Below are 72,089 nucleotides of genomic sequence, written 5' to 3' on the forward strand. Positions count from 1 at the left end.
TAGTGTCTCCACATCTTCAATGCAAACACGACTGCTCCTAATTCTAGATCATGCGTCGTATAATTTCGCTCGTGAATCTTCAATTGTCGGGATGCGAATGCAATAACTTTCTTCCGTTGCATAAGAACACAACCAAAACCTTGTCGCGAAGCGTCACAATATATTTCGAAATCATCGTTCCCTTCTGGTAACGATAATATAGGTGCCGTAGTTAACTTCTTCTTCAGTATTTGAAATGCGTTCTCCTGCTCCGAGGTCCATTCGTATTTCTTCCCTTTTTGCGTTAATGCTGTCAACGGCTTAGCTATTCGAGAAAAATCTTGAATAAACCTTCTATAATAACCGGCTAAACCCAAAAATTGGCGTATCTGCATTGGTGTCTTAGGAGTCTCCCATTTTTCAATGGCTTCAATTTTTGCTGGATCAACCTGAATTCCTTTGCTACTAACAACGTGGCCAAGAAATTGTACTTCTTTCAACCAGAAAGCACACTTAGAAAATTTAGCATATAGCTGTTCTTTTCTCAACAACTCTAATATCAACCTTAAATGCTGCTCATGCTCTTGCTCACTCTTGGAATAGATAAGAATATCATCAATGAAAACGATAACAAACTTATCTAAATACGGACTACAAACTCGATTCATGAGGTCCATGAATACAGCTGGCGCATTTGTCAACCCAAACGGCATAACCAAAAATTCGTAATGACCATAACGTGTCCGAAAAGCAGTTTTCGGAATATCCTCTTCTTTGACGCGTAGTTGATGATAGCCCGATCTTAAGTCGATTTTTGAATAAATACATGATCCTTGCAATTGATCAAATAAGTCATCAATTCTCGGTAGTGGATACCGATTCTTGATAGTTAACTTATTTAATTCACGATAGTCTATACACATCCTAAAAGATCCATCTTTCTTCTTAACAAACAAAATTGGAGCTCCCCACGGTGAAGTACTCGGTCGTATGAATCCACGGTCCAGTAATTCTTTTAACTGACTTTGAAGTTCTTTTAACTCGGACGGTGCAAGTCTATATGGAGCACGAGCCACTGGTGCAGCTCCTGGTACTAAATCTATTTGAAATTCTACCGATCTAAATGGAGGTAATCCCGGCAATTCTTCCGGAAAAACTTCAGGAAAATCTCTTGCCACAGGCACGTCGTTGATGCACTTTTCTTTCTTTTCGACTTTATTAACATGTGCTAAAATAGCGTAACATCCCTTTTCTAAACACTTCTTGGCTTTCAAACAGCTAATGAGTTTTAGCTTTGAATCACCCTTCTCTCCGTAAATCATCACCGGCATTTTATCCTTACCAGGAATACGAATTGCCTTCTTGGCACAAACAACTTCCGCTCCTATTTTGGACATCCAGTCCATGCCAACTATTACATCAAAACCTCCTAATTCTACGGGTATTAAGTCGATTTTAAACGTTTCTCCGGCTAGATTTATTTCACAATCACGACAAATTTTATCGGCTTTAATTAGCTTACCATTAGCTAACTCAATCAAGTACTTAGCATCTAGAGGTAATGATGAACAATTCAATTTAGTGTAAAAATTTCTACACACATAACTTCTATCGGCGCCAGTATCAAATAAAATAGATGCTGATAAGTTATTAATGGTAAACATACCCGTAACAAGCTCCGGGTCTTCTCGTGCCTCTCTAGCATTAATAACAAACGCTCTTCCACGTGCAGGTCCGCCATTCTGATTCGGGCACTGGCTCTTATAATGACCTTGTTTTCCACACCCAAAACAAGTAATGTTAGCCAAAGCAGTTCTATTTGCGTTGGTGGCAGGAGTCTTGTTACCATTTGCATTTGTAACGAGAGCCTTACAATCTTCAGCAAGATGTCCCTGTCTATTGCATTTAGTGCACAACACACTACAGTAACCAAAATGATGTTTGTGACAACGGTTGCATAAAGGACTTTGTCCTTTGTAACCAAAGCCTGAACCGCTACCCGCACCTTTCGTGGTTTCTTGTTTCTTATAAGGTTGTTGTTGGTTACCTTGATCATAACCTCCATTCCACTTTTTCTTGTTCCCCAATACCTTCACCTCAGTATTGAATGCTTTCTTGTCCAAAATGACCTGATCCATTAGCTCGTTTGCCATGGTTATAGCTTCATGAATTGTCTTAGGTTTCGATGCTGTAACGTTTGCCTTGACCTTTTTGGGCAAACCACCTTTGTACATTTCAATCTTCCGTGCTTCGGTTGGAACCAATTCAGGACATAGCAAAACTAATTCCATGAATCGCTGGTTGTAGTTGGTGATTTCAGTACCAACCACCTTCAAACTTCGTAACTCATCTTCTAACTTAATAACCTCATTCCTTGGACAATACTCGGTGATTATCATTGCTTTGAATTCTTCCCATGGAGTATCATAAGCTACATCTCCTCCTACCGCCTTCACATAATTCTTCCACCATGTGAGTGCACTATCTTGTAAAGTGCACGATGCAAACTTGGTCATGTCTTTTTCATCACAACCGCTGATTTTGAACACCGTCTCCATCTTTTCTATCCATCGGGTTAAACCGATAGGTCCTTCCGTTCCACTGAATGATGATGGCTTGCAAGCTTGAAACGTCTTGTAGGAGCATCCTACACGAGGATTTGGATTAACTGCAGCAGCTCTTGCAGCCTCAACCCATAACATTCTGTCGTTCACTCGCTGGTTGATGAGTTCCTCGAGTTCTTGTTCCGTCATTCGATTCAATCGCGCCATTTCCTAATGAAAGAAAATAATTATTCACATGGAATATTATAGATGTAGTGTGTATTTATAGTACATTTATAGCTTGTTAATAATATGAACCAGGTATTATTATAAAAGCCTTTTCTTCTTATTAGCGTTTTATAATTATATCTTGGGTAGTACCTACCCGTTAATGTTCATACTTAATAGCTTAGTACAGAATCAATTACTACAATCTAAATAATACTTAACCATGGAAAATTATTGCATTTCATACTTCAATATTTTACATATGCTTATCTTACATCGAACATTAAGCAAACCACACTATTAATATTATACAAAACATTATTCGGTTCCATGGTTTGACACAGCAGCGCATCGTTTGATCTATTTTCTAGGACGTTTAGACACAAAGATTTGCTTAACGCTTATCCTAACTGTCTGCCTATATTTTGGCTGTGGGACTGAAGAACTGGATGCCGGGACAGAACGAATAGGAATAGCGGGGATAGGGGTGGTAGTGTTGAGTGGAATTGGTGCCACATCATTCTCATTAAACTCGGGATTTGGATTTTCTAATTCATTAGCCTTTCGTTTCTTTCCTAGTTCGAACTCGTCTTTTGTAATTTCCTGTATTTCTTCCTCGGGTTCACTTTCCTCCTCGGGTTCACTTTCCTCCTCGGGTTCACTTTCCTCCTCGGGTTCACTTTCCTCCTCGGGTTCACTTTCCGATATTTCTATAGTTGGTTCATCCGGAAATTGTGAGTCTTCCCCAAGGATATCATTTTCGTCATCGGACAGGTTAATGACTGGAACGCCATCTGAAGATTCTGATTCGGAGTCGTTGATTGTGATAACAATTTTTGAGCTCGACATCTATCACACAACAACTAACCCATTAGTACTTATATAATATTTACATATAAATTTTAACCAACAGTGATAAGCAATGGTTTTTTTTTAAATCAGACCCGGTCAAAGTCCAGACTTACTAATGTATCCTAACGGCTTCTCGGTTAGACACACTAATGCAGACCTGGTTCGCTAAGACCAACGCTCTGATACCACATGTCATAACCCGTCCTTAACCATAAGAACGTGTTAGATAACGTATGATTTCATTGCGAGGTATTGACCTCTATATGCGACATTTTTAAAAAAAAACTGCATATATTATACATTACAAACCAAACCATTATTTTTGTTACAAGCTTTAGACAATAAAAAGATGATTATCGTTTAACGATAATCTTCGACTTACAAACTTTACAAATGATAATAACAACACGATTTCTAGCATATTTTACAACACACGTCCTCGGATATGCAGTTTTATTTTTGACACAAATATGAGTACGCATGATCCTGCTTAGATTCAACATAATGCAGCGGAAGCTTTAATTATCACCTGAGAATAAACATGTTTAAAAACGTCAACATAAAGTTGGTGAGATATAGGTTTAGTGCGCAGCAATATATATATATAGACCACAAGATTTCGTATATAAACATTTCAATAAAAATATTCTAAGTGGTTGAGCACTTGGTAACCATACTTAACATTTTCACGTCGCATATTCCCTTTAATATGAAATCTTACTACACCGTACCAAGTGTAGTCACAAAACGAAGTACTGTGCAACCGTTGAATACTGGTCGTCCAGTCCGGTTGGGGTTGTCAGGCCCGATAGATCTATCAACAGGATTCGCGTTTACAATACCGCTGTAAATATTAGTTACCAAGCTACAGGGAAGTATGCCAGTGGTACAACTCAACGTAGAACATATTTTTCAGTTACTTGTGTCCATATCGTAAAACATAAAATACATGTATTCTCATCCCGAAATATTTAGAGTTTAAAAGTGGGACTATATACTCACTCTTGTCTTGATGATATAAATAATTTGACTCGGTCTTCCGGTTGATATCACGAACCTATCCATATATAATATATCAATATGTTTTCATTTTTAAACAAACGTTATAAATATATACTTGTTATACTTTTAATACTTTGAATAATTCCTTAGTCTGTAGTTAGCAGTCCGATGTTAGTAATTCAATTTTAATGGTTCATTTTTAGATGTTTAATATACCCGCAATGAAATAAATAAAACCCCCAACGAAATCAATAAAACCCCATCGTATATGTGTTGGTCGAGATTAATCTTGACCCATGGTACCGGTGTTGTCAAATGACGTGTTGCGTACATAAAGTACCGGTGTTGTCAAATGACGTGTTGCGTACAAACATGGGATCTTATGATTAATCTTCTCGTATTGTTTACGGGTGATCCTGAACCATATAAAATTGAATTATAAGTACATATATATAAAATATCATGTTATCTTAGAAATATGTGATTTATATCATTTTTTTCCAATTGATCCCGTAGTTGAAATGATCTAGGATAACCAATTTTGTTTCGGTCATAGTTTCTTCGTTACAAATCCGTTTTCGTTGATTCAAATTGCCATCTTCTTGGATCGAGTTCTTCTTTAAGACTATGAACTGTAAATACCTTGGTTTGTATTCAAAATCATACGGCATAAGTGAAACATTAGTGAAACATATGAAGTTAAACATTTTTGTTACAACAAAATCATTTAATGACCATTTTTCTAAAAATACTTATACTTTGAAAAACCAAGTTTTACCTTGTTAAATTAGTATATACATAAGTTATATTACAGGTCTTGAAGTATTTTAAAAGTTAAGTTAGAAGGATCTATTTAGTTTGCAAACAAGTTTGAAAACATTCAAACTATGTTCTTGTTGTTAAACTTTTGTACCACAAAATAAGATAGCTATATATATATGAATTGAATAAGGTTATGAACATAGATTCTACCTCAAGTTCCTTGGATAAGATTGCTGTAAAAGAGGAGTAAGAAGCTAGAATCAAAAGGGTGATAGAAGTGGATGAAAGATTGGAAGTAAGTTGGTGTTCTTGGAAGGTTTTCTTGAAGTGTTTTTGTATGGTTTTCTTATGGTGTTTTAGTATGGTTTTTGAAGCTAGATCTTCTTGGAAACTTTGCTGAATTGATTAAGGGTTTTAAGGCTTCAAAGTATGTGTGTGTTTTGCTAGAGAATTTAAGGTAAAATGAATCAAAAATGCTCATGTATATAAGCTACAAAAAACGTGTTTCATGGGGTATCCATGACAAGATTTCAAGTTGTTCTTTTGTGTAATTAGTCAATAAGCTTCCAAAATCAATTACCTAGCCCTCATGGCATGAATAATGGCTGGTTAGGTAGTGATTTTGATGTGTATTTACTATTAGTAAATACGTATAGAAGCTTGGTATGATACGAGTACAAATACTCTAGGTATACGTATAGAAATTTTGTGAAAAATGGAATGAGGATTCAAATATAGCTATCTTTTGTGAATACACTTATATGGTTTTATGTATTTAAGTCTTTAAAAGTGATTAAATACATTACTTATACAATATATGTATAAACATTATATGTCTTAAGTATTTATGTCAAATAACGTTACGTATAGTTATCGTTTTGAAAACTTAAGTTAGTAGTTTCAAAATACACATATAACTTGTTGTTATTAATACAAAATGAGATATTAAAACATTTATTAATCATGTTAAATATGTATATATACATTTATATACACAAACGTATAATTATCATATATTGTATAGTTCGTGATATCATCGGTCAAACTAGACGGTCAAACGTTGTGTAAAACTCTTTTCGGAAATATAAGTCTCGACAATTTGGATTGCTTATCATGTTGGCAAGGTTTAATTTATGTGAATATTAATCTTATAAGTATAGAATGATCGAAAAAGTGCGGGTCGTTACAGCCCGTAATCATATCATAATGTATCTGATAATTCAATCATTTGATATTATCTCTTAATTCTGTTGATAAATATATCGAAACAAATACGTTCATGTAAAGTATCATATATATCAAATACTTTGTTAATATTTTCAGTTATTATATATTATATATACATATCTATATACACATAATTGTTCGTGAATCATCGAACACGTTCAAAGGGTAATTGATTACATGAATGTAGTTCCAAATTTTTTTAGATTCAACATTACAAATTCTGCTTATCGTGTCAGAAACATATAAAAGTTAGGTTTAAATTTGGTCGAAAATTTCCGGGTCGTCACAGTACCTACCCGTTAAAGAAATTTCGTCCCGAAATTTGATCGAGGTCATCATGGCTAACTTTAAAAATGTTTTCATGACGAATATGAGTTTATAAATAGAGTTTTATCATCATTGAGTAATATAGATAAAACGATTTGATTACGCGAAGAGTATAAGTGAAGCTATCGCAAGAGAGTGAAATGAGTAAACGTATATTCGTTTTAACCGATGACGTAGTTATGATTGATTTCTGGAATTCATGGAATTTAAAGAAAATCTTTGCAATAAGATTTGGTTCTTCGGCGATTAAGGAAATCAGGATCTTCTTTGATTAAATGCGATAATCTGTCTCGATTTCTCTGTCTGATATTTTACTATAATTCCACCCATTCGTTTCTTTATTTCCACAGCTCACACCTTCTAGTCTTTCTCCCCAATTCGTACTTTAAAGCAGTCGTTAATATGCTTCATCCAGTATTGATTCTTGATATACTTTTAACTTTCACATCTGTCATTCTTCTTTTTCATCTACCACCGGAGGAAGTTATTTTCTTCTACCATTACCTTAGGGTTATTGTGTTTTTCATTCTCCCGTGTCTTTATATTGCTATACGCATTTATATACACGGTTTGTAATTTCGGGGTTGTTATCGGGCTTTATATTCTCCATTATATTTCGGAGCTTCATGCTTTCATTTTCTCTTCCCGATCTTAAGTCAAGCGGATAATAGTCCAGAATTCGTAGATATGAATTTTTGGATGAACATAGTTAATGTTCCAAGAAGAAAATCGTAATGGCACGATCTTGATTTGGCAAATTACCAGAATATCCGAAAATATAGAGCTATCAAGATGATATGTTCTTAATATGTTTGAAAATTGGGTAGAATGTAAGAGTCGTGTAAACAGTACATGATGACGGTATGTTCTGTGAATCATCACGTTCCATTAGAAACTCAGCATGACTTACTGTAATATAATCACGTTGATCAAGTGTCATTATATTATACTAACTCATGCTTCAGTTCCCAACACTACTTCAAAAACATTCCTATTTTAAATTCAAATTTTTTTTTTAAATTTAGAAACTAACACAGTTTCTTTTTATGTTGTAACGCAGATATTGCGAAGAGATAAAAGATATCGGATAAGAATAGTTGTGAAAATATCTTCAGGAATATCGAAGATATTATAATAAAAGATACGATAATATGGATGATGAAGAAGATTTGTCTGTGAAGGTTTAGAATAAGAAGTAAGGTGTTTGCTAACGATTTCAGTAGACACTGAATCATTTGGATCCTTTGAAAGCAGGTTTAGTCTTTGTGATTTGTCTACAGCCTCCTTCATGGTCTGCTCAATCCGTTTTCCAGTTTCAAACCTTCTCTTTTTCTCAGCTTTACCACCATACTATTCTTTATCATCAAACTTTTGACTGTTAAAGTCATTTACAGTTTTTGCTGCTTCATCAGCATTTTTCCAATTTCGGAGAACTAGTTCATAGTTTGGGATGTTTTTCAGAAAATTCACATTCGAAGTATGTAAGTCTAGGAGATAGACGTTATATGTATAACTTTTGACGTAAAATTGTCGCGAAATTCAAAGTACTGATTGCTAATTCCCAGTAGTTGGTGTGACAATTATTGTTACAGGATGTAGGTGAGTACATGATGGGGTTTTAATGAATAAGTATAGTGGCTTTTCGGAGAGGCTTAAGTCGAAGGTTAATGAAGTTGTTGATAAGTTTACTGCTAATGTGGCGAGATATGAAAGGTTCCCGGTAACAATGATGAAGGGGTAATTGTTATAATAAGGTTTATTCGTATAAACAAATGAAGGTGATTTGTTGAAGCTATGACAAAACTGTCTATTTTGGAAAGAGATTGAAACATTATATTTGGTAATAAATATCAAAGGATCTGACACGGATACGTGTTAAACTATAACTTTTGTTTCGAGAGCTTTTCAGGTGCATGACAGTGGGTAATGTGTGGTTGGATCATCATCTCGTATGTCTTTAAGAATTTCGAAGTGTTTGAACACATATTGTAATTGTTAATATACATATGATGTTCTAAGATTTTGAATGATACAAATATTTTTGTGAGTTCCATGAATAGAAATGAGGTTCTAGGACAGTTTTGAAGTCAAAGTATAGTTTTGAAAGATGTAGAAATCTAAGAGTGATGATTTCAGTTATATCTTGAATCGAATTCTGAGATTTCAAAATCAGGATATGTAATTAGATTTTGAATGAGTATGGTTGTTTTGATTTCTATAAAAGAATGTATATTGTTGTGAAAGTAGGGAGTATAATGGATGATTTACTGAATCAGATTCGAAGAATGTAACATATTAATTGTGAATTTATATATCTCTTGGGTATTACCTACCCGTTAAAAAAAAATTCACAATTAATATTTTATACAAAAGAATTTTATTACAGTCTTTATGGAAATATATATGTGTATATTTCTTCAGATGTAATATAGATTTAATGAGTTAATATTAAATTAAACTCATTTGATTTATCGTTAAGGCTAGGATAGATAATTTCTAAACTTTAGAAATTACATAATCGTCGTAGAATGTTTCTCTAATGAAGTTATGAATCAATACTTCATCGTTGTGGTATTCCTTGGTATCTACATGGCGTATGACGTCGATGCTCGTGGGACAGATTGTGAAGTTGAGGTTTACGATGCGGTTGTTGTTGGTGGTGGTAATGGTACTGTTGATGTTGTTGATGGTGGTACTGGTTATGCTGCTGGTGCTGCTGCTGGTGTTTGTAACCTTTGCACCATATTCTCCAAAGCCACTACCCGAGCGCGAAGCTCGTTGACTTCTTCTATTACACCGGGGTGATTGTCGGTTCGGACGAGTGGATAGATAAGATCTAGAATTTGGTGTAGTATATAATCATGACGAGATACTCTGGAAATGAGAGAGAAAATGGTGTTTCGGACAGGTTCACCGGTAAGTGCTTCAGGTTCATTGCCAAGAGGGTAATGTGGTGGATGAAAGGGATCACCTTCTTCTTGTCTCAATGGTTAAGTAGATTACGAACCCATCCCCAATTCATCCAAAATAGATGATGGCTAATTGGTTGATCCATTCCGGTCACGCTGCTTTCGGAGCTCATGTGAAAATCCATATCGGCATAGCTATCGGAATCCGAGGAACTCGAACTGGTTGAGGGATCCATCTTGTATGATCAGGGAAAGAATTTTTGGTATGAAATAGATTGTAGAATTTAGATTTGGTATTCTTCAATACATAATTTACATATGTATATATAATACCAAAATCCCATAAATTACGGAGGAATCTTTGAAAGATGTCAATCAAAGTTCACAGTAACAGATATGCTAAGATAAGAATTCGTTTATACATTATTATGCAATAAATGTAGGAAAATGCGTCTAGACTTAAGAATGATAAGCAGGTAATTTCCTAAGGATGGTAAGTAGATGATTTCCGACTAAAAATGATAAGCAAAACTTTTGACATGCAGACACGGTCGAAGTCCAGACTCACTAATGCATCTTAACAACTATCAGTTAGACACACTAATGCAAGACCTGGTTCGCTAAGACCACCGCTCTGATACCAACTGAAAGGACCCGTTCATATACATTATAAACGATTCACAATAGTTGATTACATCGCGAAGTATTTGACCTCTATATGATACGTTTTACAAACATTGCATTCGTTTTTAAAAGACATACTATCTTTACATCAAAAATTGACGGCATGCATACCATTTCATATTACATCCAACTATAATTGACTTAATATTTGTCATAACCCGTCCTTAACCATAAGAACGTGTTAGATAACGTATGATTTCATTGCGAGGTATTGACCTCTATATGCGACATTTTTAAAAGAACAACTGCATTTATTTTACATTACAAACCATAACTCTTATGATAATACAAGCTTTAGACAATATAAAGATGATTATCGTTTAGCGATAATCTTAGACTTACAAACTTTACATGTGATGATAACAATACGATTTCTAGCATATTTTACATTACAAATCCTCCGATATGCAGTTTTATTTTTGACACAAATATGCATACTCAAGATCTTGTTTAAATTCAACATGTTGCAGCGGAAGCTTCTAATTATCACCTGAGAATGAACATGCTTAAAACGTCAACATAAAGTTGGTGAGATATAGGTTTAATGCCGGCAGCAATATATATATAGACCACAAGATTTCATATATAAACATTTTAATAAAAATATTCTAAGTGGTTGAGCACTTGGTAACCATACTTAACAATTAATCACGTCGCATATTCCCTTTAATATGAAATCTTACTACACTGTACCAAGTGTAGTCACGAAACGAAGTACTGTGCAACCGTTGAATACTGGTCGTCCAGTCCGGTTGGGGTTGTCAAGCCCGATAGATCTATCAACAGGATTCGCGTTTACAATACCGCTGTAAATATTAGTTACCAAGCTACAGGGAAGTATGCCAGTGGTACAACTCAACGTAGAATATATTTTTCAGTTACTTGTGTCCATAACGTAAAACATAAAATACATGTATTCTCATCCCGAAATATTTAGAGTTTAAAAGTGGGACTATATACTCACTTTCGTCTTGAAGATATATATATTTTGACTTGGTCTCCCGGTTGATATCACGAACCTATCCATATATAATATATCAATACCTTTTCTTTTTAAACAACGTCACATATATATTCTTGTTATACTTTTAATACTTTTTATAATTCCTTAGTCCGTAGTTAGCAGTTCGTTGTTAGTAATTCAATTTTAATGGTTCATATTTAGATGTTTAATAAACCCCCAACGAAATAAATAAAACCCCCAACGTATATGTATTGGTCGAGATTAATCTTGACCCACGGTACCGGTGTTGTCAAATGACGTGTTGCGTACATAAAGTACCGGTGTTGTCAAATGACGTGTTGCGTACAAACATGGGATCTTATGATTAATCTTCTCGTGTTGTTTACGGGTGATCCTGAACCATATAAAATTGAATTATGAGTACATATATATAAAATATCATGTTATCTTAAAAAGATGTGATTTATTTTAATTTTCTCCAATTAATCCCGAAGTTAAACTAGTCTTGGATAGCCAATTTTGTTTCGGTCATAGTTTCTTCGTTACAACTCCGTTTTCGTTGATTCAACTTGCCATCTCCTTGGATCGAGTTCCTCTTTAAGACTATGAACTGTAAATATCTTAGTTTGTATTCAAAATCACACGACATAGGTGAAACTTTAGTGAAACTTATGAAGTTAAACCTTTTCCTTTATGTAGGCAACCTTAAATGATTATTTTTCTAAAAATACTTATACTTTGAATTAAATCATGAAATTTTTATGTGTTACCATATTCATAGTAAAAATCATTTTTTCCAGAACATAAACCTTCAATTCAAAGTTTAAGATGGTTTTTAATTATCCAACCCAAAACAGCCCCCGGTTACACTCCGACGTCGTAAAAACAGTTTTTAAGGTGTTCTTTGAAAAACCAAGTTATACCTTGTTAAATTAGCATATATTTAAGTTATATTACAGGTCTTGAAGTATTTTAAAAGTTAAGTTAGAAGGATCTATTTAGTTTGCAAACAAGTTTGAAAACATTCAATCTATGTTCTTGTTGTTAAAATTGTATACCACAAAATATGATAGCTATATATATATGAATCGAATAAGGTTATGAACATAGATACTACCTCAAGTTCCTTGGACAAGGTTTCTGTAAAAGAGGAGTAAGAACCTAGAACCAAAAGGGTGATGGAATTGGATGAAAGATTGGAAGTAAGTTTGTGTTCTTGGAAGGATTTCTTGAAGTGTTTTTGTATGGTTTTCTTATGGTGTTTAAGTAAGGTTTTTGAAGCTAATTCATGGGGAAAATGCTTGGAGATGATCAAGTATGATGTTAAGAGTATTTTAAGAGAGAAATGGAAGTGTAAGTATGAGAAAATGGGGTGAAGAAATGGTGTGCATGCATAAAAACGTTTTTAGGTTATAAAGGAAAAAAAAATACCTAACTTTGTTTTCTTGCTAAATAATTCATGCTACTTGACAAATAGTTGGTTCCACATGTTTCTTAATCATTTAAGGCTGCTAAGGAGCAGATTTTTATTGGTATATACCAATAGTAAATACATCTAGAAGCTGCGTATGATACGGGTACATATACCCTAGGTATACGTATAGAAATCTTTGAGAAAACGGAACGAGGATTCAAATATAGCTATCTCTTGTAAATAGACTTATATTGTTTTATGTATTTAAGTTATTAAAAGTGATTAAATACATTACTTATACGATATATGTATAAACATTATAAGTCATAAGTATTAATGTCAAATAACGTTACGTATGGTTATCGTTTTGAAAACTTAAGTTAGTAGTTTCAAAATATACTTATAACTTATTGTTATTAATACAAAATGAGATATTAAAACATTCTTAGATCATGTTAAATATGAATATATACATATATATACACAAACGTATAATTATCATATATTGTATAGTTCGTGATATCATCGATCAAACTAGACGGTCAAACGTTGTGTAAATCTCTTTTCGAAAACATAAGTCTCAACAATTTGGATTGCTTATCATGTTGGTAAGGTTTAATTTATGTAAATATTAATCTTATAAGTATAGAACGATCGAAAAAGTGCGGGTCATTACAGTACCTACCCGTTAAATAAATTTCGTCCCGAAATTTTAAAATTGTACCTATTTTGCGTCATCGGGAAACAAGTGTGGATACTTTTGTTTCATTTGATCCTCTCGTTCCCAAGTAAACTCGGGACCCCTTCGAGCATTCCAACGAACCTTAACAATCGGTATGTTGCTCTGCTTGAGCCGTTTAACTTCACGATCCATGATTTCGATTGGTTCTTCGATGAATTGTAGTTTCTCGTCGACATGGATTTCTTCAAGAGGAATGGTGAGGTCTTCCTTTGTAAGACACTTCTTAAGGTTTGAGACGTGAAAGGTATTATGTACTCCGGCTAGTTGTTGCGGTAACTCGAGTCGATAAGCTACCGGTCCAATGCGTTCGATGATCTTGAACGGGCCTACATACCTTGGGTTTAGTTTACCCCTTTTTCCAAAACGTATTACACCTTTCCAAGGTGACACCTTTAACATAACCATGTCACCGATCTGAAACTCTAATGGTTTCCTTCGAACATCAGCGTAGCTCTTTTGGCGACTACGGGCTGTTTTCAATCTCTCCTTAATTTGTACTATCTTTTCAGTAGTTTCATGTATGATCTCGGGACCAGTTAATTGTCGATCTCCTACTTCATTCCAACAGATAGGAGATCTACACTTCCTCCCATACAGTGCTTCAAATGGCGCAGCTTTAATGCTCGCATGATAACTATTATTATACGAGAATTCTGCTAACGGTAAATACTTATCCCATCCGTTTCCAAAATCGATCACACATGCCCTGAGCATGTCTTCAAGAGTCTGAATTGTTCTTTCACTCTGCCCGTCAGTTTGCGGATGATATGCGGTGCTCATATCCAAACGAGTTCCTAGGGCCTCCTGTAGTGATTGCCAGAACTTTGAGGTAAATCTACTATCACGATCAGATATAATGGAAATAGGTATTCCATGCCTTGAAACAATTTCCTTTATATACAATCGTAATAGTTTCTCCATTCTATCCGTTTCCTTTATAGGCAAGAAATGTGCAGACTTGGTGAGACGATCAACAATCACCCAAATGGTGTCGTATCCCCAGGCAGTCTTTGGTAACTTCGTGATGAAATCCATGGTAATACCATCCCATTTCCATTCTGGGATTTCTGGTTGTTGAAGTAACCCTGACGGCTTTTGGTGTTCAGCTTTGACTTTGGAACAAGTTAAACATTCCCCAACATATGTTGCAACGTCTGTCTTTAAATTAGGCCACCAATAATGTGTCTTAAGATCTTGATACATCTTTCCGACTCCGGGATGTATCGAGTATCTTGTCTTATGTGCCTCGTTCAATATCAACTTCCTTAATCCACCCAACTTTGGTACCCAAATACGATTTGCAAAATATCGAATTCCATCTTCCCGCATAACGAGTTGCTTCTCATACTTCTTCATTATTTCATTTCCTATATTTTCTTTAGTAAGTGCTTCTCGTTGAACTTCTTTGATTTGTGAGTTGAGATTCATGCGAATTTTTATGTTCATCGCTCGTACTCGAATTGGTTCTCGTTCCTTTCTGCTTAAAGCATCGGCCACCACGTTCGCCTTCCCGGGATGATAACGAATTTCACAATCATAGTCGTTTATTAACTCGACCCACCTACGTTGTCTCATGTTCAGCTGTTTCTGATCAAAAATATGTTGAAGGCTTTTATGATCAGTAAACACAGTGCATTTAACCCCATACAAGTAGTGTCTCCATATCTTCAATGCAAACACAACTGCTCCCAATTCTAGATCATGCGTCGTATAATTCCGCTCGTGAATCTTTAATTTTCGGGATGCGTATGCAATAACTTTCTTCCGTTGCATAAGAACGCAACCAAAACCTTGTCGCGAAGCGTCACAATATATTTCGAAATCATCGTTCCCCTCTGGTAACGATAAAATAGGCGCCGTAGTCAACTTCTTTTTCAGTAATTGAAATGCACTCTCCTGCTCAGAAGTCCATTCATATTTCTTCCCTTTTTGCGTTAACGCTGTTAACGGCTTAGCTATTCGGGAAAAATCTTGAATAAACCTTCTATAATAACCGGCTAAACCCAAAAATTGGCGTATCTGCATTGGTGTCTTAGGAGTCTCCCATTTTTCAATGGCTTCAATTTTTGCTGGATCAACCTGAATTCCTTTGCTACTAACAACGTGGCCAAGAAATTGCACTTCTTTCAACCAGAAAGCACATTTAGAAAATATAGCATATAGCTGTTCTTTTCTCAACAACTCTAATATCAACCTTAAATGCTGCTCATGCTCTTGCTCACTCTTGGAATAGATAAGAATATCATCAATGAAAACGATAACAAACTTATCTAAATATGGACTACAAACTCGATTCATGAGGTCCATGAATACAGCTGGCGCATTTGTCAACCCAAACGGCATGACCAAAAATTCGTAATGACCATAACGTGTCCGAAAAGCAGTTTTCGGAATGTCCTCTTCTTTGACACATAATTGATGATAGCCCGACCTTAAGTCAATTTTTGAGTATACACATGATCCTTGGAGTTGATCAAATAAGTCGTCAATTCTCGGTAGTGGATACCGATTCTTGATAGTTAACTTATTTAATTCACGATAATCTATACACATCCTAAAAGATCCATCTTTCTTTTTAACAAATAGAATCGGAGCTCCCCACGGTGAAGTACTTGGTCGTATGAATCCATGATCCAGTAATTCTTTTAACTGACTCTGAAGTTCTTTTAACTCGGACGGTGCAAGTCTATATGGAGCACGAGCCACTGGTGCAGCTCCTGGTACTAAATCTATTTGAAATTCTACAGATCTAAATGGAGGTAATCCCGGCAACTTTTCCGGAAAGACTTCAGGAAAATCTCTTGCCACAGGCACGTCATTGATGCTCTTCACTTTTTCCTTTGTTTCGACTTTATTAACATGTGCTAAGATAGCATAGAACCCTTTCTTCAAGCACTTTTGAGCTTTCAAATAACTAATGAGTTTTAGCTTTGAGTTACCCTTCTCTCCATAAATCATTACTGGCGTTTTATCCTTACGAGGAATGCGAATTGCCTTCTTGGCGCACACAACTTCAGCTCCTATTTTGGACATCCAGTCCATGCCGACTATTACATCAAAACTTCCTAATTCTACGGGTATCAAGTCAATTTTAAACGTTTCTCCGGCTAAATTTATTTTACAATCACGGCAAATTTTATCGGCTTTAATTAGTTTACCATTAGCTAACTCAATCATGTACTTAGCATCGAGAGGTAATGATGAACAATTCAATTTAGCGTGAAAGTCTCTACACACGTAACTTCTATCAGCACCAGTATCAAATATAATAGATGCGGATAAGTTATTAATGGTAAACGTACCCGTAACAAGCTCCGGGTCTTCACATGCCTCTTTAGCATTAATAACAAATGCTCTTCCACGTGCAGATCCGATATTCTTCTCTGGATTCGGGCACTGGCTCTTATAGTGACCTTGTTTTCCACACCCAAAACAAGTAATGGTAGCCAAAGCAGTTCTATTTGCATTGGTGGCAGGAGTCTTGGTACCATTTGTATTTGTAACGAGAGCCCTACAATCTTCAGCAAGATGACCCTTTCGATTACATTTGTTGCATACCACATTACAGTAACCAGAGTGATGTTTGTGGCATCGGTTGCATAAAGGATTTTGTCCTTTATAACCAAAGCTTAAACCACTACCCGTACCTTGCGTGTTTTCTTGTTTCTTAAAAGATTGTTGTTGGTTACCTCGATCATAATTTCCATTCCACTTTCTTTTGTTACCTGATACCTTCACATCAGTATTGGATACTTTCTTATCCATGATGACCTGATCCATTAGCTCGTTTGCCATGGTTATAGCTTCATGAATTGTCTTAGGTTTCGATGCTGTAACACTTGCCTTGACCTTTTTGGGCAAACCATCTTTGTACATTTCAATCTTCCGTTCTTCGGTTGGAACCAATTCAGGACATAGCAAAACTAATTCCATGAATCGCTGATTGTAGTTGGTGATTTCAGTACCAATAACCTTCAGACTTCGTAACTCATCTTCCAACTTCCTAACCTCGTTCCTTGGACAATATTCATTGATTAACATTGTTTTGAATTCTTCCCACGGAGTATCATAAGCTACATCTCCTCCTACAGCCTTCACATAATTTTTCCACCACGTGAGTGCACTATCTTGTAAAGTGCACGATGCGTATTTGGTCATGTCCTTTTCAACACAACCACTGATTTTGAACACAGTTTCCATCTTTTCTATCCACCGGGTTAAACCGATCGGTCCTTCTGTTCCACTGAATGATGAGGGCTTGCAAGCTTGAAAAGTTTTGTAAGTGCACCCCACACGAGGATTTGGGTTAACTGCAGCACCTCTTGCAGCCTCGACCCATAACATTCTGTCGTTCACTCGCTGATTGATGAGTTCCTGGATTTCTTGTTCCGTCATTCGGTTCAATCGCGCCATATTCTTCTATAAGAATGAAAAGAAAATAATTATTCACATGGAATATTATAGATGTAGTGTATATTTACAGTACATTATAGCTTATTAATAATATGAACCAGGTATTATTATAAAAGCCTTTTCTTCTTATTAGCGTTTTATAATTATATCTAGGGTAGTACTTACCCGTTAATGTCCATACTTAATAGCTTAGTACAGAATCAATTACTACCATCTAAATAATACTTAACCATGGAAAATTATTGCATTTCACACTTCACTATTTTACATATGCTTATCTTACATCGAACATTAAGCAAACCATACTAATAATATTATACAAAACATTATATGATCCCATGGTTTAATACGGCAGCGCATCGTTTGGTCTATTTTCTAGGACGTTTAGGTACAAAGAATCGCTTAACGCTTATCCTGGCTGTCTGCCTATATTTTGGCTGTGGGACTGAAGAACTGGATGCCGGGATAGAACGAATAGGAATAGCGGGAATAGGGGTGGTAGTGTCTAGTGGAGTTGGTGCCACATCATCCTTATTAAACTCAGGATTTGAATTTTCTAATTCATTAGCCTTTCGTTTCTTTCCTAGTTCGAACTCGTCTTTTGTAATTTCCTGTATTTCTTCCTCGGGTTCACTTTCCTCCTCGGGTTCACTTTCCTCCTCGGGTTCACTTTCCTCCTCGGGTTCACTTTCCGGGTTCTCTATAGTTGGTTCATCCGGAATTTGTGAGTCTTCCCCAAAGATATCATTTTCGTCATCGGATAGGTTAATGACTGGAACACCATCTGAAGATTCTGGTTCGGAGTCGCTGAATGTGATAACAAGTTTTGAGCCCGACATCTATCATACAACAACTAACCCATTAGTACTACATAATATTTACATATAAATTTTAACCAACAATGATAAGCAATGGTTTTTAAATCAGACCCGGTCAAAGTCCAGACTTACTAATGTATCCTAACGACTTATCGGTTAGACACACTAATGTAAACCTGGTTCGCTAAGACCACCGCTATGATACCACATGTCATAACCCGTCCTTAACCATAAGAACGTGTTAGATAACGTATGATTTCATTGCGAGGTATTGACCTCTATATGCGACATTTTTAAAAGAATAACTGCATTTATTTTACATTACAAACCATAACTCTTATGATAATACAAGCTTTAGACAATATAAAGATGATTATCGTTTAGCGATAATCTTAGACTTACAAACTTTACATGTGATGATAACAATACGATTTCTAGCATATTTTACATTACAAATCCTCCGATATGCAGTTTTATTTTTGACACAAATATGCATACTCAAGATCTTGTTTAAATTCAACATGTTGCAGCGGAAGCTTCTAATTATCACCTGAGAATGAACATGCTTAAAACGTCAACATAAAGTTGGTGAGATATAGGTTTAATGCCGGCAGCAATATATATATAGACCACAAGATTTCATATATAAACATTTTAATAAAAATATTCTAAGTGGTTGAGCACTTGGTAACCATACTTAACAATTAATCACGTCGCATATTCCCTTTAATATGAAATCTTACTACACTGTACCAAGTGTAGTCACGAAACGAAGTACTGTGCAACCGTTGAATACTGGTCGTCCAGTCCGGTTGGGGTTGTCAAGCCCGATAGATCTATCAACAGGATTCGCGTTTACAATACCGCTGTAAATATTAGTTACCAAGCTACAGGGAAGTATGCCAGTGGTACAACTCAACGTAGAATATATTTTTCAGTTACTTGTGTCCATAACGTAAAACATAAAATACATGTATTCTCATCCCGAAATATTTAGAGTTTAAAAGTGGGACTATATACTCACTTTCGTCTTGAAGATATATATATTTTGACTTGGTCTCCCGGTTGATATCACGAACCTATCCATATATAATATATCAATACCTTTTCTTTTTAAACAACGTCACATATATATTCTTGTTATACTTTTAATACTTTTTATAATTCCTTAGTCCGTAGTTAGCAGTTCGTTGTTAGTAATTCAATTTTAATGGTTCATATTTAGATGTTTAATAAACCCCCAACGAAATAAATAAAACCCCCAACGTATATGTATTGGTCGAGATTAATCTTGACCCACGGTACCGGTGTTGTCAAATGACGTGTTGCGTACATAAAGTACCGGTGTTGTTAAATGACGTGTTGCGTACAAACATGGGATCTTATGATTAATCTTCTCGTGTTGTTTACGGGTGATCCTGAACCATATAAAATTGAATTATGAGTACATATATATAAAATATCATGTTATCTTAAAAAGATGTGATTTATTTTAATTTTCTCCAATTAATCCCGAAGTTAAACTAGTCTTGGATAGCCAATTTTGTTTCGGTCATAGTTTCTTCGTTACAACTCCGTTTTCGTTGATTCAACTTGCCATCTCCTTGGATCGAGTTCCTCTTTAAGACTATGAACTGTAAATATCTTAGTTTGTATTCAAAATCACACGACATAGGTGAAACTTTAGTGAAACTTATGAAGTTAAACCTTTTCCTTTATGTAGGCAACCTTAAATGATTATTTTTCTAAAAATACTTATACTTTGAATTAAATCATGAAATTTTTATGTGTTACCATATTCATAGTAAAAATCATTTTTTCTAGAACATAAACCTTCAATTCAAAGTTTAAGATGGTTTTTAATTATCCAACCCAAAACAGCCCCCGGTTACACTCCGACGTCGTAAAAACAGTTTTTAAGGTGTTCTTTGAAAAACCAAGTTATACCTTGTTAAATTAGCATATATTTAAGTTATATTACAGGTCTTGAAGTATTTTAAAAGTTAAGTTAGAAGGATCTATTTAGTTTGCAAACAAGTTTGAAAACATTCAATCTATGTTCTTGTTGTTAAAATTGTATACCACAAAATATGATAGCTATATATATATGAATCGAATAAGGTTATGAACATAGATACTACCTCAAGTTCCTTGGACAAGGTTTCTGTAAAAGAGGAGTAAGAACCTAGAACCAAAAGGGTGATGGAATTGGATGAAAGATTGGAAGTAAGTTTGTGTTCTTGGACGGATTTCTTGAAGTGTTTTTGTATGGTTTTCTTATGGTGTTTAAGTAAGGTTTTTGAAGCTAATTCATGGGGAAAATGCTTGGAGATGATCAAGTATGATGTTAAGAGTATTTTAAGAGAGAAATGGAAGTGTAAGTATGAGAAAATGGGGTGAAGAAATGGTGTGCATGCATAAAAACGTTTTTAGGTTATAAAGGAAAAAAAAATACCTAACTTTGTTTTCTTGCTAAATAATTCATGCTACTTGACAAATGGTTGGTTCCACATGTTTCTTAATCATTTAAGGCTGCTAAGGAGCAGATTTTTATTGGTATATACCAATAGTAAATACATCTAGAAGCTGCGTATGATACGGGTACATATACCCTAGGTATACGTATAGAAATCTTTGAGAAAACGGAACGAGGATTCAAATATAGCTATCTCTTGTAAATACACTTATATTGTTTTATGTATTTAAGTTATTAAAAGTGATTAAATACATTACTTATACGATATATGTATAAACATTATAAGTCATAAGTATTAATGTCAAATAACGTTACGTATGGTTATCGTTTTGAAAACTTAAGTTAGTAGTTTCAAAATATACTTATAACTTATTGTTATTAATACAAAATGAGATATTAAAACATTCTTAGATCATGTTAAATATGTATATATACATATATACACAAACGTATAATTATCATATATTGTATAGTTCGTGATATCATCGATCAAACTAGACGGTCAAACGTTGTGTAAATCTCTTTTCGAAAACATAAGTCTCAACAATTTGGATTGCTTATCATGTTGGTAAGGTTTAATTTATGTAAATATTAATCTTATAAGTATAGAACGATCGAAAAAGTGCGGGTCATTACAATATTAATCTTGATGAACTCAACGACTCGAATGCAACGTCTTTCAAAGTATGTCTTGAATGACTCCAAGTAATATCCTTAAAATGAGCTAATGCACAGCGGAAGAATTCTTTAATACCTGAGAATAAACATGCTTTAAAGTGTCAACCAAAAGGTTGGTGAGTTCATTAGTTTATCATAATCCATCATTTCTGTAATAGTAATAGACCACAAGATTTCAGTTTCTATAAATATCCGTACACTCGCAAGTGTATAAAAGTATTCTATAAGTTGTAGGCACCCGGTAACAAGCTTTAACGTTCATGTTTTACCCTATGAAGTACACCAGATCAGGTGTGTTTAAAATAACCTCGAAGTACTAAAGCATCCCATAGTCAGGATGGGGTTTGTCAGACCCAATAGATCTATCTTTAGGATTCTCGCCTACCGTACATAGACAAGTAGTTTAATGTTACTAAGCTAAGGGTATATTTCTGGTTTAAACCCACATAGAATTAGTTTTAGTACTTGTGCCTATTTCGTAAAACATTTATAAATCAGCGCATGTATTCTCAGCCCAAAAATATATATAAAAAGGGAGCAAATGAAACTCACAATACTGTATTTCGTAGCAATTATGTATATGACGGCACTGAACAAGTGCAGTGTTTGTCTCGGATTCACGAACCTATATTAAGTATATATATTTATATGTTGGTCAATATCTGTGTAACAATTTAGGTCAAGTCGTAGTGTATCACAATCCTAATGCTCGAGACCGACATGCAAAAGTCAACAAAAGTCAACTTGACCCAAAATGACTTCCAAAATCTATACATGTTTATTATATAACTTATATATAGTCGTTTTATATATTTAAATATATTTGTCAGATCTTATTATACTAAATAATACAAGTCATTTATTAATAAATAAAAATTTATATTTAAATTCATATATGATAAAAATATACTTTTATATATCTCAAGTAATAAAATTTATAAAATTCACTTAATATCATAAAAATATAGTGGTATGTATTATTAATGTAATTACATTACGTGTGGTAAAAATATCTTTGTACGCATATTTATTTGATAAAATAATATTGATAATAATAATAATGATAAAAATAATAAAATGATAGTTTCAATAAAAATATTAATTTTTAGTAATAAAGATAATTTTAGTAATAACATCAACTGATAACAGTTATAATAATCGTTTTAATAATAATATTAAAATTAATGATAATTCAGTTGACCATATCTTTTAATCCGTTCATCGAAACCACACGATTTCTAAATGAAAAGTTATTAATTTTTTTCTTCAGATTTTCAACGACATGCCTATCATATAACTTATCTCAGTAGCATATGTATCAAATTCGTGATTTATCATAAACTATTTAACGACGAAACTAAGCATACAAACATGCATAATCATATATACTCGAGCACTAGTCAGGGATACACTATTAATATATAAAAGATAAGATATGAATGCTCACGTATCAATATTGTGATTCAATATTGCAGGAAAGTACGTAGACGCAACGAAAATGATAAACGTTAGGTTGACCTCAAGAGCAATACCCTTGAACAATACCCATAACCTCCATAGCTATAACCCATAATTTCCTTAGCTCTATCCCGTTTGAAAACTTATTTTGAAATCGTCTGAATATAACTCTGTCGTAGTATTTTATGTATACTAATAATATCTTGAAATAATACTAAGTAAATATATATATATGTAATTCGATTGAGAGAGTTTAGAGAAATATATTTTCAAGTTTCTATGAAATAATGAAACCTATTGAATTCTATTTATAATAGATTTTTGAATTATTAAAGTGAATTATTAAAGTATGAATTATTAAAGTAAATTATTGAAGTATGAATTATTAAAGTGAATTATTAAAGTATGAATTATTAAAGTGAATTATTAAAGTATGAATTATTAAAGTTAAAGTAAAGTAAAAGTAAAGTAAAAGTAAAGTAAAGGTAAAGTTAAAATATAGTAAAAGTATAAAACTATGTACGTATAATACGCGTATAAATATATTTAATATTAATTTAAATTGTTATATCATAAAACATTTTAGAAAAGTAGAATTATATATATTCATAATAGGTTTCAAGTTTTTAAATTACAGTCTGTTGGTGAAGCATGGGATAAAGTCCAAAGGTTTAATAAACGTATGAAATCATCTTAATGAAAAATGTCGAGTTACTTAACTTGTCGATATCCAACACCTAAGTTATTTACACTCCACGTTCTTACTTATAGATCACTTTACCATTTTCCGAATATTGTCAAAAAGAATAGATTTCTTAAATCACAGTGGACCTCATAACATTGGCCCGTAATCATATCATAATGTATCTGATAATTCAATCATTTGATATTATCTCTTAATTCTGTTGATAAATATATCGAAACAAATACGTTCATGTAAAGTATCATATATATCAAATACTTTGTTAATGTTTTCAGTTATTATATATTATATATACATATCTATATACACATAATTGTTCGTGAATCATCGAACACGTTCAAAGGGTAATTGATTACATGAATGTAGTTCCAAATTTTTTTAGATTCAACATTACAAATTCTGCTTATCGTGTCAGAAACATATAAAAGTTAGGTTTAAATTTGGTCGGAAATTTCCGGGTCGTCACACTCACCAACATTTTTATTGACATTTAAAGCATGTTTATTCTCGGGTGATTATTAAGAGCTTCTGCTGTTGCATGCTAATATATGGACAAGATTTGGTGTCAGTATGCTTGTATAATATTGTTTAAAACTGCATTCGAGATTTACTTTATTGTAACATATTAATATTGTAAACCAATATGTATTGGTAGTGTGTAAGGGTGATATTTTTAGATTATCATTTCTGATAATCAAGGTGGTGTCCTTTTAACCTTGTTGATAAAATAAAGGTTATGGTTTATTTAAAAGAACGAATGCAGTATTTGAAAAACGTCTCATATAGAGGTCAAAACCTCGCAACGAAATCAATTAATACGGAACGTTTATAATCAATATGAACGGGACATTTCAGTATCGACTTTTACCGCACTTTCACTGTGAGTTATAGCGCCCTTTTCACTACAACTATTTTTGGGACTGAGAATACATGCGCTTTTTATGTTTTACTTACTAGGCATGAGTACTTAAACTTTATATATGTGTGGGTTATATAACGGCATAAACTTTCCCCTTAGCTCGGTAACGTTTAGTCATTGGTTTTTGAACCGGTGAACACGAATCTTAGATATGGATCCATAGGGTTTGACATCCCCACTCGGGCTAGTCGCGCTAGCATTTAACGGGTGTTTAATACTTCGTAGACTTACGCACTCGCCAAGTGTACTTTTAGGGGGTGATGATACGTTAAGTTAGTTACCAAGTGCCCACGGATAAGCATATACTTTTCATGTTATTTTGAATTACGAAATCTCGTGGCCTACCTTACATTACTGTTACAATTAAACTATAGCTCACCAACATTCGTGTTGACATTTTAAGCATGTTATTTCTCAGGTGCTTAGACGTTTGATGCTTCCGCTGTATTAGTCTCGCTGTTAGACCTGCTGTGTAGACTCCCGGTGCTTTTGTTTAGATATGTCTCTGAATGAAACTATGAAACTTTTACTTTGCATTCACGAACTATGTTACTTTTGAACAATGAAATTGTAATGACCTTTGAGTCTCGTACTTATGTTGTTGCTTTCTGTTCGTAGAAGCACACTATCGTTTGTAAAACATTTGACGTCGGTAAAGACGTTACCCCTTTTTATGAATGCAAACTTATTTTTAAACAGCATATAGTGTTTGACCTTGTAATGATCCTGTTGTTGATGATCCGTACACAATGGTTTTGTACAGGGCGTCACATGTGCTGTTCAACACTCCTCGAGGCTAAAGACGGGGTCAAACCATTGACGCGTTATATAATACAAGTGCATGAACAAACCAATTAAGGGAATGATTGTTGGAGCCAATTTGTTATTGGGTGTCTTACATTTTAACTAATACGTAAGACCATTTTCATTCATGACATACATTTTCATCCACCTCAACACCACATTAGCAGATTCTTCTATCACTAGACAGTAACTAATACACTATCATCCATAGCACATTTCTTTATATTAAATATTATTTTACGATTTAAAATACTTATTTTAATAATACTAAACTACTTTTATTAATATTAACATTACATTAAATAATAATAAAAATAAAATAAAGCATTACATTACATTAAACAAAATAAAATAACATAAAATAAAACATTACATTTTAAATAATATTAAAATTAAAACATTAGAATTAGAATAATAATTAAAGTATGGCAAGATTAAAACCGCGATATTAAATAAATAGTAAAATTATTCTTCGTCGAATTACTCGAGATCTCTGGCAAAAAAATGAGTTTTGCCCTAGCTTTCACGATCATGTCGTACTCGTAGGGAGTAAGTCACTTGATACCGGCTTGGATAGAAGTTTTAAACCTTCTAAGATTGTACGAGTAGAAGTTTCCTAGTATATCTTATCCATGGTTCGCCTCATAGCTTCCGTAGTGTCAACATTCTTTTGTCGGACTTCGTCTGAAGATAATTGGGAAGCCGCATCCTAAGAGCCCGAATTTTTTGTCTTTTATCACGAGCCGGTAGATGTCGTAGTAGGTCTTGACTATAGAGATGTGAATTGACTCGCGGGTGGGATGCCGATTGGGTTTGGATTATCCTTCGTCAATCGATAGGAGTTGATTCGAATACTTCTTCCTCGGTTGTCTTTCTTTTGTTGGCGGCGACACCTTCGGTGGCTAAAAATCTGGGACTCCCTTCTGTGGCTAAAATGCGAGTGTCGTGGTCAAAATATCTCCGTCAGACTCCCAGCTCGGCCAATGTGCTTGAAGTTTGGAGTAATATCAAATAAAAGGTTTAATGTCTTCTGCATTTTGCTCCATTTTCCGCTTATTTGATCGGGTCGACGGGGTTCGTTTCCTTGAGCGTTGTACTCTTTTGAACCACGATCTCGATTGTGCGGTTACAACAAGCAGATTTTTGAAAACACACAAGAATATTTCGGTCATAATGCGGCTCTCCGCGTCGGACCAAGGATGTTTTGCTGTACTATGTTTCCTTTTGGATCTTCGGTTGCGGCCGCGTTTTGGGTTTCTTAGACATTGTGGGTTTCGGTACAATTTTTGAGTCGGATTCGTCATCTTCGTCGGGTATTTAATGTAATTAAAAACTTGGGATGTAAGGTTGGTAAGTGTGATTTTGTTGTTGACACTGATAATACATATGCATGTATATTTGTTGGTGTGGGTCCTTGGGTGGGATTGAGAAAGGATTGATGAGCGGGGCAACTTGAGTTTGAAATAATGAATGGCCTTGTGAGTTGGAGGATGAACCGGATGGCGATGGAAAAGTTTGTTGAGATTCAAGTAATTATTGAAAGAAAGGATCGTATTTTTGAGGAGTTGGAATTTGAACATTTATTTTGGGTTGTAATTTGGTATTATTTTGGCATTTTGTAACATCCTCAATCGGGCCCAGCTGTAAGATTACTAAATTGCCCTTAAGTTAGTATTGTGTTATTATATGTTTTTATTTTTATTTAATGTTTATTATTATTTAATGATGTGGTTAGGACCAGTTTGTAACAAGGGTCACAGAACAGGTTTGTTTATTTCATTTGAACTTTGTTTGGGTTGCCAAATGATGTACGAAAGATATCAGATAACTAATAAATGCCCGTGTGTTGCACAGTGTGGGAATTTGACCTAATTAAGTGACTATAGTGCTGCTTCTCTCCTCATTTTTCCAGACTCTTCCACACACACTGTTCTTCATCTCCTTCACCTAACCAAACCCTAGATCTTCAATCCTTGTTCTATAGCTCAAATCGTTCATATCTTTGTGTTCTCTACGATTTACTGATTCTTTTAAGGTAAGTTTTGTAGCATTTCATGCTTTAATCTTTGAGAAATTTGAGTTTTTGTGTAAAGTTTTACAAAGTGTGTAATTTAGGTCAAAATGGGTTGATTTAGTGTTGTTTGTGTCAAAACATTGTGGGTTTGTGTTTCTAAATGATCATTGTATCATATTTGGTAAGTTTTGTGGTTAATAACGAGCTCTAGAGTGAGAATTGGTGAGTTTGGTGTGAAACCCGTCACTTTAGTAGCTGTTGCTGCAGATGAACTACCCTCGGTCGATGGTCTCTGACCGTCGACCGATGGTGTCTGGCGATCGGCCGATAGACTAGACCGTCGACCGATGGTGTGAGTCCTTCGACCAACGGTTGTAATTTCACCGATCGACCGATAGTGAAGTCCACCGACCGATGGTGTAGTGACAATCGGCCGACCATCTCTGACGATCGACCGATGGTCTTTGGCAGTGAAATATTTTACTAAGTGTTGAATTTTAGCCGTTATGCTGCCCGTTTGTATTTTGATGTTCAGGATGTTAGTTTTGAAAGTGCATAAGTGTTAAGCAAAAAATTTTAGCGGACGCTTTTTGATACAAAAATTTCTGTACTGTGTTATTTGATATTAATTTCTGTACTGTGTTATTTAGCGGACGTTTGTATTTTAGCCGATCAGTAGTAGATTATCTGAGCTGGTTGCTGGTAATTGGTGAGTGGGACTAACTCGAGTATATAGTATAGAGTAGCATGTTATATTATGATTGTCATGCATATTAGATATACTTACTGTTGTGGTTAGTTAGTACTTTGTAATGACTGCATGTTAGTTGATGCTTATCTGCTGGAGCCCAGTGCGTTCCTATTGTGTGGTAGCCTCAGTAGGAGAGATCAACCTGCGGGTTGGGTTCCTCATGTGGTAGCCTAGACAATCGAGGTGTATATATATGTGAATGACGCATCCATCGCGTGTGGATTATGTATATACACACGGTGGTGGAGGAACTTCTGGTAAGCCCCAGTTCAATCAGCTGGTGATTAATGGTTTGGCCGAGCCACCAGAGTCTCTGTAGACGGCACTTGGGTGATGTTTTTGTGTTAACCTTTGTGACATGATTAGTATGACGGTTCCTGTATACTATTACATGTAGTTAGTTTTACTCACTTAGCTTCGTGCTAATTTTCCTCCGTCTCCTCCCTGCAGGTTGTTAGCTTTTGTAAGTGTCTCATTTTGGGGAGAAGACGGGCATGGTGATGTTATGTTTGACAGGAGTCAACTCTGATGTTGTCTTGCTTTGTTTAAGCAGTGATATTTTGTAAACGTATTGTAAATACGTCTTCTCTATATAAACATGTATTTTGTTGAAATGACACGTGACACTAGTTGTACTGATTGATCAATATTTAAAGTATGTTCTGTAATTAATTAATAAATGCTTCCGCAATGTTCAAAAAAAAAAAATTTAGCAGTGTCACACATTTTTTTAATGATAGAATTTTTGTAGGATGTGTGATAGAAATTATGTTTGAGTTTGTGAAATTATATGAAAAATGAGATGATATGGATTTTATAGTGTTTGAGGTAGGATAGAGTTAAATATGAAAAAGAAAAAAATATATAAAATAAAAGTATTTGTTGCCAAGCCACGCGACTCTTTAATTTTATTTTTATCAAAATTTTTGAACTTTTTTTTATAATACCCAACGTTTAATAGAAAATTTTCCAAGAATATTCCCTTTACTCTTCGTTATCACTTCTTATTTATAACCAGAACCGATATAAACATGAATGGTGGCTCGATGGCAATGGAATGCCATCAGATGTGGTGGATGGCTATATGAATAAAGGTCGAAAGCAGGACCGATGAGAATGGTCTAAGGCAACTCCAAAAACAAACAAATGCCAAATTGTAGCTACGACAATCTTTTTTTTTTAAAAGCCAACATTGCATTAAGAAAAAAGATACAGGGGGGGCAATAACAGCCCAGATTACACACTGAAATATACAGACTCGATGCTAGAACAAAAATAGAATTATATACCTTATAAATACAAGGAAAATCTCAGGAGGAAAATAAACATTGACTCGAAGAAAATAAGGATAGCAGAATAAAAAGCTTTCGTCTACCGATTGCATCACAGGAGGAACAACTTGTATACAACAAGCTGGAATAGAGACCGAGATACAGTGCTGAAACTCAGCGACAAAGTATCCGATTCTACCCCACTTAGCCCGTGCCCGTGAAGAAAGCGGTAGAGACAAGCAAAAAACCTGCAATATCAGCCAATACTTTCCTTAGGCGGAATTGCATCGAACCATCTTGGGTTATAAATCCATTTAAGCCAATCTAAATTGCCATTTTTCCATCGAGCGTTGATCCATTCGAAACTTTTCGACTGAATATCTGAGACAATTTTTGTGGTACTAAGATTATTATTTCCAAAGACGCGATCATTGCGATTTTGCCAAATATAATAACTCGTGACCCACACGACGGCTTGCCACAAGGACATTCCTAAATTAGAATTAAGTTGGGGATTTGAGCACGATGATAGATATGCGAGGTTTAGGTTATTATGATGATCCAAATTCCACCACTTATAAATTCTATTCCAAATGTCGGTGGAATTTTTACACGATATGAGTATGTGATGGAGTGTTTCCAAGTCATCATCACATACCGGGTACCTAGTTTAATGTAGATAGATGCCTCTTTTGTCGAGTTTAATTTTAACCGGGAGCTTATTTTGTTTTACTCTCCAAATAAAAATTCCGATTTTTTGAGGCACCAGAGGGTTGAAAACAGTAGGAGCCAGAGAAGGAGCATGGGCAGCGTACGAATTCAGCAGGTTCAATAACGAACCTGTGGTGAAAATACCATTATGACTATGTTTCCAAGACCAAGAGACACTCGGGGAGCAAGAAAAGGTGAACTGTTTTAATGCTTCTGTTAATGCTATAAGTTCGTCTTCAGCTCGCCACCTAGGTTGAACTTGCCATGCCCAATTAAAATTTAAGGAGTTCTCGGACCGGATAATACGGCTTGCAACAGAGACATTCTTGTTAGATTCTAGCCTAAACAGTCTCGGGTAAGCTTCACTCAAAGGGAGATCGCCAAACCACTTATCGTTCCAAAAGCTCGTGTCAACACCGTTACCTACATCCTTAACAAACGCATTAGAGTAATTACACCCTAACTAGATTAGGGTTTGATCAATTTTAATGATATTTAACCAAGTTCTACCCGAAATTTTTTTCATTTTATTATCAGGAAGATTAGATATACAACCCAAACCTCCGCTTTGACCGTAAATAGTTTTAATAATTCTGACCCAAAAAGAATTACCATTAGATAAAAATCTCCACCACCATTTTTCCAAAAGAGCAAGATTTTTAGTTTTTAAGAGCTCACATTCAACCCACCGAATTCATAAGGAATTAGGATTTGATTCCAATTTACCCAAGCCAATTTCCTATCATCACAAGATCCGCCCCAAAAAAATCTCGACGCATACCTTCAAGTTCCTTGATAACTCCCAAAGGGGCTTTAAAAAGAGAAAAGTAATATTGCGGGAGGCTACTTAAGATGGATTTGATAAGCGTTAGTCTTCCACCGTAGGAAATAGATTAAGCTTTCCAATCGGATAATCTTTTCTTAAATTTATCAAAAATAGGGGCCCAAGTATGATGTTGTTTTAAATTGGCACCGATAGGGAGATCGAGATAGGTAAAAGGGAAGGCCTCCTCCTTACACCCGAACCAAGTGGCAAGATTATTAAGTTAAACTTTAGAGGTGCCAATGCCGTACACACAACTTTTACTTAAATTTATTTTAAGACCCGATAATTCTTCAAAGCATTTAAGTATTTTCAAAGTGTTTCTAACTTCAGCTTTGTTCCATTTTCCAAAAATTATGGTATCATCCGCGTATTGCAACGACTTTATTGAACCCGACCTCGACACCATTAATTAAATTTTTATTAGCTGCAACATTTAAAAGGTGGTTTAGACCCTCGCCTGCCATGATGAAGTAACACCCCAGCTTAACATGACCACAATATTGTCCGCTTTGCCCGCAGGCGCACGGCTTTTTCTTGGCGACCACACACGAGAAGCACTTTCCCAGGAGGTCACCCATCCTGGTAGTGCTCTCGCCCGAGCACGCTTAACTGCAGCGTACTCGCACTTCTACTCAGCCTGTGATCCCAAAACGCGTTGTGTCATTTAAGCGTGGGTATTACCTTATAATCCCATGATCACTCATGTCTGTGGGCGATGTGGGATTTGCCTAGGGTGTTACATTCACCCCCCCCCTTAGGGACTCATCGTCCTCGATGAGGTTTGCCCCACCACCCTCAACGGCACATGAGTGGCTCTGATACCATTCAGTAACACCCCAGCTTAACATGACCACAATATTGTCCGCTTTGCCCGCAGGCGCACGGCTTTTTCTTGGCGACCACACACGAGAAGCACTTTCCCAGGAGGTCACCCATCCTGGTAGTGCTCTCGCCCGAGCACGCTTAACTGCAGCGTACTCGCACTTCTACTCAGCCTGTGATCCCAAAACGCGTTGTGTCATTTAAGCGTGGGTATTACCTTATAATCCCATGATCACTCATGTCTGTGGGCGATGTGGGATTTGCCTAGGGTGTTACATTCACTGGTATCAGAGCTGGGGCCCGCATCGATGTGCACTGCGGGGACGCAGTGTCCTGAGTGGGGGAGAGTGTGAGAACTCATCCCACATCGGTGGGGGAGGAGAACGAAACACCCCTTATAAAGGGTGTGGATACCTCCTCTAGTGGGACGCGTTTTGAGGGTGAGTCCCGAGAAACAAAACCGTGAGCCACCGTGCGTCGGGGCAAAGCGGATAATATCCACTACGGGTTGTACTCGGGCTGTTACAGATGAAAAGGAAGGGAGAGAGGGGGTCACCTTGCCTTACACCTCTTTCAGGGAAGAATTGGTTGGTGGGTGAGCCACTAATTAGAACCGAGATTGAGGTCGATGAAAGACAAGAATGTATCCACTTAACCCATTTGTCCCTGAAACCCATGAACTTCATAATTGATATAAGATAGTCCCAATTTACACAGTCAAAGGCTTTTTCAAAGTCAACTTTAAAAATGAAGCTTTTTTAATTTTTGGATTTAAGATCATCGACAGTTTCAAGAGCAATTAAAACGCCATCGAGAATATATCTATTAGAAATAAAAGCGGTTTGCTCATCACCTATTAGCCTCGGAATGACTTTCCTTATTCTATTTGCAAGGATTTTTGAGAGAATTTTATAATAACTACCAATGAGGCTTATAGGTCAATAATTGGAGAAATTGAGAGGGTTATTTACCTTAGGGATGAGCGTGATGAAAGACGCATTGCAACTATTGGATATTTGACCCGATTCCCAAAACCAATTTAAAGCATTCATGAGATCTCCCTTGATGATGTCCCAAAATTTAGTGTAAAATATAATATTAAAACCGTCGGGACCTGGGGCTTTATTTTGACCACATCCTTTGACCGCATCTAGGATTTCTGACTCAGAGAATTTTTCTTCAAGAGCTTCAGACATTTGCTTTTCCAGTTTCGGTCCGTCCCAAGTGTTAAGTGCCCAGGTCTCGGTTTTGTTTTCCTTAAAAAGACCCTGATAGGATTAGAAGTCCATACCCCCGCGGCATTTATCCCATAAATGTTGTTCTTGTGATTTCTTCGCCGGATGTACGAGTGAAAGAATTTACTATTTTCATCACCTTCTAACGCCCATTTATATCTCGCCTTTTGTTTTAACATTTCCACTTGGGTTTTTTCTTTTTGCACAAGTGATTCTCTTTCCTTCATCCAAGTTTTGAGTTGCTCCTCATTAAGATCTGAGATCTCGGCATTTCTTTCCCAATCATTTACCACATTAGTCAACTCCTCTATTTCTAATTTTAGTTTACCATGAGAGATGGAGTACCACTTTTTGAGCTCTTGCTTGACAATTTTGAGTTTATCACAAAAAATAGCATCAGGCCTTTTACTGCTGACATTGGAAGCCCATGCTGTTTTTATCACATCATGTGCTATAACGACCCATCCTAATCCATCTGGACGAATACATTACATTTGGTTACATCGTGAGGTACTTGACCTCTATATGATACATTTTTCAAACATTTCATTCGTTTTTAAAAGACAAACTTTCATTACATCGAAAGTTGACGGCATGCATACCATTTCATAATATATCCAATTATAATTGACTTAATAATAATCTTGATGAACTCAATGACTCGAATGCAACGTCTTTTGAAATATATCATGAATGACTCCAAGTAATATCTCTAAAATGAGCAAATGCACAGCGGAAGATTTCTTTCAAACCTGAGAATAAACATGTTTTCAAGTGTCAACCAAAAGGTTGGTGAGTTCATAGGTTTATCATAAAACAATAAAATTCATCATTTTGATAGACCACAAGATTTCAAATACAATACACCTATCTCGTGTACGAAACCATTTTTCATAATGCTTAGCAGAGTAGGTTCGTATCCTTTTCTCCCCCGTAGGTTGCCTCGCGATTTTTAAATAACCGTACACATATCTCGTGCACAAAACTAATACACATAACTGTGTATAAAAATCATTCTCTCGATACATAACATTCATTTCGATTTTATTGCTCAACATGGTAACCGACCTTAACATATAATGCGCATAAATAATATCCCCAAAACAGAACCTCTCGTCTGTATAATATATAAACTTCGAATTACTAAACACCACGCCCACTAGCTCTTCCGTCTAGTGAACATTCTGGGTGGGGGTGTTAAACCCGGTAGCTACCTTTAGGATTCGTATCCTTTTCTCCCCCGTAGGTTGCCTCGCGATTTTTAAATAACCGTACACATATCTCGTGCACAAAACTAATACACATAACCTGTGTATAAAAATCATTCTCTCGATACATAACATTCATTTTGATTTCATTGCTCAACACGGTAACCGACCTTAACATATAATGCGCATAAATAATATCCCCAAAACAGAACCTCTCGTCTGTATAATATATAAACTTCGAAGTACTAAACACCACGCCCACTAGCTCTTCCATCTAGTGAACATTCTGGGTGGGGGTGTTAAACCCGGTAGCTACCTTTAGGATTCGCGTGAATTAGGGCCATACCCGATTCTAATTCTTAGGTTACCAAGCAATAAAAATCAGGGGAAAATATTCACATCAATTGGTGGCAATTATCATGTCCACATAATTCAATAATAATCCACAGAACTTCTGTCTGTATAATAATTCATTCGGGGAATGTTTTGCTTGTATCGATCTCGTCAAAAATTTATAAAAGCATTTCATGTATTCGCAGTTCAAAATATATTTCAAAAGCATTTAATAAAGTAGTTGTAAAAACAGCGCATGTATTTGATAATGCTAAAAACGAACATATATTTCATAGCATTATCCTTCAAGAAAGACAAGCTTTTAGTTGTAATTGTTCTATTTACAAGTGATATTCGTTTAAATAATAAAAGGTGAAGACAAAAGACAGATTCGACGATTTGAAGACGCAAATGACCAAAATGCTAAAGAGTACAAAGTACAATCCAAGTGGTTCAATTTATTGATGAGAAACGTCTAAAAGTTACAAGAGTACGAGCCGCGAAATGCAAAGTAAAAGATATTAAATTGTACGAAAGGACGTTCGAAAATCCGAAAATAGGGCATGAACCAACTATCAACGCGCAACGCAACGGACCTAAAATTACAAGTCAACGATGTACAAGAATATAATATAATATATATATAATTATATAAAATTATATATATTATATTATATATTAAATAAATACGAGCAGCCAACGTTTAAAATGCAATGTGACCAGGAGATGGCTGCCATGCGATCGCATGGCCTGGTAGCCTTAAACCCATGCGATCGCATGGCTCACTGTAGCTGGCCAGGTTCTATAAAAAGGCAGTTTGCTCGACGTTTTATATACACCTTTTTCTAATCTCTTACTCTCTCAATATATATATATTTTTAATTTTAATTTTAATTTAAGATTAATAATAATAAGGTTATGGTAGCGAATGTTGTAAGTTTGTAAGTCGAAATTCTGTCCGTGTAACACTACGCGATTAATACTCATTGTATGTTATGTTCAACCTTTTTAAATTAATGTCTCGTAGCTAAGTTATTATTATGTTTATTTAAGCCGAAGTAATCGTGATGTTGGACTAAATATTAAGACGGGGTAATTGGGCTTTGTACCATAATTGGAGTTTGGACAAAAGACCGACACTTGTGGAAATTGGACTATGGGCTATTAATGGGCTTTATATTTGTTTAATTGAATGATAGTTCGTTAATTTAATATAAAGATTTACAATTGGAAGTACCTATAAATAACCACATACACTCGATCGGACACGATGGGCGGGATATTTATAAGTACTAATAATCGTTCATTTAACCAGACACGGGAATGGATTAATAGTCAATGGACTCATTAAAATAGGGGTGGATTACATACAAGGACACTTGGTGTAATTGTTAATAAAGTATTAAAACCTTATTACAGTTTAAGTCCCCAATTAGTTGGAATATTTGACTTCGGGTGTAAGGATAATTTGACGAGAACACTCGCACTTTATATTTATGACTGATGGACTGTTATGGACAAAAACCAGATAGACATATCGAATAATCCAAGACAAAGGACAATTAACCCATGGCAATAAACTAAAATCAACACGTCAAACATCATGATTACGGAAATTTAAATAAGCATAATTCCTTTATTTTATATCTCATCGCAATTTTATTTACCGTCATTTTATTTACCACACTTTAATTATCGTCATTTACTTTACGCTTTAAATTAAGTCAATTGTATATTTAATATTTTATATTAGGTTTTAATTGAGACTTAAGACATAAAATCGACAAACCGGTCATTAAACGGTAAAAAACCCCCTTTTTATAATAATAATACTACTACTTATATATATATATATATATATATATATATATATATATATATATATATATATATATATATACAAATATAGTTTTAAAAATATAGCGTTAAACTTGGCTAGCTCCCTGCGGAACGAACCGGACTTACTAAAATCTACACTACTTTACGATTAGGTACACTGCCTATAGTGTTGTAGCAAGGTTTAGGTATATCCACTCTATAAATAAATAAATAACTTGTGTAAAATTGTATCGTATTTAATAGTATTTCGCAATAAAAATATAACTATTTCGTATACACCTCGCATAACATCAAGCATTTTTGGCGCAGCTGCAGGGGAACTTCAACAAAGCCGAAAGCGAAACGCTATAAAAAAATATTAATTTTAAGCTATTTTTGTAAAAAAATAATTTTATATAAGTTTTAAAATACAAAAATATAAAAGAAAAATATATTTCTATTTAAATTAAAAAGTTTATATTTTTTTTTCTTTTGTTAAAAATTAAAACTAATAAGTAAATTTTTTTTAAAATATAAGTTTTTATTACATATTATTTTTTTATATATAAATTTAAAAATCAGAAAAAAATATAAATTAAAAGTATTCGGGCCAAGTACTGTAGCAGCTCAAACAAACAGGCCTGAAACCCGTAGCCATGCGATCGCATAGCCCAGGAGCATAAAACTCATGCGACCGCATGAGGGCTTCTAACACGTCTGATACCTGGTACGTACGGATTAGGGTTAGTTTAATTTAATTATTATTATTATGTAACAACCCAAACCAACCCGCGAGCAAACCACATGAAAAATACAAAATAAAAAATAAAAAATTGCTGTACAGTGAACTGGCGCTGCGCGCCAGGATGGCCGCACGGCGCGCCATTCGGGTATGTCCGGAAAGTCTCAAAATGCAAAAAAGATCGACCAGTTCCCGACATTTTTAGACGACACGCTTTTAACCACACATTCAAATATGTAAAACTAACACAATTCAAACGTAAAATAAGTTTTACAAAGCGGGGCCCACTTCGGCCGTTTTACGAGTTTAATACAAAATATGAGTTTAAACCGCCAAAAAGTTTAAGTACCAAACTACACTACGAGCATGGCGTTTGGGATTAAACTACCCAAGTCTCGGTCAAACTCCAAGAACTAAACTTCCAAAAAGCGTCCCCTAATCAACAAAGCGGGAATCTCTATTCCATGATAATGCCCTTACCCTTATCCACAACCGAACCTATAAAAATAGTAAACAATGAGAGGGTAAGCAAAGCTTAGTGAATGCAATAATTATACGAATACATATATAATTATACCTACTTGCATACACTTACACACCAAACCGCAAAAACGCTAGCATACACACTTAGCTTATCGTCACAATAACAAGCTATAAATCTCCAATACCACAAGCTAGCATAATAACCGCATATGAATATAACTCGAATAATATAATATGCTTACAACACAAATAACCATGGTTAACCAATAGTACAAGGGAACGGCGCTCGCGAAAACGCCATCGGTGTTCACAACATCCATTAGGGCACTTAACACCTCGCACCACTAACCCCTAGGGTGGCACCTTGACACATCGGCACATCACCCCGAGTGGCATCTTAACACCTCGATGCATCACTCATTAATTTACGGAGTGGTGTCTTAACACCTCGACACTAAACTCCTAGGTGGCATCTTAACACCTCGATGCTACACCCGAGTGGCATCTTAACACCTCGATGCTACACTCTTCACGTGAAACATGGTGTCTTAGCACCTCGACACTACACATTTCACACTACAACAAATAGACACATTATATACATACGCATATAATTATTCCACTCACCTCAAAGTCTTGTGAAAAGATACCCGAGCTTACAAGACCTCAAAGTAACGTACCTATCATATAATACACATCATCAAACGCAAACTCAAGTCGGTCAACTAAACCCTTTTCACCATTCTAAGCCATTTTGACCCAAGGTGCAATTTCAACCCATTTGCACCCTTAACCCTAAATTGGGTCAACACACACCAAAACCCTAATCATTCGTCAAGATGGGTTTAAAACACATTTAGGTCGCAAGGCTAACTCGTTTTCATAGTTGCTAGGCCACTTAGGTCATTAAAGACTCATTTGACCCATTTCAAGGTCAACACACCCATTTGGGTCATCCATACCCAATAACACCCATTTACATATTATTAAAGTGTTCTAGCAACTAACTAACCAAATTTAAGACTCAAAAGTCCAATTAACACATTCAAACCCTAGGTTAGTCATCAATGAGCCTTCATAACCCATATTCACCCAAAATCCCCAAAATACTAACAAAATGGGTCTTTGGTTCATCACTAGCCCAAACCCTAACCCTTAAAGAAATTAAAGTAAGAAATCGGGTTTTATAACTTACCAACATAATCACCACGTAGCTATCGACTAGATGAACGGCTTTATAACTTGCACCAAGACCCGATTCAACCTCTTTCACTCTTTAATGGAGCTTTCTCTCTCAAGGATTGCACTCTCTCTCTCTCTAGAGTTTAATTGGAGAAGATAAGGTTGTTGGGAATGGAGTGAATGAAGCTCCAAAACTGATCCAAGGCATTAAATTCGGGCTCCAATGTGTTTTGACCAAAATGCCCTCAAAATATCTATTTTAAAAGAAGAGGAGAATCTGTCGCAGACAGATGGCGCGGCGCGCCATCAGGCCACGCGGCGCGCAACACCTCCAGTTCAGCTTCTTTCTTGCTTTTAAATCTATAACCAAAACCCCGTTTCAAGTATCGAACATTCCACTTATATACACTACAAATACTCGGGTCTTACAACTCTCCCCCACTTATTCGGATTGCGTCCTCGCAATCCAAGCCGCATGACACGAGGGAAGATAAACTAACACGAACTCTTCGGGCTCCTAAGTGAACTCGGAACCTTTACTTCGCCGCCATTGAACCTTGAAAGTTCTCACCTCTTTATTCCTCAACATTTTCACCTTCTCGTCAAGGATAGCAATTGGTTCCTTGACATATTCTAACTTGTTGTTTACCTCGATCTCGTTTAAAGGCATCCATGAGGAATCATCTGCAAGACACTTACAGAGGTGGGAAACATGAAATGTATTATGGATCCCCGCAAGCTCTTCGGGTAATTCCAATCGATATGCAACTTCACCAACACGAGCTAAAACCTTGAACGGCCCAATAAACCGAGGAGCTAACTTTCCTCGTTTTCGAAATCGAATAATACCCTTCCATGGCGAAACCTTAAACATCACCATATCGCCTTCTTGGAACTCAATCAATCGCCTACGTCTATCGGCATACGACTTTTGCCTATCTTGAGCCTTCTTTAAATGTTCCTGAATCAAATCGATCTTGCTATTGGTCTTTAAAACCAAATCGGTACTCCCGATCTCTCTTTGACCCACTTCTCCCCAACAAACGGGAGTTCGACACCTACGCCCATAAAGCATTTCGTAAGGTGGCATCCCGATACTAGTATGATAACTATTATTGTACGAGAATTCCACCAAAGGCAAATGCTCATCCCAACTACCACCGAAGTCAATGATGCACGCCCGTAACATATCTTCCAAAGTTTGATTCGTACGTTCGGTTTGACCGTCTGTTTGAGGATGATACGCCGTACTCAACTTCAATTGCGTACCCATATCTTCATGAAACTTTTCCCAAAACTGAGATGTAAAACGGGTATCTCGATCCGAAATAATAGATATAGGAACCCCATGTCGCGAGACCACTTCCTTGATAAACAACTTAGCCAAGGCCTCCGATGATATCACTTCTTTAATGGGAAGAAACAAAGCGCTTTTTGTCATGTAACAACCCGTCCTTATCCCCCTGGACGAAGTCATCAACATTTGGTCCCATTGCGATGATCGACTCCAAATAATGTCCTTAAATTGAGCAAATGCACAGCGGAAGACTTAATTCGTACCTGAGAATAAACATGCTTTAAAGTGTCAACCAAAAGGTTGGTGAGTTCATAAGTTTATCATAACAATCATTTCAATATATTAATAGACCACAAGATTTCATAATTATAAACATAATACACTCGCGTGTATGTAAAGCATTCTAAGTGGTTGAGCACTTGGTAACCATACTTAACTATTAATCAACGTCGCATATTCCCTTTATTATGAAATCTTACTACACCTGTACCAAGTGTAGCCTACAAGACGAAGTACTGTGCAACCGTTGAATACTGGTCGTCCAGTCCGGTTGGGGTTGTCAGGCCCGATAGATCTATCAACAAGATTCACGTTTACAATACCCACGTAAATAGTAGTTACCAAGCTACAGGGAAATATGCCAGTGGTACAACTCAACGTAGAATATATTTTTAAGTACTTGTGTCTATTTTGTAAACATTTATAAAAGCAGCTCATGTATTCTCTGAAAGAACCCGTTCATATACATTATAAACGATTCACAATAGTTGATTACATTGCGAGGTATTTGACCTCTATATGATACATTTTACAAATATTGCATTCGTTTTTAAAAGACAATCTTTCTTTACATCAAAAATTGACAGGCATGCATACCATTTCATAATATCCACTATCCAACTATAAATTGATTTAATAATAATATTTGATGAACTCAATGACTCGAATGCAACGTTCTTCAAAATATGCTATGAAAGACTCCAAGTAATATCTTTAAAATGAGCAAATGCACAGCGGAAGATTTCTTTAACACCTGAGAATAAACATGCTTTAAAGTGTCAACCAAAAGGTTGGTGAGTTCATTAGTTTATCATAATCATTTATTTCCATCATTTTAATAGACCACAAGAATTTCATTTTCAGTTCTCATAAATATACGTCCCATGCATAGAGACAAAAAATAATCATTCATATGGTGAACACCTGGTAACCGACATTAACTAGATACATATAAGAATATCCCCTATCATTCCGGGATCCTCCTTCGGACATGATATAATTTCGAAGTACTAAAGCATCCGGTACTTTGGATGGGGTTTGTTAGGCCCAATAGATCTATCTTTAGGATTCGCGTCAATTAGGGTGTCTGTTCCCTAATTCTTAGATTACCAGACTTTAATAAAAAGGGGCATATTCGATTTCGATAATTCAACCATAGAATGTAGTTTCAATTACTTGTGTCTATTTCGTCAAACATTTATAAAAGCGCATGTATTCTCAGTCCCAAAAATATAAAGGGTAAAAAGGCAAATGAAACTCACCATACTGTATTTCGTAGTAAAAATACATATAACGTCATTGAACAAGTGCAAGGTTGGCCTCGGATTCACGAACCTAAATTAATTATATATATTTATGTGTTGGTCAATATTTGTCTAACAAATTAGGTCAAGTCATAGTGTACCACAATCCTAATGCTCGAGACTAATATGCAAAAGTCAACAAAAGTAAATTTGACTCAAAATAATTTCTAAAAATCTATACATGATTAATATATAGTTTAAATATCGTCGTTTTATATTTTTAAATATTTTTTAAAAGATTTATTAGAGTAAATAATATAATTTATTTATTAATAAATAAAATTTTATATTATATTTATATAATAAAATATACTTTTATATATATTAAGTAATAAAATTTATAGGGTTCATTTAATATTATAAAGATAATATGATAGGTATTATTAAAGTAAGTTATTACACGTAGTAAAATATGTTTGTATCAAATATTTATTTGATAAAATAATATCTATAATGATAGTAAGTAAAAGTTGTATTATTTTGTAATAATAATTATTATTATAAAAATATCAATATTTGTAATTACTAAGATGACATTATGATAAACGATAATTCTAATTATGATAACTTTAATATTTATGATAATTTTTAATATTATCTTTAAAATAATAATTCTATTTAAAATAATAATAATAATAATGATATTTTAGAGTAACAATGACATTTCTATTGAAATGATAATTTTTTTTAAAATGATAGTTTTAATACTAACGATAATTTTAATAATAATAGTAATGATAAAAATAATAAGAACGGTAATTTTATCTAAATTAATATCTTATAATATTTTAATTTCATCATGATACTCTTACCCATTATTTCCTAATCGTTTCGTTTAATTGCTTTTAATCGTCTTTTATATCGTGTTCGTAATAATGATAATAATAGTAATCAAAATAATTAGGTGTTACAAATATTTGTTTTAATTACACTAATATTAATAATGATAGTTACTATAACATTATTAACGATAATACTAATAATTATCTTAATGATAATATAGTAATAATAATATTAACAATAACAATAACCATTTTTAAATAATGATATATATATTAATAAAGATAATAATAATAATAATACCAATAATAATAATAATAATTATATAATAATAATAATACTAATTATAACTTTAACGATAATAACGATAGTAATAATAAAAAAAATAACAATTTTTTTAATGATAAATCCTTTTATTGATAAAGATAATAATAATAATAAGATAAAACTAGAACGACGATAATAACGACGATAATAATAATCATTTTTAATAATAATACAAAAATTCGATGGACTATAACTTCAAATCCGTTCATCGAAATCATTCGATATCTAAATGAAAAGTTCTTAATTTTTCGCTAGCTTTCCAACGACATGCATATCTTATACCTTATCTCAGTCGCATATATAACTAATTCAGGATTCAACATAACCTAACTAAAGGCAATATCAAAAGTACAAATATGCATAATCCTATATACTCGAGCACTAGTCAAGGATACACTATTAGTATGTAAAAGTTAAATTATGAGTACTCACGTATCAATATTGAGATTCAATATTGCGGGAAAGGTACGTAGACGCAACGGAGATGATAAACACTATATTAACCTCACGAGCATACCCATGAACCATACCCAATCACCTCCATAGCTATAACCCATAATTTCCTTAATCCAATCCCACTCGAAAAATAATTTCAAAATCACTCGGACAGCACTCTGACGTAATATTTTATGTATACTAATAATATCTTGAAATAATACGGAGTAAATATATATATGTAAATCGATTGAGAGAGTTTAGAGAAAAATATTTTCAAATTTCTATGAAATAATGAAACCTATTGAATTCTATTTATAATAGATTTTTGAATTATTAAAGTAAATTATTAAAGTATGAATTATTAAAGTGAATTATTAAAGTATGAATTATTAAAGTGAATTATTAAAGTATGAATTATTAAAGTGAATTATTAAAGTATGAATTATTAAAGTGAATTATTAAAGTTAAAGTAAAGTAAAAATAAAGTAAAGGTAAAGTTTAAGTATAGTAAAAGTATAAAACTATGTACGTATAATACGCGTATAAATATATATAATATTAATTTAAATCGTTATATATATTTAATAAAATAAAATATAAATATCGTTATCTTTATCATACTGGTTAAGTAATGAGTTGTCAAAAATGGTTCTAGAAATTTATAAAAGTTATATACGTTTTAATAATAAAGTTCTTTTTAAACTGAAAACGTTTTTGTACGTTTAAAACTAAATCAAATAAATATAATAATTTTGTTTTCCAAAACCAAATATATTTTTAAGAATCATTTTGTTTAAAGGTTAAAATAATGGAAATCGTTATATCATAAAATGTTTTAGAAAAGTAGAATCATATATATTCATAATAGGTTTCAAGTTTTTAAATTACAGTTTGTTGGTGAAGCATGGGATAAAGTTCAAAGGTTAAATAAACGTATGAAATCATCTTAATAAAAAATGTCGAGTTACTTAACTTGTCGATATCCAACATCTAAGTTATTTACACTTCACGTTCTTACTTATAAATCACTTTACCATTTTCCGAATGTTGTCAAAAAGAATAGATTTCTTAAATCACAGTGGACCTCATAACATAGACCCGTAATCATATCATAATGTATCTGATAAATCAATCATTTGATATTATCTTCTAATTCTATCGATAAACATATTGAAACAAATACGTTCATGTAAAGTATTATACGTTTAATACTTTATTAATATTCTCAAGTTATAATATATATATATATATACATATATATACATATTTATTTATATATAACGGTTCGTGAATCGTCGGAATTTGGTCGAGGTTATAATGAATGTATGAACACAATTTAAAATTCTTGAGATTTAACTTAACAAACTTTGCTTATCGTGTCGGAATAATATAAAGATAAAGTTTAAATTTGGTTGGAAATTTTCGGGTTGTCACAGTACCTACCCGTTAAAGAAATTTCGTCCCGAAATTTGAGTGGAAAGGTCGTGAATGATAATAAGTATGTTTTCATGATGCATACAGGCTGAAAATTAGAGTTTTATCATCAGCGAATAATTTGGATAAACAATCCATTTATATGAAGAGTACGAATGAAGCTAACATAGAAGAGTGAAATGAGTAAGTGTAGATTCATCTTATCATTTGACGTAGATATGATTAATTTCCAGATTTCAAGGGATTTGAAGAAAATCTTTGTAATAAGATTTGATTCTCCGGTAACAAAAGGAATTTGGATCCGCTTTAAATGTGATAGTCCATTTTAATTGTTCTGTCAGAGATTTTCTTATAAATTCACCTCCTTCGTTTTCTTACAACTCACACCTTCTGTTGATGCATTTTATGCAAGTCCCTAGACATCTACCCACGTCCATTGTAGGTACAACAGTTTACAGGCCACCATGATCGTTCGTTATTATCCTATCCGTGTTTGTATGTGGTTACAGCAACTGCAGGAACGAGATTTAGATGTTTGACTATGTTAGACTTAGTCAGACATTCGAGTGAAGCCTCACTCGTACAGCTGATAGGCTCATACGCACGGTTGATACTGAGCTAAGTCACAATTACAACCTAAATGAGAAGACACGAGTGACTGATCACCCGTACGGCTGATGAAGCTAACTCGTATGTGTGATGGATGAATCGTACGGGTGAGTCAACAGCAGGGGTATATAAAGTCTTATGTTCATCATTTTAGGTTAAGCCTCTCATTTGTTACACACACTCAGATCTGGTGAGCTCCTCCGATTCTCTCTCAACCCAAATCACCCAGGTGGTGAATAATAGCTCTAGTTGTTGATCTAATCACACTTGATTTAGTTATGGTATGACTAAATTAATCCCAAAAAGCTTAGCCTATTTACTAGAGGGTTTGATTCACGTATTCCGTCATTGTGTGAGTTAAATCTGTTGATTTCTAAGTTCCTAGTCATGTTTCGTCACCTTCTATTCTTTCCCCCTCAACTCATATTTTAAAGTGTTCATCAATATGCTCCATCCAGTTCTGATTCTCGATATACTTATAACTTTCATATCAGTCATTCTTCTTTTTCATCTACCGCCGGAAGAATCTATTTACTTCTACTATACTCTTGGGTTTATAGTGTTTCTAGTTCTCCCGTGTCTTTATATTGCTATATGCTTCGATATATATGGTTTATAATTTTTGGTTTGTCGTTGGGCTTTATATCTTCCCTTATATTTCAAAGTCTCTGTTTCTATCTTCTATAATCATTGTCATCCACAGTTAATGCTCTCTTTTATTTGCTGTAATTTATACCCCAATTTCTATTTCGGAGTTTTGTCCTTTCGTTTCTTCTTCTTGCGATTAAGCACCGCTTGTAATGGTCCAGAATTCACAGATATGAATTTCGGAATGAACATTGTTAATGTTCTAGGAAGGAAATTGTGATGGCACGATCTTGACTTGTCAAATTACTAGAATACCTTGGAAAAGGCCGAATCATCAAGAAATATTTTCTTGATATTTTAGAGGTTAAATAGAATACAAGAGTCGTATAACATGGCACATGATGATGTTATGATCTGTGAATCATCACGTTCCATTTAGAAACTCAGCATGAATTACTGTAATATAATCACGTTGATCAAGTGTCATTATATTATACTAACTCATGCTTCAGTTTCCAACACTACTTCAAAAACATTCATATTTTAAACTCAAAGGTTTACAGAGTATAGGAACTAAACAGTTTCCTTTTTGATGTAATACAGATAGCGCAAAGAGATAAATGATTCCAGATAAGAATAGTTATGGAAATATCTTCAGAAATATGGAGGATATTTATAATGAAAGATACGATGATATCTTAGAATTTCTAATATCAGAGGATGATGAAGAATATTGTCTGTAAGGGTTTAGTGTCAGGAGCAAGGTATTCGTTAATGACTTCAGCAGACACTGAATCATTTGGATTCTTTGAAGGCAGGTTCAGTCTTTGTGATTTGTCCACAGCCTCCTTCATACTTTGCTCAATCCGTTTTCCAGTTCTAAAACTTCTCTATTTCTGAGCTTTGTTAATACACTAATCTTTATCATCAAACTTTTTACTGCTAAGGTCGTTTACAGTTTTTGTTGCTTCATCAGCATTTCGAGAACTAGTTCGCGGTTCAGAGTGTTTTTCAGAAACTTCACATTCGAAGTATGTAAGCCTTGGAAATAGACGTTATGTATAACTGTTGGCGTCAACATGCTGTGAGATTTCAAAACACTGATTGCTAATTCCCAATGATTCGTATGGCAATTCTCGTTACAAGAGGCAGATGAGTAAATGATGAGGTTTCGATAAATATAAAGATTCTTCGGAATGCCCAAGATCAGTGAAGTTGTTGGTAAGTTTATTGCTAATGTGGTGGAATATGAAAGATTCTCCGGTAACAAAAGGGTAATCACATAAATCAAAATTATGATAAGGCTACTCCGAATGAAAAATCGAAGTTGTCTTGCTGGAGCTGTGATATAATTTGCTACTTTGCAAAGGAATTGCAAGGTTATTTTTGCTAATAAATGCCAAAAGATCTGACACAGATATGTGTTGAATTATGACTTTGGTTTCGAGAGCTTTTTAAGTACATAACTGTGGGTAATATGTGGTTGGATCATCATCTCGATTGCTCATTATTTGAAGTGTCTTCAGAGATTTTCGAAGGGTTTGAACACAAATTGTAATTGTTTGTATACATTTGATGTCCTAACACACTTTTGAAGTCAAAGTATAGCTTTGAAAGATGTAGGAATCTAAAAGTGATGGTACCGGTTATATCTCGAATTGAATTCTGAGATTTTAAAATCAGAATATGTAATTGGGTTTGAATGAGTATGGTTGTTTTGATTTCTATGAAAGAATGTATATTATTGTGAAAGTAGGAAGTATAATTGATAATTTGCTTAATCTGATTCGAAGAATGTAACATATTAATTGTGAATTTATATATATCTCTCGGGTATTACCTACCCGTTAAAAAATTTTCACAATTAATATTTTGTACATAAGAATTTTATTACAGTCTTTATGAAAATATATATGTATATATTCTCCTCAGATGTAACATAGATTTTAATGAGTTAATACTAAATTAAACTCATTCGATTTACGGTTGGAACTAGAATTGAATAATTCCTTGAAGGCTTTAGAGGTTACATAAGTATTTCTTCAATAATATTGAAATTATGAATCAATACTTCGTTATTTGTTGAGATGTGATGTTGGTTTTCGTTAAATTCTTGTGAACTTCGCAAAGTACGAATGATGTTATCTGAAAAGTTTCGGTTACATCAATGATGAAGTATAAAATCAAATATATACTTGATTTATTAGGAATTGGAATTTGTTGAATTGAGACAGAGATTGTAGTTAACGATGGTTAAGTCACGGGCGAGGGACGTACATTATTGCATATTTGTAATATGAATTAATCGAGTAGTTAAGATTCACACACAATAGCTTAGCACGGAAAGATTTATTTTTTATTTCAAAATATATATATATATATAAAATATATATATAATTTCTTCAGAGGGAATGAGTTAATTCTTCATAACTTGTTGATACAATATACACGTTATTGATTCGTAATGATGTCCACGGTGATTCTTGAACTGACGGAGTTTGTGATATTATAGGTGTTGTTGATTCTGATGTTGACTGTACTGACGATGCTGGTGACGTTGACGGTACTATTGATGCTGTTGGTAAAACAAGTTTAACTTGTTAATCACACACCATTTTTGTCAGGGTTTCTACTCTTCCTTCTATCATTTTGGTTCGCTTAACTGATTTATGGTTAGGGCTAGATTAGATAATCTTTAAGACTTTAGAGATTATATAATCGCCGCAGAATGTTTCTCCAATGAAGTTATGAATTAATACTTCGTCAGTTATTGTTGTTGGTACTCCTTGGTATCTATGGTGCGTATGACGTTGATACTAGTGGGACAGATTGTGAAGTTGAGGTTTACAACGCGGTTGTGGTTTGAGGTGGTAATGGTACTGTTGGCGTTGATGATGGTGGTACTGGTTATGCTGCTGGTGCTGGTGTTTGTAATCTCTGCACCATATTCTCCAAAGCCACTACCCGAGCGCGAAGTTCGTTGACTTCTTCTATTATTCCAGGATGATTGTCGGTCGGAACAAGCGGATAAATAAAATCTAGAATTTGATGTAGTATATAATCGTGACGAGATACCCTGGAAATGAGAGAGAAAATGGTGTCTCGAACAGGTTCGCCGGTAAGTGCTTCAGGTTCTTCGCCAAGAGGGCAATGTGGTGGATGGAAAGGATCGCCTTCTTCTTGTTTCCAATGATTGAAGAGGCTACGAACCTATCCCCAATTCATCCAGAATAGGTGATGACTGATTGGTTGATCCATTCCGGTCACACTGCTTTCGGAGCTTGAGTGAGATTCCATTTTGGAATCCGAGTGACTTGAACTGATGACAAATTCCATTTCGTACGATTGGATAAAGGATTTTTGGTATAAAATGATTTTTCGGCTATCGGGTGGTATTCTATTTACATAGAATATCTATATATAGAGATCAAAAGATTTCATAGATTACGGAGGAATTTGCGGGATATGTCAGGCAAAGTTTAAAGTAACAGATACGATAAGATATGATTTAGCAGATACGCTAAGATATGAATTTTGTCTATACACTACTCATGCAATTAATGTAGCAAGACGTGTCTAGACTAATAATGATAAGCAGGTAATTTCCTATGGATGATAAGCAGATGATTTCCGACTAGAAATGATAAGCAAAACTTTTGACATGCAGACACGGTCGAAGTCCAGACTCACTAATGCATCCTAACGACTTATCAGTTAGACACACTAATGCAGACCTGGTTCGCTAAGACCACCGCTCTGATACCAACTGAAAGAACCCGTTCATATACATTATAAACGATTCACAATAGTTGATTACATTGCGAGGTATTTGACCTCTATATGATACATTTTACAAATATTGCATTCGTTTTTAAAAGACAATCTTTCTTTACATCAAAAATTGACAGGCATGCATACCATTTCATAATATCCACTATCCAACTATAAATTGATTTAATAATAATCTTTGATGAACTCAATGACTCGAATGCAACGTTCTTCGAAATATGCTATGAAAGACTCCAAGTAATATCTTTAAAATGAGCAAATGCACAGCGGAAGATTTCTTTAACACCTGAGAATAAACATGCTTTAAAGTGTCAACCAAAAGGTTGGTGAGTTCATTAGTTTATCATAATCATTTATTTCCATCATTTTAATAGACCACAAGAATTTCATTTTCAGTTCTCATAAATATACGTCCCATGCATAGAGACAAAAAATAATCATTCATATGGTGAACACCTGGTAACCGACATTAACTAGATACATATAAGAATATCCCCTATCATTCCGGGATCCTCCTTCGGACATGATATAATTTCGAAGTACTAAAGCATCCGGTACTTTGGATGGGGTTTGTTAGGCCCAATAGATCTATCTTTAGGATTCGCGTCAATTAGGGTGTCTGTTCCCTAATTCTTAGATTACCAGACTTTAATAAAAAGGGGCATATTCGATTTCGATAATTCAACCATAGAATGTAGTTTCAATTACTTGTGTCTATTTCGTCAAACATTTATAAAAGCGCATGTATTCTCAGTCCCAAAAATATAAAGGGTAAAAAGGCAAATGAAACTCACCATACTGTATTTCGTAGTAAAAATACATATAACGTCATTGAACAAGTGCAAGGTTGGCCTCGGATTCACGAACCTAAATTAATTATATATATTTATGTGTTGGTCAATATTTGTCTAACAAATTAGGTCAAGTCATAGTGTACCACAATCCTAATGCTCGAGACTAATATGCAAAAGTCAACAAAAGTAAATTTGACTCAAAATAATTTCTAAAAATCTATACATGATTAATATATAGTTTAAATATCGTCGTTTTATATTTTTAAATATTTTTTAAAAGATTTATTAGAGTAAATAATATAATTTATTTATTAATAAATAAAATTTTATATTATATTTATATAATAAAATATACTTTTATATATATTAAGTAATAAAATTTATAGGGTTCATTTAATATTATAAAGATAATATGATAGGTATTATTAAAGTAAGTTATTACACGTAGTAAAATATGTTTGTATCAAATATTTATTTGATAAAATAATATCTATAATGATAGTAAGTAAAAGTTGTATTATTTTGTAATAATAATTATTATTATAAAAATATCAATATTTGTAATTACTAAGATGACATTATGATAAACGATAATTCTAATTATGATAACTTTAATATTTATGATAATTTTTAATATTATCTTTAAAATAATAATTCTATTTAAAATAATAATAATAATGATATTTTAGAGTAACAATGACATTTCTATTGAAATGATAATTTTTGTTAAAATGATAGTTTTAATACTAACGATAATTTTAATAATAATAGTAATGATAAAAATAATAAGAACGGTAATTTTATCTAAATTAATATCTTATAATATTTTAATTTCATCATGATACTCTTACCCATTATTTCCTAATCGTTTCGTTTAATTGCTTTTAATCGTCTTTTATATCGTGTTCGTAATAATGATAATAATAGTAATCAAAATAATTAGGTGTTACAAATATTTGTTTTAATTACACTAATATTAATAATGATAGTTACTATAACATTATTAACGATAATACTAATAATTATCTTAATGATAATATAGTAATAATAATATTAACAATAACAATAACCATTTTTAAATAATGATATATATATTAATAAAGATAATAATAATAATAATACCAATAATAATAATAATAATTAGATAATAATAATAATACTAATTATAACTTTAACGATAATAACGATAGTAATAATAAAAAAAATAACAATTTTTTTAATGATAAATCCTTTTATTGATAAAGATAATAATAATAATAAGATAAAACTAGAACGACGATAATAACGACGATAATAATAATCATTTTTAATAATAATACAAAAATTCGATGGACTATAACTTCAAATCCGTTCATCGAAATCATTCGATATCTAAATGAAAAGTTCTTAATTTTTCGCTAGCTTTCCAACGACATGCATATCTTATACCTTATCTCAGTCGCATATATAACTAATTCAGGATTCAACATAACCGAACTAAAGGCAATATCAAAAGTACAAATATGCATAATCCTATATACTCGAGCACTAGTCAAGGATACACTATTAGTATGTAAAAGTTAAATTATGAGTACTCACGTATCAATATTGAGATTCAATATTGCGGGAAAGGTACGTAGACGCAACGGAGATGATAAACACTATATTAACCTCACGAGCATACCCATGAACCATACCCAATCACCTCCATAGCTATAACCCATAATTTCCTTAATCCGATCCCACTCGAAAAATAATTTCAAAATCACTCGGACAGCACTCTGACGTAATATTTTATGTATACTAATAATATCTTGAAATAATACGGAGTAAATATATATATGTAAATCGATTGAGAGAGTTTAGAGAAAAATATTTTCAAATTTCTATGAAATAATGAAACCTATTGAATTCTATTTATAATAGATTTTTGAATTATTAAAGTAAATTATTAAAGTATGAATTATTAAAGTGAATTATTAAAGTATGAATTATTAAAGTGAATTATTAAAGTATGAATTATTAAAGTGAATTATTAAAGTATGAATTATTAAAGTGAATTATTAAAGTATGAATTATTAAAGTGAATTATTAAAGTTAAAGTAAAGTAAAAATAAAGTAAAGGTAAAGTTTAAGTATAGTAAAAGTATAAAACTATGTACGTATAATACGCGTATAAATATATATAATATTAATTTAAATCATTATATATATTTAATAAAATAAAATATAAATATCGTTATCTTTATCATACTGGTTAAGTAATGAGTTGTCAAAAATGGTTCTAGAAATTTATAAAAGTTATATACGTTTTAATAATAAAGTTCTTTTTAAACTGAAAACGTTTTTGTACGTTTAAAACTAAATCAAATAAATATAATAATTTTGTTTTCCAAAACCAAATATATTTTTAAGAATCATTTTGTTTAAAGGTTAAAATAATGGAAATCGTTATATCATAAAATGTTTTAGAAAAGTAGAATCATATATATTCATAATAGGTTTCAAGTTTTTAAATTACAGTTTGTTGGTGAAGCATGGGATAAAGTTCAAAGGTTAAATAAACGTATGAAATCATCTTAATAAAAAATGTCGAGTTACTTAACTTGTCGATATCCAACATCTAAGTTATTTACACTTCACGTTCTTACTTATAAATCACTTTACCATTTTCCGAATGTTGTCAAAAAGAATAGATTTCTTAAATCACAGTGGACCTCATAACATAGACCCGTAATCAAATCATAATGTATCTGAAAAATCAATCATTTGATATTATCTTCTAATTCCATCGATAAACATATTGAAACAAATACGTTCATGTAAAGTATTATACGTTTAATACTTTATTAATATTCTCAAGTTATAATATATATATATATACATATATATACATATTTATTTATATATAACGGTTCGTGAATCGTCGGAATTTGGTCGAGGTTATAATGAATGTATGAACACAATTTAAAATTCTTGAGATTTAACTTAACAAACTTTGCTTATCGTGTCGGAATAATATAAAGATAAAGTTTAAATTTGGTTGGAAATTTTCGGGTTGTCACATTCTCAGCCCAAAAATATATATTGCAAAAGCAATTAAAAAGAGAGCAAATGAAACTCACCATACTGTATTTTGTAGTAAAAATACATAGGACGACATTGAACAAGTATAGGTTTGACTTCGGATTCACGAACCTATATCATTTACATATATATTAACACATATAATTGTAATCGAACGAATTTACATATTAATAGTGATATAATTGTTATCTTAATTAAGTGTTTCATTAAAACCCTAATAAGTTACATTTATTAATATTTATTATTAAAATATTAATATAGTTATGTTATATGTAGTAAATATATCTTTATATAATTAATAGTTATTTGACAAAATAATATTGATAATATGAAAATAATAATATTAATTTTAAAATAATAATAATGATAGTAATAATAATAATTTTGATAAATATGATAATCTTTCTAATAATGATAATAATAATAATAGTAATGATGATACTTTTAGTATAAACGATAGTTTTTAATAAAAAATGATACTAATAATAATAATAATGATATTTTTAATAATAATTTTAATAATAATTTTAATAATACTAATAATAATAATAATGATAATTAGATAAATAACTACCTTAAGGAAGTAGCCCTAAAAATAATGCTCAAGTCCGGGTTTGAACCCGCGACGTCCCGCTAACCCGATAACACTCCCAAACCACTCCTTTGTCTCAACTTTTATATCAAGGACTTAATTTACTTAACCCAATTTTCTATTTCATCTTATTCATCACTATAATTATCATCTAAACATTAAGCAATCGTCATCATCATATATCATATCATCTCATCATCAGGAACCCATATCGTCATCATTTTGTGATCGTGGTCATCATCATCAAATCATACCATCATCATAATCTATATCATCAACCTCATCTAATCCTAACTATCATCATAATCTTATCTTTACTATCCTCATCATCATGATCATCACTCAATATCATCCTAAACCCGATCATTTAACATCATCATCTTCGACCTCGTCATTAACATTCATAATCGAAATTTTCATCTCCCTCGTGTGTCACTTCATCATCACCATAACATCACCCGTGATCATTATCATACTATATCGTATCATGACACCTCAACTATACTCGTTTATCATCACTTTTATTCGCTATAGTTAAACAGGAAACAAATTAACATAGGTAGTTGTAGCAGTTTTTATGATATACAATTTCGTGATCATGGCCCGAAGCAGATAACCCAACTAATATCAAGCCCAACACTCATGAAAATTTCCAGTTTGTTACTAGGCCCAACGAAACTGGATAATAGTCCAGTACACGATACTGTTTATATCCAACCTATGAATGAAACACGGTTGCAGTGGAAAGAAAATAAAATGTTTCCATCCTCCAATACCTCATCATCGGTCATCATCCATTTAATCCAGTCTTTATCACCTTTATAATAGCCGTCATTATCATTGTTTTTTTTTTATTATTTTGCTTCGTCTTTATTACCAAAAAGTTGAAGTAGCAGCGACAGTTACATAAAATAAAGAGGAAAAAGGAAATTAACGGGGGTGGCAATAGAGGTTCCGGTTGTTCACGACCGAAAGAAGAAGGAAGCAGCACAACTCGTTCATGGTTGTGAAACAGAAATATACGGCAGTTGAAGGCTGCAACAGGTGGCAGCAAGAAATAGAAAAAAAAATAGGTGTACCAGCTCAAGGTGATTGGTGTTGGAGGTTGTTTTGAGTGGGTTTCGATGATGGTTACAAGAAAGGTGGTGAAGATGATAATCGAATAGTAAACATAAACCATTTGTGGGTGTTCAATTTAAGGTTTGGTGATGGTTGTGAGCGGAATGATGAAGGACGGATGGCATTGTGGGTATGGTGGTTCGAATTAGTATTTGTTCTCAGACAATTAAACAAGAGGGAAATGGGTTTGTTAATGTTAGCCGATGGTGGTGACATGGGTGTTCATATTTGATGACGGGATTTGTTTATGATTATTGTGATTCGAGACGTGATTGTTTAGTGGTTGAAGAAGACAAAGTGGTGTGGTCGACTATAGGTGGTGGTTCCCAATTGATGTGATGAGCTTTGGTGATCAAAAGATGATTGAGGTTTGTTTCAATGGTGAAGAAGGTTGATGAAATGGGTTCGATGGTGGAAGGTTTTCAAAGGTGATGTAGGTTGTAATCGAAATAGAAAAACATGAACCGTGGTTCGATGGTGTCATACATGGTGATGGTTATAGTTCTATAGAAATAACAGATATATTGATGATGGTGGTTTATCGGGTTGAATCTTCTCGACAGAAAAACATAAATAGAAGTAGTTAACGTTTGTTGGTTTCATTAAAGAAGGTGGTGATATGTGGTGGTGATGGTTGCCGGAGAAGACGGTGATGGATGATGGGTGTGTCGTGGGGGTTGAAGATGAATCATATATGTGAGTGTGTGTTCTTTGTTTTCTAACAATATGTTGTTATGTATACATATAGTAATATATAAATATGAAATAGGTGTTGTCAATTGTAACAGAAACATATAGATTAATATATTAGTATTATAATAAACGTGGGAAAATTTTAGCAGCCTCAATAATATGTACCGACACTTTATCCTATATAGTTCTATCGTGTCAATTGCTAAACAGTTAACGTTTAAAAGTGTTCCTAAAAATCCCAAATTTTTGGATTGACTATATTTAATTATTTCACTCATTACCTGTTTGAAACCGGATCAAAAAGATTCGAAAATTATTTTTAATATATTCACTTTCTATATGTATACACATATTTTTTACAAACAATGGTTCGTGAATCGTCGTGAACAGTCAAAGGTAAATGAATATGTGAAACAGTTCAAGATTTTTAAGACTCAACCTAACAGACTTTGCTCATCGTGTTGAAAATACAATATCATATTGAGAGTTTGGTTTAAATTTAGTCGAAATTTTTCGGGTCGTGACATGTCAATCGGTCAACTATAACCCAAATCGAATTGAATTGGGTTCTCGCCATTTTAGGTAACTTTGTAATGAAATCCATGGTAATGTGTTCCCATTTCCACTTCGGGATTTCTAACGGTTGCAACTTACCATACGGCTTTTGGTGTTCGGCTTTTACTTGTAAACACGTGACACATTGCTCAACATACTTCACAACATCACGTTTCATGCCCGGCCACCAATAATCTTTCTTCAAGTCATGATACATTTTTGTCACGCCCGGATGAATGGAATATTTTGACTTATGTGCTTCATCAAGTAGCACCCGTCGGTAATCACCCATCTTAGGCACCCACACCCTTCCTTGAAAAGACAACAAACCACGCGGGCCCATAGTAATGAACTCCGATTGGCCCACGATTCGTTCCACATGCTTATTGTGAACGTAAGCCTCTATTTGTATCTCGCCAAGCTTCTCAAGAAAATCGTTGGAAATAATCAAACGTAACGACCTCACTTTTATCACCGGATGTTGACTCTTTCGACTCAACGCATCCGCGACAACATTCGCCTTACCCGGATGATAAAGTATTTCACAATCGTAGTCTTTCACCACATCCATCCACCTACGTTGGCGATAATTCAAATCTCGTTGATTAAAGCGATGTTTCAAACTCTTATGATCCGAATAAATCGTACACTTGACACCATACAAGTAATGGCGCCAAATTTTCAACGCATGCACAACCGCCGCCAACTCAAGATCATGAGTTGGATATCTCGTTTCGTGTTCCTTTAATTGTTGAGAGGCATAAGCAATGACTTTACCTCTTTGCATCAGAACACACCCGAGCCCATTTAGCGAAGCATCACAATAAACCGTCATATCTTCCACACCTTCCGGTAATACTAACACCGGAGCTTGACACAAATTCTCTTTTAATAATTGAAAAGCAATTTCTTGCTCGTTCTCCCAATTAAACTTAGCATTCTTTCTCGTCAACTTCGTTAATGGAGAAGCAATCTTAGAAAAGTCTTGGATAAACCGACGATAATAACCGGCCAATCCGAGGAAACTTCGGATTTCCATAGGCGTAGTCGGTCGTCCCCAACTCTTCACCGTCTCTATCTTCCCCGGATCTACTTAAATACCGTCTTTGTTCACAATATGACCAAGGAATTGGACTTCCCTTAGCCAAAATTCACATTTGGAGAACTTAGCATACAACTTCTCCTTTCGTAAGGTCTTCAATACTTCACGCAAATGACGTTCATGTTCGTTCATACTTTTCGAATAGACTAGTATGTCGTCGATGAACACTATTACCGACTTGTCCAACATAGGTTGGCACACTCGGTTCATAAGATCCATGAATGCCGCCGGTGCATTCGTAAGACCAAAAGGCATCACCATAAACTCAAAATGCCCACACCGTGTTCTAAAAGCCATTTTCTCAATGTCTTCCTCACGGACCCGCATTTGGTGATAGCCGGACCGTAGGTCGATCTTAGAAAAATACATTGCACCTTGAAGTTGATCAAATAAATCGTCAATCCTAGGTAATGGATAATGATTCTTGATCGTCACTTTATTCAACTCACGGTAACCAATGCACATACGCATACTACCATCTTTCTTCTTCACAAATAACACCGGAGCACCCCATGGCGAAGCACTCGGTCGGATAAAACCCTTCTCAAGCAATTCTTGGGTTTGATTTAACAACTCTTGCATTTCCGTCGGCGCTAAACGGTAAGGAGTTTTAGCAATGGGAGTAGCTCCTGGAACCAACTTAATGCGAAATTCAACTTGTCTTTCCGCCGGAACACCCGGTAACTCATCCGGAAAAACGTCTTCGAATTCACTTACCACCAGAATTTCACGAATGGGTGGTGGCTCATTACGAGTATCAACAACATGAGCAAGGAAAGCCATGCCACCGGTAACAACGAGACGACGTGCCCGTGCAAAAGTGCAAATCGGCACCGGTCTCCTTCGCCTATCACCATGAATAACCAACTCTCCCCCACTTGGGGTCTTCACACGAATAAACTTATCATGGCATGCAATATTGGCTCTATAACGATCGAGCCAATCCATACCAACGACAATATCAAAGTCGCCCAAGGTCATTGGAATAAGATCAATTTTAAAGGCTTCGGCACCAAAAACAACATCACAATTTACACACATCGACCACTAGCACTGTCTTGCCGTTCGCTATTTCGACTTCTACATGACAACTTAACTTAGCTAACGGTCTATCAAGTTTAGGCACAAATCTAGGAGACACAAACGACAAATTTGCACCGCTATCAAAAAGAATCCTCGCCGGATTAGAATTAACCATGAAAGTACCTGAGACAACTTCATTCGATTGTTTGGCTTCATCATTAGTCATCAAGTAGTTGCGACCCCTAGCCATACCCGCCGCCTTCTCTAACCGCTTCACATTATCATTTCGCAAATCGGGACACTCCGGCTTCTTATGCCCCTCTTTGCCGCAATTAAAACAAGTGACTTTGTTTCCGAAAGATGGTTTCGGACACTCACGAGCCATATGACCCGGTTGCCCACAATTGTAGCACGTATAAGAAAACCCGCCGGTAGTGCCCTTCTTTGCACTATTGACACTTTCGGCCCCCCTCTTGCTCTTGCTCTTGCTCTTCTTGCTTGAGGCGTTAGAGTAACTAAAACCTTCAAATTTTCTTTTGGAAAACATGAAATCACTCTTTCTTGGAACCTCCGACTCAAAACCCCGAGCCAACTCGAACAATTCATCAAAAGACTTAGCTATACCCCGACTAATCTTCCCCTTGTACTCGTCATTCAAAGTACGGTAGAAATCCTTCATGAGCATATGATCATCACCCACATATTCCGGGCAAAAACGAGTCTTTGCCAAGAATGTAGACTTGAGTGTAACCAAGTCCATTGACCCTTGTTGCAAATGGTGCAACTCGTCCCGGATTCTATCGAGATTGGATGAAGTTCGGTATTCTCTGAAAAATTCTTTCTTGAACTCCTCCCATGTCAAGCCCATACATTGTTCTTCACCATACAAGTTGATTTTATCGTCCCACCACAACTTAGCTTCTTCGCGTAACATGCTAGAACCATACCTCGTCTTCTTTTCGGGAGGACATTCCGCGGTACGGAAAGCTCCCTCAATACCGAAGATCCAACATGTACTTTTTAAAGGATCCCGCACCCTATTAAACATCGGGGGCTGAGCATCCTTGAAGTTCTTGTAGTGGAAGTCCCGCCTTCCTTCACCTCCTTCACCGTGAGGATAGATATTCCTAGCGTCAAGGGCCTCTTCGATAGTGGCCTTCATTCGTTCATTAATTAGATCGGTTATTTGCTCATCAACCGAATCTTGAAAGACCTTTCGAACGTTCGCAAGAAAATCCGCTTTTAACTTCTTAAAGACGGCCTCGACCTTGGTTGAGAACTCGGCGTCCCCGCTTGTACTTCCGTTATCATGTTCGGGACCGTTTCTCGTCTTCATTCTATAAAACAAATTAGGTTAAACCACCAAACGGAAGGATAAATTATATATATATATATATATACATACACATACGCCACACTACTCCATCTCGCTCAACAATCGTCGTACATTACTAGTTTGACACGATTTGCGCCCGTAACAATGGTAGCTAATCATTGTTACGCGAGCACGTCGCATTAACTTGCTAGTACAACGTCCATCTCGCTCGATGCTCGCTAAACATACATAACAAATAGCGCATGATCAGTTTACATAAACCTATGCACAAACTAATCCCGATCCGACCCAAGGTCCTACAAGTCCCGCATATCGCACACACAAAAAGTCTAAGTCTAGGCGCCTATCTCTAGTCACCTAAATCCCTTAGACCATGCTCTGATACCGCTTGTAACAACCCAAACCAACCCGCGAGCAAACCACGTGAAAAATACAAAATAAAAAAAAAAATGCTGCATAGTGAACTGGCGCGGCGCGCCATTCGGGTCTGTCCGGAAAGTCTCAAAATGCGAAAAAGATCGACCAGTTCCCGACATTTTTAGACGACACGCTTTTAACCACACATTCAAATATGTAAAACTAACACAATTCAAACGTAAAATAAGTTTTACAAAGCGGGGCCCACTTCGGCCATTTTACGAGTTTAATACAAAATATGAGTTTCGATCGCCAAAAAGTTTAAGTACCAAACTACACTACGAGCATGGCGTTTGGGATTAAACTACCCAAGTCTCGGTCAAACTCCAAGAACTAAACTTCCAAAAAGCGTCCCCTAATCAACAAAGCGGGAATCTCTATTCCATGATAATGCCCTTACCCTTGTCCACAACCGAACCTATAAAAATAGTAACCAACGAGAGGGTAAGCAAAGCTTAGTGAATGCAATAATTATACAAATACATATATAATTATACCTACTTGCATACACTTACACACCAAACCGCAAACACGCTAGCATACACACTTAGCTTATCGTCACAATAACAAGCTATAAATCTCCAATACCACAAGCTAGCATAATAACCGCATATGAATATAACTCGAATAATATAATATGCTTATAACACAAATAACCATGGTTAACCAATAGTACAAGCGAACGGCGCTCGCGAAAACGCCATCGGTGTTCACAACATCCGTTAGGGCACTTAACACCTCGCACCACTAACCCCTAAGGTGGCACCTTAACACCTCGGCATATCACCCCGAGTGGTATCTTAACACCTCGATGCATCACTCATTAATTTACGGAGTGGTGTCTTAACACCTCGACACTACACTCCTAGGTGGCATCTTAACACCTCGATGCTACACCCGAGTGGCATCTTAACACCTCGATGCTACACTCTTCACGTGAAACATGGTGTCTTAGCACCTCGACACTACACATTTCACGCTACAACAAATAGACACATTATATACATACGCATATAATTATTCCACTCACCTCAAAGTCTTGTGAAAAGATACCCGAGCTTGCAAGACCTCAAAGTAACGTACCTATCATATAATACACATCATCAAACGCAAACTTAAGTCGGTCAACCAAACCCTTTTCACCATTCTAAGCCATTTTGACCCAAGGTGCAATTTCAACCCATTTGCACCCTTAACCCTAAATTGGGTCAACACACACCAAAACCCTAATCATTCGTCAAGATGGGTTTAAAACACATTTAGGTCGCAAGGCTAACTCGTTTTCATACTTGCTAGGCCACTTAGGTCATTAAAGACTCATTTGACCCATTTCAAGGTCAACACACCCATTTGGGTCATCCATACCCAATAACACCCATTTACATATTATTAAAGTGTTCCAGCAACTAACTAACTAAATTTAAGACTCAAAAGTCCAATTAACACATTCAAACCCTAGGTTAGTCATCAATGAGCCTTCATAACCCATAAAATCCCCAAAATCCCCAAAATACTAACAAAATGGGTCTTTGGTTCATCACTAGCCCAAACCCTAACCCTTAAAGCAATTAAAGTAAGAAATTGGGTTTTATAACTTACCAACACAATCACCACGTAGCTATCGACTAGATGAACGGCTTTATAACTTGCACCAAGACCCGATTCAACCTCTTTCACCCTTTAATGGAGCTTTCTCTCTCAAGGATTGCACTCTCTCTCTAGAGTTTAATTGGAGAAGATAAGGTTGTTGGGAATGGAGTGAATGAAGCTCCAAAACTGATCCAAGGCATTAAATTCGGGCTCCAATGTGTTTTGACCAAAATGCCCTCAAATATCTATTTTAAAAGAAGAGGAGAATCTGTCGCAGACAGATGGCGCGGTGCGCCATCAGGCCGCGCGGTGCGCGACACCTCCAGTTCAGCTTCTTTCTTGCTTTTAAATCTATAACCAAAACCCCGTTTCAAGTATCGAACATTACACTTATATACACCACAAATACTCGGGTCTTACATATTATTATTAACCTAATTAGGGTTATATTTAATATAATTAGTTTTTAGTTTTATTTAATTTGTATTTTTAAGTTTCAATTAGTTTTATTATTTATAAAATTAATACTTTTATAAAATAATAATATAAAAATAATATTTTTATAAAATTGTAATTTTATCATTTTTGTTAGTATTTTTATAAATGGTATTTTTTTTAATCATTTAATTCATAATTTGTATTTTTTTATCGTTCGTAACTAGTTTTAAACTTAGTTTTTGCCGTAGTTATTTTTTCTTCTAGATTTTTAGGCTTTGCCTAAAAATCCTTTAAGTGCTTTTTCTATAGACTAAGATTTAGGTGCTTTAGAATTTTGCGACGCTGTTTTAAGATTTTAGTGCCTATTTAAGTTATTACCGTTTTGAATATAGAATTCCTTTAAGCTTTAATACCTTTAGAGGTAATTTTTAGTTTTTAGTCTTTTAAGTTTCGACGTCTTACTTTCTTATTATTATTTTTCGACCTTTTATTTTTTGACGTTTTTCGACGCACTCTTTTTCTTTCTTATTTCTCGACGCTCTTGTTTTTAGGACATACATTTTATTTTCTTTAAATTTCGACGAAAAATTATTTTAAGCGGTTAAATTGATAGACATTCAAAATTTTCTGGTTCATAGTAATAGTTGGATTTGTTAGTGGCAAGTTGTGGGCTTCCAATTTAAAGGGTCCTGGCTACCTGCTGCATCTATTGGCTATTCGAAACGTGGGGAAAATCAGAAAAGTCTATTAATTTGATAACTTATATAATTTTTGTCTTTTATAACTAGAAGGATAGTCAGTGAATGCACCGAGCAAAACGTTTACCACCTTTCATACGTTCACCACCTGTAACTCAATCAAGACATCTAGCCAACATTGTCGCCGTTGATTTTTCATTAGAATCGTAATCTAGTCGACCAAGTACTCCGATTCAAATTTCCGATAATCCATTTTTTGAACCCGACCTCACAATTGAGAATCCGGAGGATATTCAAGGACAATTTAGAGATCCTGAACCACTAATCATTCCTCCTGAACCACAAATCACTCATCCAGAGATTGTCGAGGAAGAAACCATTAAGTCAGAATCCTCTAGTGATTCAGATTCAACAAATTCAATCATGAAAAATCTAGAACCTCTAAGTATGGATGACCGAATGAAAGCTAAACGCACTGGCCAAGGTCATGCAATTACTCAACCAGACATTAATGCGCCAGATTATGAAATCAAAGGACAAATCCTATACATGGTAACTAATCAATGCCAATTTAGTGGTGTGCCGAAGGAAGATCCAAACGAACATCTTCGAACCTTTAATAGGATCTGTACACTATTCAAAATCAGAGAAGTTGAGGATGAACAGATATATCTCATGTTATTTCCCTGGACTTTAAAGGGAGAAGCCAAAGATTACTTAGAATCGTTACCTGAAGGGGCGATTGATACATGGGATGTTTTAGTTGAAAAATTTCTTAAACAATTCTTTCCGGCATCTAAAGCTGTAAGACTTCAAGGAGAAATTGTTACGTTCACGCAAAAGCCAAATGAAACTCTATATGAGGCGTGGACAAGATTTGGAAAGTTGTTGAGAGGATGTCCTCAACATGGTTTAGAAACTTATCAATTAGTACAAATATTCTATCAAGGATGCGACATTACTACACGAAAAGACATCGATATAGCTGCTGGTGGTTCCATTATGAAGAAAACCGCAACTGAAGCTTACAAAAATATTGATAACACTGCTTCCCACTCACATGAGCGGCATCAAGAAAAAGACATCGTTAGATCATCTAAAGCGGCTAGAGCCGATTCTAGCCATGACTTTGATTCCATTTCCGCAAAGATAGATACTTTCGAGAGACGAATAGAAAAGATGACTAAAGATATTCACGCAATACGAATTAGTTGTGAGTAGTGTAGAGGACCACATTTGACAAAAGATTGTCTCAGTATTGAACAAACAATGGAACAATGAGAGAATGTTTCATACATGAACCAAAGGCCTGGAAATAATTATCAGAATAATTATCAACCGCCAAGACCAAACTACAATCAAAACCAGAATTATAACCGAAATGTTTCATACAACAATCAACAAGGTCCTAGCAATCAACAAGTATTTAATAATACTTACAATCAGCAATGACCTATTTTTCCAATTAAACCACCACAAACCGATGATAAAAAGCCAAATTTAGAAGACATGATGTCGAAGCTAGTTGAATCTCAAACGCAATTTTTCACATTTCAGAAACAAACCAATGAACAAAATGCTCAAGCATTTAGAAATCAACAAGCTTCAATCCAAAATCTGGAACAAGAAGTGAGCAACCTAGCAAGGTTAATAGGTGAAAGAAAATCGGAGAGTCTACCCAGTGATACAAATGCTAACCCCCGAAATGAAACAGCTAAAGCCATTACCACAAGAAGTGGTATTACACTTAAACCACCTAAAATACCTGTAATTTCTGATGACTCTATTCCTACTCCACAAGAACCATAATCTGAGCAAGAAAAGGAAAAAGAACTGGTAGTTGAAAAGGTTAATGAAGATAACACAATTAAGGCTAAACCTTATGTTAAAACATACCAACCACCACTTCCTTATCCGAGTAAAATGAAAAAAGAAAGACTTGAAGCCGAGCAATCCAAATTCTTGGATATGTTTAAACAAATAAATGTAAATCTTCCTTTCATTGATGTGATTTCAGGAATGCCAAGGTATGCTAAATTCTTGAAAGATCTAATCACAAATAGAAAGAAAATGGAAGAACTCTCTGCTGTTACTATGAATGCTAATTGTTCTGCAGTACTGTTGAATAAACTACCAAAAAAACTCTCAGATCCAGGAAGTTTTACAATTCCATGTTTTCTGGGTAGTCTTAGTTCAATAGAAGCATTGGCAGACTTAGGTGCTAATATAAATTTAATGTCGTATTCACTATACGCTAAACTAGACCTCGGAGAATTGAAACCAACACGAATAAGCATACAACTAGCCGATCGATCAGTAAAATATCCTAGAGGGATAATGGAAAACATGCTAGTTAAAGTTGGTACTTTAGTATTTCCAGTAGATTTTGTTATTCTGGACATGGAAGAAGATTCTCGAGTTCCTCTCATATTAGGAAGACCATTCTTAAACACGGCTAAAGCAATAATAGATGTGTTCGGTAAGAAATTGACCCTAAGTATAGAGGACGAGAGTGTTACCTTTTCTGTTGATAGAGCCATGCAACAACCATAATCTGCAGATGATACATGTTATTATATTCAAACTATAGATTCACATGCAGAATTGTTACAAGAATTTCCAGAATTACAAGGAACAGGAGAATGTTCTTTAGGAGAAGGAACTGAACCAATTGATGAAGCTGAAATGTTAGCCACACTTATAGCTAATGATTACGAACCAACAACAGAAGAACTTCAAATGCTAAAAGAGGAAGACAGATATCGATATAAATCATCGATAGAAGAACCACCAATATTAGAGTTAAAGCCACTTCCAAACCATTTGGAATACGCTTATTTACATGGTGAATCTGAATTACCTGTAAAAATATCGTCTTCTCTTATGGAAAATGAAAAATCTCAACTCATTTATGTGCTAAAAGCTCATAAACCAGCTATTGCATGGAAGATTCATGACATTAAAGGCATAAGTCCTTCATATTGCACACATAAAATCCTTATGGAAGAAGGTCATAAAACATATGTGCAACGCCAACGAAGACTAAATCCAAATATGCAAGATGTTTTTAAGAAAGAAATTATTAAACTACTAGATGCAGGTTTAATTTATCCAATCTCTGATAGTCCATGGGTAAGCCCAGTTCAATGTGCACCTAAGAAGGGTGGCATGACTGTCATCACAAATGAAAAAAATGAGCTTATTCCTACTAGGACTGTAACAGGATGGCGTGTTTGTATTGATTATAGAAAATTAAATGACGCCACCAGAAAAGATCACTTTCCCTTACCTTTCATTGATCAAATGTTGGAAAGATTAGCCGAGAATAGTTACTATTGTTTTCTAGACAGTTTTCCGGATATTTTCAAATTCCAATAGCACCCGAGGACCAAGAGAAAACCACATTCACGTGCCCTTATGGTACTTTTGCTTACAAACGCATGCCATTTGGACTTTGCAACGCCCCTGCAACCTTTCAAAGGTGCATGATGGCGATTTTTCACGACGTGATAGAAGAATGCATGGAAGTTTTCATGGATGACTTTTCAGTCTTCGGTGATACTTTTGAAACATGTTTAGTTAATCTTGAACGAATGCTTATTAGATGCGAATAATCAAATCTAGTACTTAATTGGGAGAAATGTCATTTTATGGTTAAAGAAGGCATCGTTCTTGGTCATAAAATTTCAAAGGAAGGAATTGAAATGGATAGAGCTAAAGTAGATGTAATTGCTAAACTTCCACATCCCACCAATGTTAGAGGAGTTAGGAGTTTTCTAGGGCATGCCGGTTTTTACCGACGTTTCATAAAAGATTTTTCTAAAATTGACACTCCTATGAATAAACTCCTAGAAAAGGATGCTCCATTCATCTTTTCGGATGAATGCATCAAATCTTTTAATATTCTTAAAGAAAAACTCACTAATGCGCCGATCATGATAACTCCAAATTGGAATCTACCATTTGAACTCATGTGCGATGCAAGTGATTTTGCAATGGGAGCCGTCTTAGGACAAAGGATTGAAAAAAGATTTCAACCTATTTATTATGCTAGTAAGATGTTACAAGGAGCACAAACGAATTACACAACTACTGAAAAAGAACTCCTTGCTATTGTCTTTGCTTTTGACAAATTTCGTTCATATCTCGTTCTAGCTAAAACGGTGGTCTATACCGACCATTCTGATCTTACATACCTATTTTCGAAACAAGATGCCAAACCACGATTAATCCATTGGATCTTACTCTTACAAGAGTTCGATATTGAAATTCGAGACAAAAAGGGAGCAGAAAATCTCGCAGCTGATCATCTTTCTCGTCTTGAAAATTCCGAATTAGAAGTTCTAAATGAATCGGCTATACAAGATAACTTTCTTGATGAATATCTTTTGAAGATCGGTTATAATGAAATTCCATGGTTTGCAGACTATGCAAACTACTTAGTATGTGGATTCCTTGAAAAAGGGTTGTCATACGAAAAACGAAAGAAATTCTTTAGTGATATAAAACACTATTTTTGGGAAGATCCACATTTGTTTAAAAGTTGTCCCGATTGAATAATCTGCCGATGTGTATTCGGGGATGAAGCTATTCAAATCTTAAACCATTGTCACACAGGACCAACAGGAGGGCATTATGGGCCTCAACTCACAGCAAGAAAAGTCTATGACGCTGGATTCTATTGGCCTACAATTTTCAAAGACGTACACCTTCTTTGTAAATCCTGTGATGCTTGTCAAAGGGCCGGAAAAATAAGTCAACGTGATGAAATGCCACAAAATGTCATTCAAGTATGTGAAGTATTTGACGTTTGGGGTATTGACTTTATGGGTCCATTTCTAAAATCTCATAATAATCTATACATTCTCGTTGCCATTGATTATGTATCTAAATGGGCGAAAGCACAAGCTCTTCCAACTAACGATGCACGAGTTGTAGTTAACTTCTTAAAACGTCTTTTTGCTAGGTTCGGAACACCGAAAGCTTTAATAAGTGATCGGGGTACTCATTTTTGTAATAATCAACTTGAGAAAGTTCTCAAAAGATATGGAGTAACTCATAAAATCTCCGCTGCTTATCATCCACAAACAAGTGGACAAGTTGAAAATACCAACCGAGCTTTAAAATGTATTCTAGAGAAAACTGTAGGATCAAATCCAAAAGAATGGTCCATGAAATTGGAAGATGCACTATGGGCTTTTAGAACAGCCTACAAAACTCCAATTGGAACCACACCTTTTAAACTTGTTTACGGAAAAGCATGTCACCTTTCAGTAGAAATTGAGCACAAAGCATTTTGGGCTTTGAAGACATGTAATCTTGATTTGCATGAAGCCGGACGTCTACGGTTAAGTCAACTAAACGAATTAGAAGAATTAAGACATGAGGCATACGAAAATTCATTAATCTATAAGGAAAGAACAAAGAAATGGCATGATAAAAGAATCAGAAGTTCAAAAGAATTTAAGGAAGGAGACAGAGTTCTTCTTTTCAATTCACGATTTAAGCTATTTCCTGGAAAATTGAAATCAAGATGGTCTGGACCATTCATAGTCGAAAGAGTTTTCCCGTACGGAATAGTAGAATTAATAAATTCAAATGGGATTGAATTTAAGGTTAATGGTCACAGAGTTAAACATTATATAGATAATCCAATGAAAATTAAAGATGAAGTTAATCACAATTTCGACACCACAGCTAGCTAAGTGTGGGAAGATTCGAATCTTTTAAGGGTAATATGTATTTCTATTAGAGTTAGATATTCTGTTTTCGTATAGTTCTCAAGAATGGAATCCGAATGGTCTTTCCCTAGCAGACCCTAAAGAACTAGTCTTCTCCCCCCATTCTGAATTTTTATTTTTTTTTAGGTTTTACGAGATGAAGAATTCATTTGATTTGAACCAAGGTCTACTGCTACATGCTTTGATTACTAAACGTAATAATGACACATTCACGAGTGAAGTGGTATCCTTCATAGGAGGCAAAATGGACGAAGTAAGGAGAGAACTCAGTAAAGATCATCATAAGACACATTTTGGTAAAGGAAAATCAAAATCCGCAACAAAAAGAAGAGCATGACACCTTGAAAGATGTCATAAATGCGGAAAATGGTCGCACAAAGGTAAATGTTCGAACAATCAAACATATTCAAATACCGAATTTGTTACTCTATACAGAGAAGGACCGTTCATATGTTTAGAAGAAAAGATATTAAAGAATCGAGGTTACGCTTATGTAGCTATGAAAAACCAAATCACACGACTCTCCTATGAGTCGGCTAAAGCAGGTCTCTGAGAATTCTATCTCACAGGTAAGTATGTACAGTTTTTATTTTTTTTATGTTATTTTTATTGCTTTTAACCTTTTGATAATAAACGCTAAATCGTTCGCTATAAAGTATTAAATTGATATTCAATAACATTAGGTATACGAAACCGAAATTATTGATATCATACAAAAATTTATTACATCACTGCGAAATTTACTGTTTATTCTTAAGGTATAAATATCTTTAATCAATCAATCCAAAATATTTCAAAAATTCTTCAGGAGTAAAACTACGTAAAATAGCCAAAATTACTTTACCCAAAAGAGGGGCGTATATTTTTGATAATATTTGATTTATTAAAGTGGGATAAAAAAGACCAAAAAGATTTTTAATTTTATTTCTACCTTGTTTTTAAAATTAATATATTAATATTAAATTATTATTGTAAATTTTTAAAAAACCAATATAATTAAGTTTGTAAATATTTTAAAAACTAATATTTTCAATATAAGTTTGTAAAATTAATATATTTAAATATTAATGATATTTATATGAATTTTTAATTTTATGCATTTTAAATTTAAGTTTGGTGTGAATTGTAACAACCCAACCCGTTAACCGACCAAAAACGCAGCATAAAGAAAATTAAAACTGAGCTGACCAGATGAGGTGCGCGGCGCGCACAGGGCCTGGCAGCCCGCTGTCCACTTTTTCCAATTTTCGTAAAAAGATCTCTTGCTTCCCGACACTTTTAAACCAAACGCTTTTCACAACTTTTTATATTAGTTAAAACTACCACGTTCCAATAATAAAATGAGTTTTACGAGACCGGGCCCACATCGTCCGTTTTACGACTTTCGTACAAAATACAAGTTTTCAACCACATGATTTTTAACACAAAATAAAGACCGAGCATGGCGATTGGGGATACGCTACCCAATCCTAATCAATCCAAAAGAAAGATCTTCTAAAGCAACTATGCAAGTCCACTAGTCCCACGCTTACCCGAGCCACCGCATCCATGCAAATCTATAAAAATATAAACAACGAGAGGGTAAGCTAACGCTTAGTGAGTGAAAATATACTACATACATACATATGCATAAAATGGACACGCCACACAAATAACCAAATACCGCAATACCGGAGCATCCAAGCATAAAGGCAAGCTAGTCTAGCGTACCGTACGTTCACTAAGCACAAGCTATCAACACCAACAATAAGTAAGTTTGCAAACAACGATGTGAACAATGCCAATAAGCTACACCCGGAGGGTTAGCTACATCACGACAATACAACAAGCATCGATGTTCACAACATCCACTAGTATTCAAGATCTCAAGGCTAGCCCAACGAATGGTATCGTCAACATCGAACTTAATTCCCATCCGTCCTAATAAATGTGGTATCGTCAACATCGAACTTAAACCCACATATGAGGTATCATCAACATCGAACTTAAGCCCTCATCGAATGAATTAATGTGGTATCGTCAACATCGAACTTAAACCCACATATGAGGTATCGTCAACATCGAACTTAAACCCTCATCGAATGTCACTACAATAGTGGTATGGCTTCGTCAACATCGAACTTTAAATCCATACATGAGGTATCGTCAACATCGAACTTTAACCCTCATCTAAACAATCAAACAATTTACTCTAGGATATGGTATCGTCAACATCGAACTTTAACCCATACCGCACAAATAAATAAATCATATACATACATATATAATTATTCCACTCACAAGCCCATGTGATAACGTACACACGAAGTGTGCACCTCGCCAAAGGTGGTCAACCAAAACGCACAACCGTGCCAATTGGACATGTACACAAGTCCATCAAATCCACCTATACGTAAAGTGAGCTCTATAGTCGAGGATCACTTCACCCGACCCGCACCCATCCTACACATACATATGCACATAGGATATTAACACTCACCTTGTCACCTTGATGAATGCTTCCAAGTAATCCTCAACTCGTCAATTGGAAAGTACCTATTCCATTATCACAATTACAACAATACACTTAGAGTGGATTTACAATCCAACTCAATTCGACACTTAGTGCAAATTCGACCAATTGCACTTATAAACCCAAAACACGTCCAAACTAACCAAAAATCACCAATCACAAGTGAAAATGGTCCTAATAAGCCAAATGAACCCAATCTTAAGTGTTAAACACTTATCAATCTCAAAATCACCCCAAAACCCTAATTTTGACTAAATTCCAAAATTAGTC

Source organism: Rutidosis leptorrhynchoides, chromosome 8, assembly GCF_046630445.1.
Source record: "Rutidosis leptorrhynchoides isolate AG116_Rl617_1_P2 chromosome 8, CSIRO_AGI_Rlap_v1, whole genome shotgun sequence".
In the NCBI taxonomy this organism is placed as follows: domain Eukaryota; kingdom Viridiplantae; phylum Streptophyta; class Magnoliopsida; order Asterales; family Asteraceae; genus Rutidosis; species Rutidosis leptorrhynchoides.